At 40.0% G+C, this 57,797-nt stretch overlaps 3 protein-coding genes across 3 annotated transcripts; 1 reads left to right on the forward strand and 2 right to left on the reverse strand.

The window, feature by feature from the left end:
* The first annotated feature begins 13,342 nt into the window (after nucleotides 1-13,342).
* Nucleotides 13,343-14,363, forward strand: LOC131513563 (olfactory receptor 11A1). The gene has a single exon (XM_058732663.1). The coding sequence runs from the start codon at nucleotides 13,416-13,418 to the stop codon at nucleotides 14,361-14,363; it is 948 nt and encodes a 315-aa protein (XP_058588646.1). The 5' UTR covers nucleotides 13,343-13,415.
* A 13,261-nt stretch (nucleotides 14,364-27,624) lies between these two features.
* LOC131513564 (olfactory receptor 12D1-like) lies at nucleotides 27,625-28,795 on the reverse strand. The gene has a single exon (XM_058732664.1). The coding sequence runs from the start codon at nucleotides 28,576-28,578 to the stop codon at nucleotides 27,625-27,627; it is 954 nt and encodes a 317-aa protein (XP_058588647.1). The 5' UTR covers nucleotides 28,579-28,795.
* Nucleotides 28,796-43,806: 15,011 nt separating this feature from the next.
* On the reverse strand, nucleotides 43,807-45,174 carry LOC131515511 (olfactory receptor 12D2-like). The gene has a single exon (XM_058736216.1). The coding sequence runs from the start codon at nucleotides 44,819-44,821 to the stop codon at nucleotides 43,868-43,870; it is 954 nt and encodes a 317-aa protein (XP_058592199.1). The 5' UTR covers nucleotides 44,822-45,174; the 3' UTR covers nucleotides 43,807-43,867.
* Nucleotides 45,175-57,797: the final 12,623 nt, after the last annotated feature.

The raw sequence follows: 57,797 nt of genomic DNA on the forward strand, positions 1-57,797 counted from the left end.
AGTCCATGGACTCAGCATATCTTTCCATTTATTCATGTCTTTTTAAAATTTCTTTCAGTGTTTTATAGTTTTAATTGTACAGATCTTTCACTTCCTGGGTTAAATTTATTCCTGAGTATTTTTGTTTTTGATGTTATTTTAAGTGGGATTATTTTCTTATTTCCTTTCAGATAGTCATTGTGTATAAAAATACTACTGATTTTTGTATGTTGGTTTTGTACCCTGTACCTTCATTCCTTTGTTAGTTCTTACAGGTTACCTTTAGGTTTTTATACACATATAATCACATTATCTGCAGACATAATTGTACTTTCTTATGGATTTGGATGACTTCTACCTTTTTTTCTTGTTTAATTGCTCTGGCCATGACTTCCATTTCTGTGTTTAATGAGGTGGTGAGAATGGGCATCCTTGCCTTGTTCCAGATCTTAGAGGAAAAGTTTTCAGTTTTTCACAATTGATTATAATACCAGCCAGGGGTTTTTCATATAAAGCCTTTATTACTATTATTGTCATCTTAATTGTGTTGAAGTATGTTCCTTCTAATTCTATTTTGTTGAATTTTTTAAAGTTTTTATTTTTTGTGGCACCTGGGTGGCTCAGTTGGTTAAGTATCCAACTTTGGCTTAGGTCGTAATCTCGTGGTTCATGGGTTTGAGCCCCACGTCTGGCTCTGTGCTGACAGCTCAGATTCTGTGTCTCCTTCTCTCTCTGCCACTCCCATGCTTGTGCTCTGTCTCTGTCTCTCAAAAATAAATAAACATTAAAAAAATAAAGTTTTTATTTTTTTTAGAGATGGTGGGAGAGGGGCAGAGAGAGAGAGAGACAGACAGACAGACAGACTCCTCAGCAGGCTCCACACTCAGTGCAGAGCCTGACAAGGGGCTTGATCTTATGACGCTGGGATCATGACCTGAGCTGAAATCAAGAGTTGGATGCTCAACCGACCAACCCACCCAGGCACCCCTATATTGTTCAGTTTTAATCACAACCGGATGCTGAATTTTTTTCAAAAATGTTTTCTGCATCTATTGAGATGATCATGTGGTTTCTTTTTCTTTCATTTTGTTAATGGGGTGAATCACTTTGATTAATTTGTGTGTGTTGAAACTTCCTTGCATCTTAGGTATAAATCTTGCTTGGTTATGGTGTAAGATCCTTTTAGTGTGCTGTTGAGCTTGGTTTGCTAGTGTTTTGTTGAGGATTTTTGCATTTATGTTCATCAGTGATGTTGGCCTATGCTTTTCCTGTAGTGTCTTTCTGGTTTTGGTATCATGGTAAAGCTGGTCTCATAAAATAAGTTTGAAATTATTCTCTCTTCTATTTTTTGAAAGAGTTTAAACAGGATTGGTTTAATTCTTCTTCGAATGGTAGAATTTACCCATGAGTCCAATTAGTCCTGAGCTTTTCTCTTTTGGGATGTTTTGATTACTGATCCAATCTTCTTATTGGTTATTGGTCTTTTCAGGTTTTCTGGTTTCTCTTGATTCAGTTTTGGCAGGCTAGATATTTCTAGGAATATATTCATGTCTTCTAGATTATCCAGCTTGTTGGCATATAATTATTCATAATATTTCCTTATGATTCTTTTTTTCCCTGAGACATTCATTGTAATGTCTCTGCTTTCATTTCTGATTTTGAGTCTTCCCTCTTTTCTTTTTTAGTTTGCCTAGGTAAAGGCTTGTTGATTTTATATTTTGAAAACACCACTTATTAGTTTTATTGAATTTTTCTATTGCTAAAAATTCTTAATTTGATTTATTTGTGTTCTAATCTTTATTATTTCCTGCCTTCTGCTAAATTTGTGCTTTGTTTGTTCTTTTTCTAGTTTAAGGTTTGGTTGTTTGAGCTCTTCCCTTTTTTATTTTATTTTATTTATTTTTTACTAAAATTTTTTTTACATTTATTTATTTTTGAGAGACAGAGAGAGACAGCACAAGTCAGGGAGGGGCAGAGAGAGAAGGAGACAGAGAATCCAAAGCAGGCTCCAGGCTCTACTCTGTTCCCCACACGGGGCTCCAACTCACAAACCATGAGATCATGACCTGAGCTGAAGTTGGACGCCTAACCGACTGAACCACCCAGGCGCCCCTGAGCTCTTTCTTTTTTAATGTAGATGTTTATTGCTATAATTTTCCCTCCTAGTATGGATTTTGCTGCATCAGTTATGTTTTGGCGTGTTGTGTTTCTTTTTTCATTTGTCTTAAGATACTTTTTAAGTTCCCTTTTGATTTCCTGTTTGACCTAATGTTGTTAAAGATTATGTTTTTTAGGCGTGCCCACTGGCTCAGTTGGTGGAGTGTGTGACTCTTGATCTGGGGGTTGTTAGTTCAAATCCTGCACTGGGTGTAGGGCCTACTTTAAAAAAAATTTTTTTTAGCTTCTGTGTAGTTGTAATTTTTTCCTTTTTCTTGCTCTTTTTGATGTCCAGTTTCATTATATTGGGGTGAGAAAAACCCTTGAAATTATTTAAATCTTATTAAATTTAGGGGCACCTGGGTGGCTCAGTCAGTTCAGTGTACAACTTCAGCTCTGGTCATGATCTCATGGTTGGTGAGTTCAAGCCCTGCATTGGGCTCTGTGCTGACAGCTCAGAGCCTGGAGCCTGCTTCTGATTCTGTGTCTCCCTCTCTCTCTGCCCCTTTCCTGCTTGCACTCTGTCTCTCTCTCAAAAACAAATAAACATTAAAAAAATTCTAAATCTTCTTAAATTTTTTAACACTTGTTTTGTGTTATCTATAGTGGAATCTATACTGGAGAATGTTCCATGTGCATTTGGGATGAATGCATATTCTTCTGCTATTGGATGGAATGATCTGTATGTGTTTGTTTGCGTGATCTAAAGTATAGTTCAAGTCTAGTGTTTCCTTACTGATTTCCTATCTGGATGACTTATCCATTGTTTTCTTTTTTAAAAATTTTAAATGTTTATTTATTTTTGAGAGAGAGACAGAGCATGAGTGGGGGAGGGGCAGAGAGAGAGAAACACAGGATCAGAAGCAGTCTCCAGGCTCTGAGCTGTCAGCACAGAGCCCAGTGTGGGGCTCGAACTCCTGAACTGTGAGATCATGACCTAACCCAAAGTTCGACACTTAACTGAGTCACCCAGGTGCCCCAACTTATTCATTGTTGAAAGTAGGGTAATGAAGTCCCCCATAATATTGTATTGTTGTCTATTTCTCCCTTCAGATCTGTCAATATTTGCTTTACATATTTAGGTGCTCTGATGTTGGGTGTAAGTATATTTATAATTGTTATGTTTTCCTGTTGAATTGACCCTTTCATCATTATATAACGGCCTTCTTTGTCTATTGAGACAGTTTTTGACTTAAAGTCTATTTTGTCTGATGTAGGTGTAGCTACATTTATTTTCTTTTGATTACCATTTTCATGAAATATCTTTCTCATTCCTTTACTTTCAGCTTCTATGCATCTTTAAATCTAAAGTGAGTCTCTTCTATGACCCAGCAATAGCACTGCTAGGAATTTACCCAAGGGATACAGGAGTGCTGATGCATAGGGGCACTTGTACCCCAATGTTTATAGCAGCACTTTCAACAATAGCCAAATTGTGGAAAGAGCCTAAATGTGCATCAACTGATGAATGGATAAAGAAGTTGTGGTTTATATATACAATGGAATACTAATTGGCAATGAGAAAGAATGAAATCCTGCCATTTGCAGCAACGTGGATGGAACTGGAGAGTGTTATGCTAAGTGAAATAAGTCATACAGAGAAAGACAGATACCATATGTTTTCACTCTTATGTGGATCCTGAGAAACTTAACAGAAAGCCATGGGGGAGGGGAAGGGAAAAAAAGAGTTAGAGAGGGAGGGAGCCAAACCATAAGAGACTCTTAAAAACTGACAGTAAACTGAGAGTTGATGGGGGGTGGGAGGGAGGGGAAAGTGGGTGATGGGCATTGAGGAGGGCACCTGTTGGGATGAGCACTGGGTGTTCTATGGAAACCAATGTGACAATAAATTTCATATTAAAAAAATAAAGTGAGTCTCTTGTAGACTATGTAAATGTATAGTATACTCTATTATCTGTTATGTCAAGCTCTCCTCTCCCTCTGTTCTCTTTTGTACACTTCTCTTGAATTTCCTGAGAACAGTACTCTAGACATATTTTACTATTATTTTGTCCAATTTTAAAGTATCTGACTTGGGATTTTTTTTTGTACTAAATATATGTTAACTTTGGAGAACTTATATTTCTGTTGTATTAAGTGTTCTCCTCAGGAACATAGTATATCTTTTCATTTGTCCAAATGGGCTTTAATAATTTCACAGTATTTTTTAGATAGGTGTTTCACTTTTCCTTACATTTTCAATGTTTTCATTTGAAATTTGAGTGGTATCCTCCCTCATTTTGCTTCTGACTGGTTCCGAGGGAAAACACAGAGCAATTAGTTTGTATATTTATCTTATATCCAAACATCTGCCAAAGGCACTTAATTCTAGTATTTCCAATAAACCTTTAAGCTTTCTAATTATAAAATCCAGTGAAAAGTAATAGTATCACACTACAATTAAGTTTATATTTTCTCCAAATCATACTGATTATCTTTTTCTTACTGCATTTGTTAAACTTCTATAGCAATATTGGTAATATTGGCAGTAGTTGTAGGCAAGAAGTCCAATTGTAATGGAAATATCTTTTAGCATTTTACCATTGAGATTCACATTTTTAGGTCAATGACATTTTCATCATTAAGTAGGCTACTCTCATTGCTATTGTACTTCAAGGTTTTATTGGATAAGTGACCTGTGAATTTTGTCTAATGACAAACATTTTGTCTAATTTTTTGCATCCATTGATATCATATGGCACTCTTCTTTGTTGATGTAATTCTTATGTTGAAAGATTTTTTTGATATCCTGAATTCATTTGGTCATGATGCATTCTTTTGATACCCTGCTAGTTTTTTCAATTAAAATTTTATTTTATAAACATTTAACTTCTAAACTTACAAACATTTTATATGTTCATAAGTGAGATTTATGTACATTAAAAAAATCTTGGGGGCCTGGGTGGCTCAGTCGGTTGTGTCGCACTTTGGCTCAGGTCATGATCTCATGGTTCATGAGTTTGAGCCCTGCGTTGGGCTCTGTGCTGACAGCTCAGAGCCTGAAATCTGCTTCAGATTCTGTGTCTCCCTTTCTCTCTGCCCCTCTCCTGTTGTGTCTCTGTTTCTCTCTCAAATGTAAATATTAAAAAGTTAAAAAATTCTTTATCAGGTTTGCACATGTAGGTGATATTGACTTTATAGAATCAATTATGGAATTTTCTTTTTCTATGCCTTAAATTAATTTAAATAACTTGAGTCATCTATTTTTAATGCTTAGCTAACTCTGTGAAGCTTTCTGTTATTAGTGCTGTATTATTATTATTATTATTATTGGTGATAGATCTTCATCTTCTCAGTTGAGATTGATTTAACTTTTCCAGGATCCTTGTTCGTATTTTCTAGTTATATTTCACAGAAATTGTACTATTATACAGATATAATAATACAGAAAGTTATCCATTGCATCTATATTTTCAAAATTACTTTTAGAGTTTTACCAAGTGTAATAAATAATAATAATAAAAATAAATATTTTCTACATATGTGGTTTATGACTTCTTTCTCATTTATGAACTCGCATTTTTTTCACTATTCCATGTTAATCAAATTTATGATTAATATAGTGGGGTTTCTTTTTTGATGTTTACTTATTTTTGAGAGACAGAGACATGGCACGAGTGGGGGAGGGGCAGAGAGAGAGTTCATGAGTTTGAGCTCTACATCGGGCTCTGTACTGACAGTGTGGAGCCTACTTGGGCTTCTCTCTGTCCTCTCCCTCATCAAAATAAAGAAATAAACTTAAAAAAGTAAAGAAAATGAATTGTTAATCTCAAGAAGCTGTGGAAGGTATGGGATAAGACAGTATTTCTAGTTAGGACCAAGAGACACTGTTGTTAAAAGCTTCTTGGATAGGAGTTGTGTAAAGTGCCATGCATGGGGCCAGGGGACTACTGCTCAGGCAATGGTACTGAGCTCTGGCTTGTGAGATATCCTAGGGACATGGGGCCCTATGGGAATGTGCACTTCTTTTCCAAGTGGAATTACTGATGCAAAGTGGGGTGTATATGTGACCAAAACAGCAATGATGTAAGTTGTCAGGCTTGAGCCTGATATTAACCCCACCTTGAACTGCCCCATAGTCCATTCTGAGAGTTGGCAAGATGTGTTCAGGATCGGGCTTCTCTGGTCCTTCCTGCCCAGTCCCTCCCCGTGCCTTCACAACCCTGCTCTGTGATGGTGCTGACTGCCTCCCTCTGCTTAGACATTCTCTGCATGGTTGGCCTCTCCTTCCCTACCCTGGCTGTGGGGAAAGTGACTGCTGGCCCCAAACAAGGGAACAGGCCATTTTGGAATCCTCCTTTGTGCAGCTCAGATCAAGTTGTAGCTATAGGAGAATCTGCTATAGCTGTAGTTTAATGGGAGCTAAATATGATGCGGGTAACTATTTGCTATCATACTGTCCCCCATGTACTTGGATGTCCTTGTCCGTGGTAATTCTTCTGGCCAAGAGTATAGATACCACATCTCTGACTGCTCATGACCTTTTCACATCTCCCAGGCTGGGGCCAAGCTGACCCCAGCACACCAAAGAAGGGAGAAATATATTTTTCTTGCTAATATCACACCCAATTTTGGGGGCCTCATTTTCTGGCCCAGGATAAATCTCTTACTAGGATGATACCCACATCTACTGCCACAAATGATCTTTGCTTCCCACCATGGGATTATAGTCTGGACAATAGAAAGTATTTTGACAAAAATGTTTGTGAAAACCTCTCAGAGTAAGATGATTCAGACTCTCCATGGTAAACTTGACTCCTGTCTGAAGTGATGTTTGCCCATCAACTTCATCATTGGAGCAGACTTGTTGGAAGTCAGGGTCATGAAATGACTGTCAGCGGTTGTGAACTTCCTTCAGTTTGGATTATGTACAAATTGTTTTGTTCATGATGATTAGTGTCCCTTAAGTCAACCACGAAAACAGCATGAGAAACATACAGCATATAGGCACTGATGGGAGAGTATAAAATGTCCAAGACATGATGTGTTCCCGAATCCGGACCTTGACAACGAGACCCTTTAAGTCTGTGCTTTGCGGGGGTAAAAGTTGGGAGTCCTGACTGAATTCGGGTTTGTCTGGGTTCACATGCCAGGTTCTCGGGTGTGGAGAACTCTCCTAGGTGTTAAGATTTCAAAATGTGGTGACTTTCATGTCCTGAATTGCACTTCTCCACTCATCCCAAATAAACCTGTTTTAGCTGGTAATGTTTAAGGTCAGTAACCTTTATGTACCTCATGGGTGTGTACTGCTTATAAAACAGTAGATATATAGGGCAGGCTTTCCGCACAGAGGTTATTGAAAGGCCATATAAACTTTGTGTTACTGAGAATTGGTTTCCTGCTCAGATTGGCTGCTCGCTGCTCAAAAATCAATACTTGGAGACAAGAGATGGTGGGAAAGGAAAGATCTCTTTACTCAGAGGGCCAGCAGCCTGGGAAGATGGTGGACTAATGTCTCAAAGGTCATCTTCCCTGTTCTGGGGAAGCTGGAGACATTAAAGGGGAAGACATGGGGGAAAGGGAGGGGGCTGCATTTGGGAGGAGCAGGTGGCTGGGTGGGTAGTCACGGGTGGACATGACCCTGAACAGACTCTGGCACCTGCTGCAGCTGTTTTCCGGTGCGGTCAGGCCATATTCTCTGTGAAGGTGTGGCCCTTCACTCCCCAAGGCCAGTGGTCTGCAAACCTCAAGGGAAGTAGGTTGTTTCTGCTACAGACTGAGGGACGTGGGTCAGCAAGCAAGGGGTGCATAATTTTGAAGCAAGGTCACCCTTTGACAGATTTCAGGACTGTTGTATTTGGATGTTACTTTGTAGCAACATGAGAGATTCCCTCCCTGAAAGCAAGCCCAGCCTTGGCTTTGATCCACACAAAACACTCTTAAGGGTTGTCTCTACTAAAACACAGTTGACTCTTGAACAACATGGGCACTTATATGCAGATTTTTTTTACTAAACAAAGCACAGACCTGTATATGTATTTTTTCTTCCTTATGATTTTAATAGCATTTTCTTACTGTAAGAACACCATATATAATACGTATAACATACAGAATATGTGCTAATAGCGTATGTTGTTGGTGAGGCTTCTGGTCAGCAGTAGGTTATTAGTAATTAAATTTTGGGGGAGTCAAAGTTATATGTGGGTTTTGGGCTCCCTGGGGGGTCAGTGACTCTGACCCCCACATCTGTTCAAGGGTCAGCTGTCTGGGATGATTGGCCTGGAGGTGGCATGGGAGGGAGGACCCCTTTGGGAGCTGTTGGGAACTTGTGGAGGGATGAGTGGAGAACTCAGGGGAACTTCGCGAGTTCTGTGCAACAGCCTGAGCTGCTGTGGGGAGACCATCAGTCCCCGCGGGAATTCCTGGTTTCCGCTCCATGTCTGGTCAAGCCAACAGTTCAGGAGATTCCTCTGGAAAGAAACTAGTGTCTCAGGAGGCTGGTCTTTGGTGTTCATTTAGGGCTGATCTCCAGGAAATCTGTAATTGGCTCTCAGGGGCTCTCCCCTCAGGCAATTGTCAGCTTTCCAGTGGTAAGACCAGGACTAGCATCTGGCAGAGGCGATGGAGGGGGGAGAGGGCACGACCGGGGAGCTGGTCCTAATCAGAGCCCTTCTTGGCTTCAGCGTGAGCTCCAGGAGGGAGAGTGGGAGGGAGAATGCCCGGGGCGGGAGGCGCCAGGGTTCCCAGGCCCTCAGCACATCTTAGCTCTTCCTCCTCTTCACGGCTTTCCTGTGGGATTGCTATTCAGGTGAGCTCCCTGTTTTTGTAGAATTCTTTGCAGCTTGGTTCACAGATGCTTTTAGAAAGCTAAAGAATTGGTGTTTGTAGTTTTCTCCACTAACCAATAAGACCTTTCCATTAACCCAGAGTCAAAAACTCTTTTTCAAAGGCCTTTGAGGAAATCCCATGGTCTTCCTTCAGAATCGTGTTGTTGCAGCTTCTGTCGTTGGGATCTTAGAACGCAGGTTTTCAGTCTTCCCTGTGCACCCAGCTCATCTCCTTGTCTCCTGGAGGTGGACTGGGGTCTTTACCCCAATTTTGCTCATGATGGAAATTTATCCTCTTTCTTGTGGGATAACCGAGATATGCCCAAAGTCACGCTGTCTTCTTAAAAAAAAAAATTAGGGGCGCCTGGGTGGCGCAGTCGGTTAAGCGTCCGACTTCAGCCAGGTCACGATCTCGCGGTCCGTGAGTTCGAGCCCCGCGTCAGGCTCTGGGCTGATGGCTCAGAGCCTGGAGCCTGTTTCCGATTCTGTGTCTCCCTCTCTCTCTGCCCCTCCCCCGCTCATGGTCTGTCTCTCTCTGTCCCCAAAATAAAAAAAAAAAAAAAAAAAAAAGTTGAAAAAAAAAATTAGTATATTTTCTGCTTTATTATGGAGTAAATGCCGAAGAGAATTAAAGAGTTAACAAATTAAAAATTCAAACTAAATTAAAATTTAATTAATTTGTTTTATGTTTATAAAAATAACAAGGTTAGCACACACTGTAAAATATATGAGGATAAATTTTCCTCATTTTCTAAAGATAAATTAAAACTCACAGTTTGCATTTCCATAAATGGTGATAGTTTTAACTGAGGACTCCCGGTTATGACTTGTATCTGTACAGGGTTGAGTCTGTGATTGCGTGTTTTTCAGAGAAACAGTAGATATTTTACACTATATTCATTTCCGTCCCAGTTAGAAAGCAGTCTTGGAGCACAAAATTGAGCTCCTTCCCTACTCAGTGGCCCCTCTCTGCTTCTGAGGGGCTGTGGCCTCTCCTGCAGGTGGCCTTGTGTACAACCCACACTCCTTGGCTTTCCTATTGCACCCCCAGTCCCCTAACCCCTTGAAAAACAGGGCTGGAATGTGGTGGTCTGAAAAGCCAGGGTTCTCTTATGATATAAAACTCATCTTCACGACACAGAATCGGAAGCAGGCTCCAGGCTCTGAGCTCTGAGCCATCAGCCCAGAGCCCGACACGGGGCTCAAACTCATGAACCGTGAGATTGTGACGTGAGCTGAAGTCAGACGCTCAACCGACTGAGCCACCCAGGCACCCCGTGAATGAGCTTTTAAAACAGTACTGAGAACAATCTGGTTTGGGAGATAGTATAAGGCTTAAATTGTAGTGTAGGGCTGACCTATAGCTTGAGAAATAACAGCTTTGTGTTGACACTGAAGGTTAAGAGATAACAGCCTTGCTTTACTCTTGTAAATTACACTTCATACTCTTGTAAATTAGGCTTCACCAATTAAGGGAACAAAAGTTCAAAGAAAAGTGGCGCCAGAGGCAGGGTCAAGGAGATCAACTGGTTGCCACTTAACAGCAGAAAGTCTAAAATAATCACCCCATCCGGGAACTGTTTCCACCTCATCTGGGAACTATTTCTTTGTTCTGTTCCCAGGTGATAAGACGATGTGGTCGGCTATAAAAACTCTGTGCCCCGGATGTTCGAGGCTACACTCTGATCAAAAATGTTGGTCCCGATCGGTTGGCCTTGCCTCTCGTTGCAATAAACTTTGCTGTGACTGTCACTGGTGCCCGTAGCATTCTGTTTCAGGAGTCATGTGGATGCAGCAATAGGATACATCCATGTTTCCAGGAACGCTTCCAGCAGATTCTGTGACCACACACACATTTATTTAAATTAGGTGTTCCTCTGGGGATGGAAAGTGGAAATTTTCTTTGGCTCCAGGCTGACTAGCTCCTGTGTCCTGAGTCACAGCACCTTGGCTTCTTTTGAAAATGGCTTATCCCCTGAGTTTCCCTTAATATTCATATCTCACCCTTTGTTTTCACCCTCTAACCACATCCCTGGGTAAGTCAGCATTGTTTAGCATTTGTTCCCTGGTATAATGAAGGTAAGTGGTGCCCCAGGACACTGTAATATGTTTGCTGTCTTCTCATATTGTGGGTGTGGGGGGCTTGATTTTGCCAAGATTGAGGTCTTGATGGTGCCCTAGAGGTTGCCACCCGGGGACATGTGCTCTGGGTGCTGCAGCTGCTGTACTCTCTTGTACTTGCTCCCACCCTCAGCTGCTGTGCTCTCTGACTTGCTCCCGCCCTCAGTCTGCCTTCCCTGAAGTAGCCTCTCCCACATAGTTGGAGTGAGGAAAATAATACCTTGTTCCTTTGGACAAAGTCATGAAATAGATTGTAATAGGTACATGTTGGTTTCACAGCAAGATCGTTAACCTTATGTTTGTCCTCAACATGCTAGCCTCCACTACACCTCTCTCTGGTTTCAGCTGGCTCAGTGCTGCCCTAGGAAAGAAGGATTGTGTTTCATTTATGATCTGGAGAGTGAATGAGTGGAATCTGTAGGAATGCAAATCTTGTCACTGTAGGGATAAATGGCTGAGTCAGTATGATCAAGTTCTGGTGCTGATTTCTGGGGTGGTGATAGTGGGGAGCTATTTATTACTAGAGGTCCTGGCCTGCCTCTACTTCTGAGAGACCAGTGTGTAGAAAGAACCCCAGCCTCAGAGTGGGTTTGGGATGTATAAGTAATCTAGGGGCTACAGGAGGTCCAGAGGAAGGTCAAATTTGGACCCCAAGGAAGAGCACTGACACGGAGGGTAGGGAATAGACATTAACAGAACCTCTGGGGTTCCTAGGTCCATGGAGCACAAAACCCCCCTAATCACTTCACGTGGGCTTTGGTTATGGGACAGGCGGTTTTAAACATCAGGGTTTACTGAGCCTTCAACTTTGTTGAGAACTTTGTTGAGTGTGGATATAAATACTAATATCTGTGATAGATGAGCTGGCAGTCTTTGCACAGAGGAGAGATTTCCATGGAGGAGAGAGTGCAGATAACAGAGCAATGAATGGTCACCTCAAAGCAGTGCACCTGCTCCCCAGGATGCAGCTGGGATGTGGAATCGCCCTTCCCCCACTCCAGCTGCCTTGCGCCCAGCTTCCTCAGTACCAGCCAGGTGCAGGTGGACCGTGTCACCTCTGTGTTCCCTCCTGCCTACAGGACAAAGCCTCTCCTCACAACAGGACAGGACCCCCATGCTCTGGTCTGGGCCCACATCTGCATCCTTACCTTCCACACTCTTTGCCTCAATCCTAACACTTATTCAGAAGTGAATTTCTTTTAATTGCCCTTGGTTGCTTTCTCCCTGACACCCTCTTCCCCTCCTCACACTGTGTGCTGTTTCTTGCCTCAGTTTCTACTCTTCATTTTCCTTTTACCTGAAATGCCCTCACTCCACACCTCCCTTTCTCCTTAGCAATCCCATCAGTCCAGGGTTATTTCCACCCAGGAGGGTTTCTTGCAGGTTGGATTCATGAGCTCTCTTTTAGCCTATTGCAATTATTTGTTGATGTGTCCATTTTCTCCACAAGATGGTAAGCTGTTGAGTGTATGGAATGGTTTTATTTGACCTAGAATCTTCAGCACCTGTTGCCTGACCAGATCTTCCCTGTACTTCAAGACTGAGCCTACAACCACCTTCCCTGGCTGGACTGTCATGCCCCCTCCACTCCCTCTGCATTTGGTCCCTCTGTTCCCACATTTATCACATTTCCCCTATAAAACCTTGAATGACTTGATGAAACCAGGATCTAAAGAAGATTGTTTTGATACATGAGAGGGGACAAGGAGTCCACACAGTTGTAACTGCTAAGATCACACAGAGGTGACTGCTAAGAGAGTCATGAAGAGGCTGTGAAGTTGGTGTGTGGGGAGGAGGGAATGTATAAGAACTTCCCAAGGAACAACCAGTGGGATTTTACTGACTGGAGGTTGGGAATGGGAGAGGGCATTCAGCTGAAATGGCAATGATATGGTAAGCTTGGGATCAAAGCAGAATTTCACACTACCTGCCCAGTTGGTTGTGGCTGGGAAAGATATGAGGATTTGTGTTTGATCCTGCTGATTTTGAGCTGAGGGTAGGGAGTGTCTCGCAGGCATTTGGAGGGTATTAGTCTGCTGTCCAGGAGGACGACTGTGTGGCTGGCTCTACACATGAGGCTGGTGGATTCATTGTGTCACAGAAACACTGGGTTGAATTAATAGGGTAAATGGTCCTGAAGACTACGCTTGTGTTTGGACGAACTCTCCTGAGCCATGAAGAACATACACAGTTAAGGACGGTCGGGGGAACAGAGTTGCAGGAGGAAGCCACTATAGGGGGACAGATCAGGATGTGCAAGGGACATTTGTGTGGGAGACTCACCCTCATGTTTTCGCTGTAGCCTTCCTTGTCTTGGAGTTGGTGTTGGAGACAGAGATGCACTAAAATCTCTCCCTTAATCTCTGTCAGGCAGGAACTTGGACGATCCCCATGGAAATGGTTGCTCTAGAAAACCAAACTATCACTGAATTTGTCCTCCTTGGTTTCCATGATGTAGCTGAGCTGCGTCTCGTTTTCTTTGTTGTGCTCACCATTGTCTACGTGTCCATTGTCATGGGGAATGTGCTGATCGTCGTGGCGGTGGTTAGCTCACGGAGGCTCCACACACCCATGTATTTCTTCCTGGCTAACCTGTCCTTCCTGGAGATCCTCTACACCTCCACAGTGGTGCCCAAAATGCTAGAGGGCTTCTTGCAGGAAGCGGCCATCTCTGTGGCTGGTTGCTTGCTGCAGTTCTTTATCTTCGGTTCTCTAGCCACGGCTGAGTGCTTCATGCTGGCTGTCATGGCCTATGATCGCTACCTGGCAATCTGCTATCCACTCCGCTACCCACTCCTGATGGGACCCAGGGGGTGCTTGGGGCTGGTGGTCATAGCTTGGCTCTCTGGCTTCATAGTAGATGGACTGGTTGTGGCCTTAATGGGCCAGCTGAGGTTCTGTGGCCCCAACCACATTGACCACTTTTACTGTGACTTCATGCCCTTGATGGGCCTGGCCTGCTCAGATCCCAGTGTGGCCCAGATGACAACATTCATTCTGTCTGTGGTCTGCCTCACTGTCCCCTTTGGGCTGATTCTGACATCCTATGCCCGGATCGTGGTAACTGTGCTCAAAGTCCCTGCTGGGGCCCAGAGGCGAAAGGTTTTCTCCACCTGCTCCTCCCACCTTGTGGTGGTGTCCACCTTCTATGGAACTCTCATGGTCTTGTACATTGCACCCTCTGCTGTCCGCTCCCAACTTGTCTCCAAGGTCTTCGCCCTGCTCTACACTGTGGTCACCCCTCTTCTCAATCCTGTGATCTACACCCTGAGGAACAAGGAGGTTCATCATGCATTGCGGAGACTTCTGTACGTTAAGCTCACCAAAACACTCAGCTGAGGGAGAATGGTGGTGAGGATTTTATTTGGACTTTGCATGTCTCCATTGGGGTGTCCTTCAGGACTGGTTGGGGAGGAAGAACTTTGTTCTATTTTGACCTTTCTCTCTGTAAAACATTCTGTAGTTACTCTAAAAATGAGCACCAATTTCAAGTGTTAGCTTAAAATTTACATTTATCTTTTATTATTCTTTTTAAAATAGGCTATGAATATTTGATATAGAAAGTAGATACACAGAAACAGAAACAGAAAGCAAAAATATTGGCTACTTGTAATAGGTGTGTACGTGTGTGTGTGTGCATGTGTGTATACACACACATATGTATAAAACAACTTGGATTGTGAAACTGCAATCTGGTTTTTCACTAGACACTATGTCTTAAACATCTTTCTTTTCAACGAGTATGTAGTTATTCATTCTTCTGGGCTTTTAGGATGGTTAAACATGGCTTGTTTAATCTTCGCTTATGGGATTTTTTAGTTGTATGCAATTCTTTCACCATGCAAACATAGTTTACATCCAGATTTTCCTATAATAAATCCTTAGGACTTAAACTGCCCAGTCTAAGGGTATACAATATTTTTTAACATTTAAAGGTGAATGCATTTGCTCTTTTTTAAGTTTTTTTATTGTAGAAAATTTTAAACATATATGAAAGTAGTGAGAAAATTCTAATAACCCCATGTAGCCATCATCCAGCTTCATTATCTACATTTGTCAACCCTATTTCAATGACTCCTTTTTGGAGTCAATGGCTCCTTTTTTTCTGCAGGATTTTCAAGCGACTTTCAGTTGTGTGCATTGTATAAGTACATATTCCACATACAAATATTCTGTGTGCTCTTTGATAAAGGCATTTTTAAATTGTTTTAACTTCAATTACATATAGTTACCATACCATGTAATATTAGTTTTAGGAGTACACTAAAGTGATTCAGTACTTCCATATAACACCCGGTGCTCATCACAACATGTGCACTCCTTGATACCCATCACCTGTTTCCCCCATCCCACCACCCACCTCCTTTCTGGTGACCATCAGTTTGTTTTCTGTAGTTGAGCATCTGTTTCGTGGTTTGCCTCTCTCTTTTTCCTGGTGCTCATTTGTTTTGTTTCTTAAATTCCACATATGGGTGAAATCATAGGGTATTTGTCTTTCTCTGACTGACTTATTTTGCTTAGCATTACACTCTCTAGTTTCATCCTTGTCATTACAAATGGAAAAATGTCATACTTTTTATGGTGGAGTAATATTCCATTGTGTATGTATACCACATCTTCTTTATCCATTAATCAGTTAATGGACACTTGGGCTGCTTCCATAATTTGGCTATTATAAACAATGCTGCAATAAAAATAGGGGTGTACGTATTCTTTGAATTAGTGTTTTCACATTCTTTTGGTAAATACGTAGTAGTGCAATTGCTGGGTCATAGGGTAGTTCTATTTTTAACTTTTTGAGGAGCCTCCATACTGTTTCCCACAGTGGCTTTGCCAGTTTGCATTCCTGCCAGTAGTGTAAGAGAGTTCCCCTTTCTCCATGTACTCACCAACATCTGTTGTTTCCTGAGTTGTTATTTTAGCCATTCTGACAGGCGTGAATTGGTATCTCATTGTGGTTTTGATTTGTATTTCTCTGATGATGGGTGATAGCAGTAACTCTTCTTTAAATGTTTGGTAGAATTCCTCTGTGAAGCTATCTGGTACTGGACTTTTGTTTGTTAGGAGTTTTAAAAATACTGATTCAATTTCCTTACTAGTAATTGATCTGTTCAAATTTTCTATTTCTTCTTTTCAGTTTTGGTAGTTTATATGTTTCTAGGAATTTAGCTATTTTTTTTTTCTGGGTTTTCCGATTTGTTGGCATATAATTTTTCATAATACAATCTTACAATTGTTTGTATTTCTGTGGTGATGGTTGTTAATTTCCTCTCATTTGTGATTTTACTTATTTAAGTCCCTTCTCTTTTTTCCTTGATGAGTGTAGCTAGAGTCTTATCAATTTTGCTATTTTTTCAGTGAACCAACTCCTGGTTTTATTGATCTGTTCTATTGTTTTTTTCAGGGCCTATACCATTTATTTCTGCTCTAATCTTTATTATTTCCTTCCTTCTGCAGGTTTTGGGTTTTGTCTTATTTTGTTTTATTTATTTATTTATTTATTTATTTATTTATTTATTTACTTATTTATTTAACATTTATTTATTTTTGAGACAGAGCATGAATGAGGGAGGGTCAGAGAGAGAGGGAGACACAGAATCTGAAGCAGGCTCCAGGCTCCAGGCTGTCAGCACAAAGCCCGATGCGGGGCTCAAACTCATGGACCGTGAGATCATGACCTAAGCGGAAGTTGGACGCTCAACTGACTGAGCCACCCAGGCGCCCCTATCTATCATCTATCTATCTATCTATCTATCTATCTATCTATCTATCTATCTTCTATCTATCTATCTATCTATCTATCTATCTATCTATGTATTTATTTCTGCTTTAAGTATAAGATGAGGTTGTTTATTTGAACTTTTTCTTGCTTCTTGAGGTAGACCTGTGTTGGTCTAAACTTCCCTCTTAGCCACTTTTTGCTGCATCCCAAAAGTTTTGGAGCATTGTGTTTTCATTTCTATTTGTTTCCATGTACTTCTGATTTCTTCTTTGATTTCTTGGTTGACCCATTCACTGTTTAGTAACATGTTATTTGGCCTCAATGTATTCATGGTCTTTCCAGAATTTTTCTTGCGGTTGATTTCTAGTTTCAGAGTGTTGTGATCAGAAAAGATGCATGGTATGACTGATCTTTTTGAATTTGTTGAGACTTCTCTTGTGGCCTAATATGTGATCTGTTCTAGAGAGTGTTCATTTCATGTGCATGTGGTAAGAATGTATATTCTGCTGTGTTACAATGGAATGTTTCGAATAAATTTGTTAAATCCATCTGGTCTAGTATGTCTTTCAAAGCCATTGTTCTCATGTTGATTTTCCATTTGGATAATCTGTCCATTGATGTGTTAAAGTCCCCTACTATTACTGTATTACTATCGACTATTTCCTTTATGCTTGTTATTAATTGTATGTGTTTGAGTGCCCTCATGTTGGGTCCATAAATATTTATAATTATTTTATCTTCTTGTTGGATTGTAATAATCCAATTATTATTATGTATTATCCTTCTTTGTCTCTTGTTACAGTCTTTGGTTTAAAGTCTGTTTTTTTCTGGTATAAGTATTGCTACCCCAGCTTTCTTTTGAGACCCATTTGGATGATAAATGTTTCCCCATCCCCTCACTTTCAATCTTCAGGTGTGTTTAATTCTGAAATGCATCTTGTAGGAAGCATATAGATAAGTTAAAAAAAATCAATTCTGTTAACCTATGTCCTTTGATTGGTGTGTTTAGTTCATTTACATTCAAAGTAATTATTGATAGATGTCTATTTATTGCCATTTTGTTCCTTGTTTTGTGGTTGTTTCTATAGTTTTTCTCTGGCCTTTTCTTCTCTTGCTCTCTTTCATGGTTTACTGGTTTTCTTTAGTGATATTCTTGAATTCTTTTCTGTTTATTCTTTGCTTATCTTTAAGTGCCTTTTGATTTGTCATTACTATTAGGTTTGTATATAACATCTTCTGCATATAATAGTCTGTATTAAACTGATGGTTGCTTAAGTTTGAATGCATTCTTTACTCCACCCACCCCCATTTTAGGTATATGGTGTCATATGTTAACATCCTTTTATTTTGTGAATGTTTTGACTGATTTTTATAGATATATTTATTTTTCATACTCTCATTTATGATGTTTCCACTCAGAGATTCCTCTTTAATATTTCTTGCAGGGCTGGTTTAGTGGTCACAAGCTTCTTTTGTTTTTGTTTGTCTGAGAAAGTTTTTATCTCTCCTTCCATATCTGAATGATAGCCTTGCTTGATAGAGTATATTTGGCTGCAGATTTTTTCCATTCAGCACTTTGAATATGTCATGCTAATCCGTTCTGGTTTGCAGAATTTCTGCTGAAAAATCCTCTGATAACCTTATGGGATTTCCTTTGTATATAACTGATTTCTTTTCTCCTGCTGCTTTTAAAATTCTCTCTTTTAACTACTTTTTGCCATTTTAATTACTGTGTGTCTTGGCATGGACATCGTTGGGTCAGTTTTTTGGATCTGGATTTCTGTTTCTTACCCCCAGAAGGAAGTTTTAAGCTACTATTTCTTAAAAAAATTTTTTCTGCCCCCTTTTCTTTTCTTCTTCTGGGATCCTTATAATATTGACGTTATTATGCTTGATGGAGTCACTGAGTTCCCTAAGTCTATTTGCATAATTTTTTTCTCTCTTTTGCTTGATTACTATCCATTACTCTGTCTTCCAGATCATTAATTCATTCCTCTGCTTCATCTAGGCTGTTATTTATTCCCTCAAGAGTATTTTTATTTCATTTATTGTGTTTTTCACCTCTGTTTTTTTTTTTTTTATCTCCTTGTTAAAGGACTCACTGATGTCCTCAGCTTCTTTCTCAAGTCCAATGAGTATCTTTATGATACTTACTTAAATTTTATATCAGGCATATTACTTAAGTCTGTTTTGCTCTTGTTGAGGTCTCAATAATTCATTTTTATTTTTATTTCCCTTGTCTCCAGAGACATGTCTAGTAAGAAGTTGCTGTGGCTGAGGCTACAGAGGTACTGCCTGTTTTCTCCCATAGGATTTTGATGGTTTCCTGTCTTACATATGTCTTTCATCCATTTATTTTTTGTGTATGGTGTAAGAAAGTGGTGCAGTTTCATTCTTTTGCATGTCGCTGTCCAGTTCTCCCAGCACCATTTCTGAAAGAGATTGTTTTGTTTTTGTTTTTTCCATTGGATATTCTTTTCTTCTTTGTCAAGGTTAGGTGGCCATATATTTGTTGGTCCATTTCTGGGTTCTTTATCCTATTCCATTGATCTGTGTGTCTATTTTTTGCCAATATCATACTGTCTTGATGATTACAGCTTTGTAATAGAGTTTGAAGTCTGGAATTGTGATGTCTCCAGCTTTTGTTTTCTTTTTCAACATTGTCTATTAGGGGTCTTTTGTGTCCCCATAAAAATTTTAGATTGTTTGTTCTAGCTCTGTGAAGAATGCTGGTGTTGTTTTGATAGGGCTTGCATTGAATGTGTAGATTGCTTTGGGTAGCAGCAACATTTTAACAATATTTGTTCTTCCAATCCATGAGCATGGCATGTTTTTCTGTGTCTTCTTCAATTTTGTTCATGAACTTTCTATAGTTTTCAGCATACACATCTTTTACCTCCTTAGGTTTATTCCTAGGCATCTTATAGTTTTTAGTGCAATTATAAATGGGATCAATTCTCTGATATGTCTTTCTGCTGCTTCATTGTATAGAAATGCAACTGATCTCTGTACATTGATTTTATATCCTGTGACTTTGCTGAATTCATGTATCAGTTCTAGCAGTTCTTTTGTAGAGTCTTTGGGTTTTCCAGGTAGAGTATCAGGTTATTTGTGAAGAGTGAAAGTTTGACTTCTTCCTTGCTGATTTGTATGCCTTTTACTTCTTTTTGTTGCCTGATTGCTGAGGGTAGGACTTCCAGTACTATGTTGCACAACACTGGTGAGAGTGGACATCCCTGTCATGTTCCTGATCTTAGGAGGGAAGTTCTCAGTTTTTCCCCATTGAGGATGATATTAGCTGTGGGTCTTTCATATACTACTTCTATGATCTTGAGGCATGTTCCTTCTATCCCTACTTTCTTGAGGGTTTTTATCAAGAAAGACTCTGTATTTTGTCAAATGCTTTTTCTGCATCTATTGAAAGGATCATATGGTTCCTATCCCTTCTTTTATTAATATGGTGTATCATGTTGATTGATTTGCAAATCTTCAACCAGTCCTGCAGCCCAGAAACGAATCCCACTTGATCGTGGTGAATAGTTCTTTTAATGTACTGTTAGATTCGATTTGATAATATCTTGTTGAGAATTTGTGCATCCATGTTCATCAAAAATTGGCCTGTAATTCTCCTTTTAGCGGGGTCTTTGTCTGGTTTAGGAATCAAGGTAATTCTGGTTTCATAGAATAAATTTGGAAGCTTTTCTTCCATTTCTATTCTTTGGAACAGTTTGAGGAGAATAGGTATTAACTCTTCATTAAATGTCTAGAAGCATTCCCCTGGGAAACCATCTGGCCCAGGACTTTTACTTATGGGGATACTTTTAAAAACCGAGTCGATTTTGGGGCACATGGGTGGCTCAGTCAGTTGAGCATCCGACTTCGGCTCAGGTCATGATCTCGCAGTTTGTGGGTTCAAGCCCCGCATCAGGCTCTGTGCTGACAGCTCAGAGACTGGAGCCTGCTTCAGATCTTGTGTCTCCCTCCCTCTCTTCCCCTCCCCTGCTTGCACTCTCTCTTGCCTATTCTCTCTCTCAAAAATAAATGAATGTTAAAAAAATTAAAAAAAAAAAAACTAAGTTAATTTTTTTTTTGCTTGTTATGGGCCTGTTCAAATTTTCTATTTTTTCCTGTTTGATTTTTGGTACTGTGTTAGTGCCTGGATGTTTGTCCATTTCTTCCAGATTGTCCAGTTTGTTGGCGTATAATTTTTCATGGTATTCTCTTATAATTGTATTTCTGTGGTGTTGGTTGTGATCTCTCCTCTTTTATTCATGATTTTATTTATTTGGGTCCTCTCTCTTTTCTTTTTAAGAAGTCTGGCTAGGGGGTTATCAATTTTGTTTATTCTTTCAAAAAAAACAGCTCTTAGGGACGCCTGGGTGGCTCAGTCATTTAAGCATCCAACTTTGGCTCAGCTCATGATCTCACAGTCTGTGAGTTCAAGCCCCGTGTTGGGCTCTGTGCTGATGGCTCATAGCCTGGAGCCTGCTTCAGATTCCGTGTCTTCCTCTTTCTCTCTCTGCCCCTCCCCTGCTTGCACTCTCTCTCTGTCTCTCTCTCAAAAGTAAATAAACATGAAAAAACAAACAAATAAACAAAAAAACAGCTCTTCGATTCATTGATCTGTTCTATTGTTTTTTTTTTTTTTTTTGGATTCTATACCATTTATTTCCACTGTAGTCTTTAGTATTTCCCTTATTCTGCTGGCTTTGGGCTTTATTTGCTGCTCCTTTTCTAGCTCCTTTAGGTGCAAGATTAGGTTGTGTATTTGGGGCCTTTCTTGCTCCTTTGGATAGGACTGAATGTGTTTTTTTAAATTTTTTTAATGTATATTAATTTTTGAGAGAGAGAGAGAGCCAGAGCATGAGAAGTGGAGTGGCAGAAAGAGAGAGAGAGGGAGATGCAGAATCAGAGGCTGGCTCCAGGTCCCGAGCTGTCAGCCCAACATGGGGCTTGAACTCACAAACTGCGAGATCATGACCTGAGCTGAAGTCAGATGCTTGACCAACTGAATCACTCAGGCACCCGAGGCCTGAATGTTTTTTATTTTTTTTTTTTTAAATTTTTTTTCAACGTTTTTTATTTATTTTTGGGACAGAGAGAGACAGAGCATGAACAGGGGAGGGGCAGAGAGAGAGGGAGACACAGAATCCGAAACAGGCTCCAGGCTCCGAGCCGTCAGCCCAGAGCCTGACGCGGGGCTCGAACTCACGGACCGCGAGATCGTGACCTGGCTGAAGTCGGACGCTTAACCGACTGCGCCACCCAGGCGCCCCCTGAATGTTTTTTAAAATGTCTTTATGGATGAGGCTGAGAAGATGGTGGATTGTCAGGATTCTAAACTCACCTCAATGCACAGATACAATGAGATAACACTCACATCAGCTTAAATATCCCAGAAAAAGACCCAATGACTGGCAGAACAAACTCCACAACCAAGGGTAGAGAAGAGGCCACAAGGAAGAAGGTTGGAAAGGCAGAGATGCAATTTGAGACCTAAAAGGACTGTGGCCATCTGTGGACCAGAAGAAACCAAGAGCACGGTGAAGGTCAAAAAACAGATGATCCCACTGGGGACCTGCACAGGGAAGATGAACCCCCAAAACATTTGGCTTTGAAAGCCAGAGGAGTCAAATTTCATGAGGTCTCACAAACAGCCTGGACTTACAGCCTGGAATTCTTAAAATCAGCCTGCCTGTCTCTGGGAGAGCCCTGAAGGCATTAGGAAGCAGAGTCTGAGCCCTTAAAGCTACAGCACAACAAACAGCTCTAGCAGATATAGCATAGAGCCGGTAGTTTGAAAAACACCAGGAGAGACAGGAGGATTTACTCATCACAGAGCATGTTTGGAGAGATATGGATCTCAAAAAGACTCCTCCAGGAACAAAGGAACTGGCCAGTGTTATTTCCCTCCCCCACACCCATGCATAAGTACGTGGCCACTTGTGGGAACCAACACTGCCTCCACACTTGCTTCCTAACTTGCTTGCACCAAGCCCCACCCCCACGTGCTTCCCGTTCCAGCCTTTCCAGTCACACTTGCCTCAGTCCCAGAACTGCAGGCTCCTCCCCCAGAACACCAAAGCGAACCTCACAAGCACTTTATCTCCTGACCTTCACCTTGTGTGGGGCCTCAGTCTTGGTTGCTGTGGCGGGGGACGCACTGTGGCAACAGAAGCCTGAGGTGCACCTTATTAAAAATGAGGGACCCACTCATATGCCCATTGCAGATCCCCTTAAGTTGGTCATCCTGGCAGTGGCGTCCACAGATGTCAATTAGCAAGCACACCACCAATGTGTACCTGTTAATACCTACCCACACCTGGCAGGGACCAAACACTACCCACATAGGAAAAAAGGCCACTGCAGATAACTGAACTGAAGGGGAAAGCAGAAAAGAACACGACAGAGACACTCCCTGAAGTGCCAGGTCCTGGGCAAAGAGGACACAGCACTGCAGGGCATTTCAAGACCTTTTCTTCATAAGGCCATTACCGTCAAGAACAAGAGACATAACTGCCTTCTCTAACACACAGAGACAGACACAGGTAGAGTTAGAAAAAGTGAGGTGCGAGAGAAATATGTCTCAAAAGTAACAGGACCAAACCACAGCAAGAGAACAAACCGAGGGTTATGGAGGGTGGTGGGTGGGGGCGGGCCAAAAGGGTGACAGGTATTAGGAGGGCACTTGTTAGGATGAGCACTGGGTGTCATATGTAAGTGATGAATCACCGGCTTCTACTTCTGAAGCCAAGACTACACTGTTGTTAACTAGAATATAAATTAACAAAAACAAACACACTGACAGTGCCATTATGACACTTACACTATGATCAGAATCTCCTCAATGTCATTTAATACACAAGCCATGTTCAATTTTTCCAGTTGTCTTTCAGTAAATTCTTAGACTTAGGATTTGAGAAAGGTTCTTACAATGTATCTTGTTTTATGTTTCTTATTCCCTTATTTCATAGCACCCCCCCCCCCCTTTTATCATGTCATTGACCTACTGGAGAAATCTGATTATCTGTCCTATACGTGTTCCATATTCTAAATTAGACTTACTGCTTATTTATAGTCTTAACTTCTATTCCTATATCTTATATAGACTCGTTTTGATTGGTCTCCACCTGTTGAGTGATACATTCAGCTAGGAATGGCTGGGGCACTCTCCTGGGCCCTCATTGACATTTCCCTGTTGGGAGTCAATGTTGTGGCTAGACCACCTGTTATGATTGTTATTATAATTGCAAGACACACTCCAGCAACAACCATCAGGGAGCTTTGAAAAGGCAAGATTTATCACTCAGTCCTGTGGGTACACAGTACTGCTGAGGCCACACAGGGCTTGGGGAAAGGGAGAGAGCACAGGGGCCTGGGGCTCTGCCTGTGTTGGGATCAGGGGAGGAGTGTCTAGGGTATTGGGCATTTACTCTTCTTTGCTGAATTTAAAACATAAGAGCAGTAATTAAAGCACGGGAAGGGAAAAGCAGGGTCACTCAAGTGACCAGCTGTCTATGTCACCAGGGTTCTCTCAAAGGGGAACTGCATGGGTCACTCGAGTGACCAGCTGTCTATGTCACCAGGGTTCTCTCAAAGGGGAACTGCATGGGTCACTCGAGTGATCAGCTATTTGTGTCACCAGGGCTCTCTCAAAGGGGAACTGCATGGGTCACTCGAGTGACCAGCTGTCTATGTCACCAGGGCTCTCTCAAAGGGGAACTGCATGGGTGGGGCGCTCTGCTCCTTATGTAGTTATGTATTTGGCGATATGTTTATTCCAGGTGGCTAACTTTGAAATGGATGTCTCAGCAACAAAAAGCTTAATGTCAGGCACCTACATTACAATAAAAAAAACCTGTTAGCACTTAAACTACAAAACTGATACTGAGATAGAAGCTTGATTAGATCTTTGATAACTTTGAGGCAGAATATCTCAAAGTTGCTGTTTTAGTTCTGTTATAGCATCTCATGAGACAGTGCTTGTGCTACTTTTAGTGATGCTATTTATATTATTGACCAGTGGGGTCAGGTGGTGTCAGTCTGTTCCATGTATTATTCAATTTCCAATCATCTTTAACCATATTATATTAGTTTATTTGTTATATTATATTATAATTTTATTTTTTAATGTTTTTATTTATTTTTGAGAGAGACAGAGAGAGAGTGAGCAAACAGGGGAGGGGCAGAGAGAGAGGGAGACACAGAATCTGAAGCAGGCTCCAGGCTCCAAGCTGTCAGCACAGAGCCCGATGCAGGGTTTGAACTGCAAACTGCAAGATCATGACCTGAGTCGAAGTTGGATGCTCAACCGAATGTTACCCAGGCTCCCCTCACCTAATAATTTTACAATCCATTCATGATGTATGCCTAAAATTATTTAATTCTTTAAGCATAATTCCCTTTGGAAAATTATGATTAATTAACACATAGTGTTATATTAGTTTCAGGTGTACAATAATGATTGAACAATTCTATAAATGACTCAGTGCTCATCAGGATAAGTATACTCTTTTTTTTTTTAATTTTATTTTGGGAGGATAAGTGTACTCTTAATCATTTTCACCAATTTCCACCATCTCCTACCCACATCCCCTCTGTCAACTACCAGCTCATTTTCTGTACCTAAGAGTCTGTTTTTTGTCTTTTCTTCTCTTTGTTTGTTCATTTGTTTGGTTTCTTAAATTATACAAATAAAAAAATAATATGGTGTTTGTCTTTATCTGACTTATTTCATTTAGCATTATATCCTCCAGGTCTATTCACATAGTCACAAATGGCAGGATTTCCTTTTTTTCTCACGACTGAAAAATATTCCATATATAAACCCAAATGTATGTCTGTGTCTACCTAGGGCAGATAATTGGACACATCGGTTTGAAGTTCTTGAGATAAAAAGGAACCAAGCTTGAGAAACTGGACCCAACAAGCCTCATCTGTACCTTGACCCAATGTAGGTGAAAAGACATAGACTCTGACTAATACTGCAACGGGATGAGATTTTAGTATTATTTGGAGGGAGAGTAAGTGTGATTTGTATGTGGGGACAATGTTAATTATTAGAGTTGGACTAGAGTGGATTAAAGATGTCCACAAAATTTTTTTGATGTTCTTTCCCATGAAAGGTAGGGATTTCTTCTCTATAAAGTTTGTTAGGCCTGTGACCATTTTGTCCAAGAGAGAATAGTACAGGTGATGTCAATACTGGTTCTTGGGTTTGTTGGAGAGATGACTGGCAGCTTTTGCCGTGGTCTGTTGGCCCCCACATAGAGTGTCAAGCCTGAGGCCTCCATGCTGCAAAAGCACAGAACAGCCATTTGGAGAGAGCGGACCAAGGGAGACCCAGACAGAGACTTTGCCAGCTCTCAGCTCTTCCACGCGAGGATGCTCACGTCAGCTCAGCCACGGCACAAGCATGATCGAGGAGAACCAGCCCTGCCCTGCTCTGTTCTTCCCAGTTCCTGAGCCTCAGAAGAATGCAATTGACTGGTATAGGTGTCTTCAGCTTCTGTGTTTGGGGATGCTAGTGTGTTATGCAGCAGTAGCCAACCAGATAATGACGTGTTCTTCTCTGGTTCATGGCCTGCGTGGAGCTTGGATTTTGTAAACAATTCTGATCAACAGAAATGAGGGGCTGAGACAGTTCAGGGTAGAAGATGCCTTCTCCACAGACACATTTTATTTTTTTTAATAAACAAAAGTAGAATTGGGGGACCAAAAACAGTGGATGAGATCAAACCACATTGTTTGTGTTCACAAAAGTGGATGCAGAGAATTTGAACAGTGAGTCCCTGAGCTCATAAAGTCCTGTCACAGTCTTCACCTGCATCTATAAATAGTCATAAATGCTTCTCCCACCATCCCTCATGCACAGAAACCACCCCCGGGATTTAGAAAATAGGGAACACAGTGCCTCCCGACATTAGCTCCAGAAATGTCTCAGCAATTATGATTTAGTTGCTTTCGTTACATTTGGGTTTGGTGACAAGTAAGGAAAACAAGACAACATTTTGATAAATTTTGCACATTTCATCAGTATTATGTCACATTGCATCATAACAGTCACTGGAAATTATCATAGAAATAGTAAAACCAAACAAAAAATAGGAAGTGTTTTGAAACTCAACATTTTCCATGACCAAACACTGAGGGAAAAATTACCTATTAAGTAGCTAGAGAGGGACTCTGAGATTTTAATTTCATTCTGTCCCCACTTTCAACAAGATTTAACAGGACTCTTTTACCATTCATCCAGTTGACTTTAAAAAAATCTCTGGAGATAAAGGATCCACAGCACTTAGATAAACCATTGGCTATTTTATCCCTGTCAATTAGTGCTTAAATCATTTGTTTTAATCATTTATTTGCCTCCAGCTTAGGGAAAAAAGAAATCATAATGTAATGGTTAAAAATTCCTCTTAACTCATTCTCATATATGAATTACCATTTCTTATCCTATTAAATGTTCAAATTCAATTCCTCAAAATATAACAGTATAAGAATTTTATTGCTCACCTTAGAATACATTAACTTAGAAGAAGCACACAGATAAACAGCCCTAAGTAGTATTCATGTACCCAATATGTGAGTGATATAGGCATATTTCTATCCCTGATGTCATTAGAGAATCCATAAGAATACATAAAAAATCAGTTTTATGAAGTGATATCCTGAACAAAAACCGAACATTAGGATTCTATGGCTGATGTCCCATGGGTTCAGGTTTCCATTTTGCTACCTAAGAATGCATTATTTAACACAATCTGGACTTTCTCATTTATCTTTTCTTCAGACTACACCTGTTACACATATCGTACATGATCTCAGAAGCAGTCTAACCTCACACACCAACTTCATCATCGCCTATTGCTTCCTGTCTTAGAAGTGTGCTCTAGATGTGTTCAGGTCGCCCCTCCTACTGAAGACACTACTCAAGGCAGCCTTCACGTCCTTGTTCCTCAGTGTATAGATCAGTGGGTTCAACATAGGAGTGACCACAGTGTACATGATGGCAGCGACCTGGTCCTGGTCCATGGAGCTGCCTGAGGTAGGAGATATGTAAGTGAAGATAACAGGAGCATAGAGAAGAATGACCACCATGAAGTGAGAGGCACACGTGGACAGTGCTTTGTGGAGCGCACTACAGGAGTGGGTCTTGGAGAAAAGAGAGATGATTATGGAGAAGTAGGAGAGAAGTGTTAGGAAGAAGGGGCCCATGGCAATGGTCCCGGTAACCGTGTTGAGAAGCCACTGGTTGAGCTCCGTGTTCCCGCAGGCCAACTCCAGCAAAGGCTTGACATCACAGAAGAAGTGATGGATCTGATGAGAACCACAGAAGTTCAAGCGAGAGGTCATCATGGAGTGCAACAGGGCATGGAAAAAACCAATGGTCCAGACTGTGACAGCCATCTGGGTACAGAGCTGGTAATTCATGATGACAGAGTAATGCAGTGGCCTGCAGATGGCCACAAAGCGGTCAAAGGCCATCACGGCCAACAGCATGGCCTCCGTGCTGCCCAGGAAGTGGAAGAAGTGAAGCTGGGTTATGCATCCCAAGAAGGAAATTGCCTTGTGTGTAGAGAAGAAGTTCTCCAGCATCTTTGGCAGTGTCACTGTGGAGTAGCAGATATCTAGACACGACAGATTTCCCAGGAAGAAATACATGGGTAAATGGAGTCTTGGATCAGAGACGACAACCAGGAGGACTGCTCCATTGCCAACCACACTGACCACGTAAATTGCAAGGAAAACCACGAAGAGATAAGGCTGCAGTGCTTGGATGTCTGTGACTCCCAGGAGGAGAAATGCAGTGACTGAGGTTTGATTCAGCATGGCTTAAGAGAAAGGATGAATTACTCTATGGAACGTACCCCTGTTGAGAATCAGAGACTTTGCAGCTGAGGATTTTCCCGTCTACACAGTTTTCCCTCTTTGAGGATTTTCCCTCTTTGAGGGAGAGCATTGTTGTTTTACACAGTTCCCACATCAGACCTTTTATAGGATTTGCCTCATTAGACTATTAGATATTATGGTGAACTGTTGGTTATGGGCCATTGGTCCACCATTTTTCCCCCTTATTTGATTTGTCATTAATATGTTTCTTTCTCCCAGAGACTCAGAGCATGTAGCCAACCTACCATCTTCTCTGGCTGTGCACATCTACCTTCTGATACAAGTGTCCTCTCATCTCCTTAATGAACTCTAATGGGGGTTCTAATGAACTCTAATTAACTACTTGCCCAGACTGCTATATCCAGACATTGTAAGAAAGCACCTGAAGGATTTTTAATTAAGAAAAATAGACAAGGAAAGAATGACACCAATGCAAGGAGGTCTGAATTAATATCCAGATATGGGATTGCCTCTTATAAAAAGGCAAATCTTGGAGAACCTGAGTGGCTCAGTTGGTTGGGGTCCGACTTTGGCTCAGGTCATGATCTCATGGCTTGTTATTTCAAGTCCCATGTGGGGCTCTGTTCTACCACTCAGAGCCTGGAGCTTGCTTCAGATTCTGTGTCTTCCTCTCTCTCTACCCCTCCCCCACTCTCACTGTGTCTCTCTGTGTCTCAAAAATAAATACACATTAAAAAATTTTTAAAAAGGCACATCTTTCTAAGTTTGGGGGAAATCCCTAGAGGAGCATAGAAAGATTTGATGTGAGAGGAATTGGAGTGGGTTAATGAGGGACCACTTCTCCATAGCCTGTGGGATTCTAGCCCATAGAGATGGAGGAATTTAGAGAATATACCCAATCTGTGCTGGGCCTCTGTGAAAGGCTGGCTCCATGCAGGTCAGAGTAGTTTGCTTTGATGACCATGTGTGTTCTGCACAGTGTTAATCCTACCTCTCCTGTGTAAGATACACATGATATGGCAAATATCATTTTGAGTTCTCTGACTCATCAAACTAAATTGTATCAAAAATCCATTTAGGGAAGAGACCTCTGTCTAATATTTAAGGAAAATTTCCAATCAGACTTGTTCTTATTCAGTGATTTATTTCACTGCAATTTTAATAGTGAGAGATTGCATATTTATCTGGAGAAAAATTAGGAAACCAGGCATGCTGAATTCAGAATGTATATGGCAATAAAAGTATATAAAGAGCCTTCACAATCCACAAATGAAATGAGGAATCCATCATAAAATAGGAAACCAGCTCTAGATCTGGGCGCTTACTTGCATATAAACAAGCATGCAGAAAATATGGGGTCCTCTCAGCCCGAGTCCTAAGGCATTCTCTTACCTGATTGTCGGATTCACAACATGCCCAGCTTTTCAGGTTTACACTCCCAACAGCTGAGAATGGCAGGAAGATATTTGAAGTGACTGTTCATATTGGGATTGCAGCATGAGCTCTTCATGTTCAGAAATGTCTTTGTCTCCTTCTGACATTCTTCCTGCCTTTCAGGAGCCACAGACCTTAGGCATATAAACACGGAGAGAGTGTCCCCTGGGTGTGAGCATGATCGCTGTGAGAATAAACAGGGTATTTTCCCATACTTGCAATTCAAGACAATTCCTCTTGGGTGTTGCTATCTTGAGTTCCATTTTTTTTTTTTTTTTTTTTTTTTTGCCCCCACTGCTCCAAGTTTTTCGTTTCTATGTTTCTTCCTTATTTGCAGAGTCGTGGACAGCAGGATTGTCAGGGGCCTTCTATGTTTTCTTAGTTCAATTACCTTTTCTTCCCTTGTCATCATGGGAACTTCCCTGAAAAACTTTGTGAGAGGGGTGCTTGGGTGGCTCTATCAGTTAAGCATCCGACTTCGGCTCAGGTCGTGATCTCACGGTAGGTGAGTTCGAGTCCCACGTCAGGCTCTGTGCTGACAGCTTGGAGCCTGGAGCCTGTTTTGGACTTTGTGTTTCTCTCTCTCTCTGACCCTTCCCTGTTCATGCTCTGTCTCTCTCTGTCTGAAAAATAAATAAACATTAAAAAAAATAAAAAAAAAACTGTGAAAAACTGAAAAAAAAACCTGGCAATGTTTGGTAAGGAATGGAGGCCAGTTGTGTTCTATTGACCTGTACAGATGATGATGATCTTTAACATTCTACATAATTTTTACTATGGTCCTGTGGTAAACAAGACAGAGGAACAAGGAGAAGTAGGATTGCTTTTATTTATTCCAAATTAGATTCTTCATTGTTGGTAATAGTGTTAAATTTGTTTGTTTAAAATAGACATCCCAAGGCTCACATCTTTCTCTAAGGGATGAGGCTGGTCTCTCCTTGTGTATCCTCTCTTGTTGCTGCAACCTTTATGTGAGAATATTCTGTGAGCCTCTTCCAAGGAATATATGCAATCTGACATCCATGCAAACTTTCTCATAACAGTTATAAACACCATGTACCCTGTCCATCTTTGTGTTGAGATCCATTATTGTTGCTTTGCACGAATGCATTGTATATTAATCACGATAAAAATTCCTCTTTCAGGGCATGCCTGGGTGGGCCCTTCAGATAAGCAGCCAGCTCTTGATTTTGGCTCAGGTAGCTTACTTATGGTTTGTGGATGGAGCCAGGCAATGGGCTCCGGACCCACACAGGAAGCCTGCTTTGGATTCTCGCTCTCTCCTCTCTCTCTCCCCTTCCTGTACTCACTTTCTTTCCTCTCTTTCAAAATAAACAAATAAACTTCAGAAAAATATTCCTTGTTCAAGCATATGCTAAACATATTATAGAAATAAAAATAATCTCATTGTAGAAACTATTGTTCTGAGTTCCTTATGTGCAAATACTCATTTATTTCCTCCAAATATCCAGGGAGGGATGAACTAACATCATATTTACTTTACAAGATAATGGCAGCTAAAAGGATTTAAGTAATTTGGCTGTTTCCTCCAGTGTTATTGAGGAATAATTGACAAGTATATTTGTATATGTTTCATATTTTAAATTTTTAATTATTTTATTTTTAAATTTACATCCAAGTTCACTAGCATATAGTACAACAATGATTTCAGGAGTAGATAACAGTGATTCATCCCCTATGTATAACACCCAGTACTCATTCCAACAAGTGTCATCCTTGATGCCTCTTATTCATTTAGCCCATCCCCCCCACTCACAACCCCTCCAGCCACCCTCAGTTTGTCCTCTGTATTTAAGAGTCTCTTATGTTTTGTCCCCCTTTCTGTTTTTATATTATTTTTGCTTCCCTTCCCATATGTTCATCGGTTTTGTATCTCAAATTCCTCATATGAGTGAAGTCATATGATATTTGTCTTCCTCTGACTAATTTTGCTTAGCATAATGCCCTCTAGTTCCATCCACATTGTTGCAAATGGCAAGATTTCATTCTTTTTTATTGCTGAGTAATACTCCATTGTATATATATACCACATCTTCTTTATCCATTCATCTATCAGAGGACATTTTGGCTCTTTCCATACTTTGGCCATTGTTGATGGTGGTGCTATATACATTGGGGTGCATGTGCTCCTTTGAAACATCACACCTGTATCCCTTGGATAAATACCTAATAGTGCAATTGCTGCATCATAGGGTAGTTCTATTTTTAATTTTTTGAGGAACCTCCATACTGTTTTCCAGAGTGGATGCAACTAGTCTGCATTCCCACCAGCAGTGCAAAATAGATCTTCTCTCTCCACATCCTTGCCAATATCTGTTGTTGCCTGAGTTGTTATGTTAGCCATTCTGACAGGTGTGAGGTGGTATCTCAGTGTGGTTTGATTTGTATTTCCCTGATGATGAGTGATGTTGAGCATTTTCTTATGTGTCTGTTAGCCATCTGGATGTCTTTGGAGAAGTGTCTATTCATGTCTTTTGCCCATTTCTTCACTGGATTATTTGTTCTTTTGAGGGGTGTTGAGTTTGATAAGTTCTTTATATATTTTGGATACTAACCGTTTATCTGATATGTCATTTGCAAATATGTTCTCCCATTCTGTCGGTTGCCTTTTACTTTTGCTGATTGTTTCCTTCGCTGTGAAGAAGTTTTTTATTTTTATGAGGTCCCAATAGTTCATTTTTGCTTTTGCTTTCCTTTCCCTCAGAGACGTGTTGAGTGAGAAGTTGGTGCAGCTGAGGTCAGAGGTTTTTGTCTGCTTTCTCCTCTAGGATTTTGAAGGCTTTCTTTAGGTGTTTCATCCATTTTGAGTTTATTTTTGTGTATGGTGTAAGAAAGTGGTCCAGGTTCATTCTTCTGTGTGTCACTGTCCAGTTTTCCCAGCACCACTTGCTGAAAAGACTGTCTTTATTCTATTGGATATTCTTCCTGCTTTGTCAAAGATTAGTTGGCCATACATTTGTGGGTCCATCTCTGGGTTCTCTGTTCTATTCCATTGATCTGAATGTCTGTTTTTGTATCAATACCATACTGTCTTGATGATTACAGCTTTGTAATATGTCTTGGTGTCTGGGATTGTGATGCCTTCAGCTTTTGTTTTCTTTTTCATGAATACTTTGGCTATTTGGGGTCTTTTGTGGTTCCATACAACTTTTAGGATTGTTTGTTCTAGCTCTGTGAAGAATGCTGGTGTTATTTTGACAGTGATTGCTTTGAATATATAGATTTCTTTGGGTAGTAGTGATATTAAACAAAATTTGTTCTACAATCCAGGAGCATGGAATATTTTTCCATTTTTTGGTGTCTTCAATTTATTTCAAAGCTTTCTATAGGTTTAAGTTTATAGATTTTTCATCTCTTTGGTTAGATTTATTCCTAGGTATTTTATGGTTTTTGGTTCAATTGTCAATGGGGTCAATTCCTTGATTTCTCTTTCTGTTGCTTCATTATGGTGTGTAGGAATGCAACTGATTTCTTTTTTTTTTTTTTAATTTTTTTTTCAACATTTTTTATTTATTTTTGGGACAGAGAGAGACAGAGCATGAACGGGGGAGGGGCAGAGAGAGAGGGAGACACAGAATCGGAAACAGGCTCCAGGCTCTGAGCCATCAGCCCAGAGCCTGACGCAGGGCTCGAACTCACGGACCGCGAGATCGTGACCTGGCTTAAGTCGGACGCTTAACCGACTGCGCCACCCAGGCGCCCCGCAACTGATTTCTGTGGATTGATTTTATATCCTATGACTTTGCTAAATTCATGGATCCACTCTAGCAGGTTTTTTTTTTTTTTTTTTTTTTTTGTGGGATATTTTGGGTTTTCCATAGAGTATCATGTCGTCTGTGAAGAGTGCAAGTCTGAATTCCTCCTTGCCTATTTGGATGCCTTTTATTCCTTTGTGTTGTCTGACTGCTGAGGCTAGGATTTCCAATACTATGTTGAATAACAGTGGTGACAGTGGGCATCCCTGTCGTGTTCCTGACCTTACAGGGAAAGCTCTCAGTTTTTGATGAAGATATTAGTGGTGGGTCTTTCATATATGGCTTTATGATCTTGAGGTACGATCCTTCTAACTGTACTTTCTTGAGGGTTTTTATCAAGAAAAGATGCTGTATTTTGTCCAATGCTTTCTCTGCATCTATTGAGAGGATCATGTGGTTCTTGTCCTTTCTTTTATTAATGTGATGTATCACATTGATTATTTTGTGGATATTGAACCAGCCCTGCATCCCAGGCATAAATCCCACTTGGTCATTGTGAATAATTCTTTTAATGTATTGTTGGATCCAGTTGGCTAGTAACTTAAGGATTCTTGCATCCATCAGGGAAATTGCTCTGTAGTTCTCCTTTTTAGTGGGGTCTCTGTCCGGCTTTGGAATCAAGGTAATGCTGGCCTTGTAAAATGAGTTTCCTTCCATGTCTATTTTTTGAAACAGCTCCAAAATAATAGGTGTTAACTCTTCTTTAAATGTTTGGTAGAATTCCCCTGGAAAGCTATCTGGCCCTGGACTCTTGCTTGTTGGGAGATTTTTGATTACTGATTCGATTCCTTTACTGGTATGGGTCTGTTCCACTTTTCTATTTCTTTTTGTTTCAGTTTTGGTGGTTTATATGTTTCCAGGAATTTGTCCATTTTTTCCAGATTGCTAATTTTTTTGGTGTATAATTTCTTATAATATTCTCCTATTATTGTTTGTGTTTCTGCAGTGTTGGTTGTAATCTCTCTTCTTTCCTTCTTGATTTTATTTATTTGGGTCCTTCCCTTTTTCTTTTTGATCAAACTGGCTAGAGGTTTATCAATTTTTGTTAATTCTTTCAAAGAACCAACTTCTGGTTTCATTGATCCATTCTACCGTTTGTTGTTTTTTAAAATAGCATTGATTTCTGCTCTAATCTTTATTATTTCCTGTCTTCTACTGGTTTGGCGTTTTATTTGCTGTTCTTTTTCCAGCTTTTAAGATGTAAGGTTAGGTTGTGTATTTGAAATCTTTATTCCTTCTATAGGAAGGCCCAGATTGCTATATATTTACCTCTTATGACCAACTTTTTGTGTCTCCTAGGTTTTGGGCTGTCATTTCCATTGACTTCCATGTACTTTTCAATTTCCTCTTTAACTTCTTGGTTAGTCATTCATTCTTTAGTAGGATGTTCTTTAGTCTCCAAGTATTTTATCTTTCTAAATTTTTTCTTGTGGTTTGATTTCGAGTTTAATGGCGTTTTGGTCTGAAAATATGCATGGTATGATCTCGATCTTTTAGTACTTGTTGAGGGCTTATTTGTGTCCCAGTATGTGATCTATTGTGGAGAATGTTTCATGTGCACTCGAGAAAATGTGTATTCTGCTTTAGGATGAAATATTCTGAATATATCTGTGAAGTCCATCTGGCCCAGTGTGTCATTCAAACCCATTATTTCCTTGTTGTTTAGATGATCTGACTAGTGCTATAAGTGGGGTGTTGAGACCCCTACTGTTATGGCATTATTGTCAGTGAGTTTATGGTTTTGATTAAGTGATTTATATGTTTTGGTGTCTCATGTTTGGAATATAAGTGTTTACAATTGTTAGATCTTCTTGGTGGATAGACCCCTTAATTATGATATAATGCCCTTCCTCATCTCTTATTATAGTCTTTCTTTTAAAATCTAGATTCTTTGACAAAAGTATGGCTACTCTGGCTTTGTTTTGGAAGTCATTATCATGAAAGATGGTTCTCCATCCCCTTACTTTCAATCTGTAAGTGTCTTTAGGTCTAAAACGGGTATCTTGTAAACAGCATAAAGATGGGTCTTATTTTCTTATCAATTCTGTTATCCTATGTCTTTTGCTTGGAGTGTTCAGTCCACTGATGTTTAGAGTGAGTCCTGAACGATATGAATTTATTGCCATTATGTTACCTGTAGGTTTTGAGTTTTTGGTGGTCTTCTCTGGTCCTTTATATTCTTTGTTGCTTTTGGTCTTTTTATTTATTTTTTATTAAAAAAATTTTAAATGTTTTTATTTATTTTTGAGACAGAGAGACACAGAGCATGAGCAGGGGAGGGGCAGAGAGAGAGGGAGACACAGAATCTGAAGCAGGCTCCACACTCTGAACTGTCAGCACAGAGCCTGACGTGGGGCTCGAACTCACGGACTGTGAGATCATGACCTGAGCTGAAGTTGGATGTCCAACCAACTGAGCCACCCAGGCGCCCCTCTTTTTATTTTTATTTTTCATCTTTTCTCCCCTCATAGAGTCACCCTTAAAATTTCTTGCAGGGCTGGATTAGTGGTCATTAACTCCTTTAATTTTTATTTGTTTGAGAAACTGTTTTTTTTTTTTTAATCTCTTCTTGTATTTTGAATGACAGCCTGCCTGGATAAAGAATTCTTGGTTTTACATTTTTTCTGATTCAGTACATTGAATATATCCTGCCACTGCTTTCTGGCATGTGTAGAGTCTGTGGATAGGTCTGCTGCAAACCTAATCTGTCTTCACTTGTAGTTTAAGGACTCCTTTTCCCTTTATGCTTCATGATTTTTTGCTAGCCTTAGTATTTTGTGAATTTGACTATGATATGCCTTGTTGATGGTTGGTTTTTGTTGAATCTAATGGGAGTCCTCTGTGTTTCCTGGATTTTGAGGTCTGTTCTTTCCCCAGGTTAGGAAAGTTTTCTACTATGATTTGTTCACATAAACCTTCTACACCCTTTTCTCTCTCTTCATCTCCTGGGACCCCTATGATTCAGATATTATTCCTTTTTTAATGAGTCACTGAGTTCTCTAATTTTATATTGTGCTCTTTTGCCTTAGTGTGCCTCTTTTTTTCCTGCTTCATTATTCTCCATAAGTTTGTCTTCTCTATCATTGATTCGCTCCTCTGTTTCATCCATCCCTGCCGCTGTGGCACCCACTTGAAAATGCAGCTAGTTATAGCATTTTTTATTTCATTCTGAGTAGCTTTTACTTTTATCTCTGCAGAAAGGGATTCTAATACATTTTCAACCCTAGCTAGTATTCTTACTATTGTGATTCTAAATTCTGGTTCAGACATCTTGCTTGTATCTTTTTTGATAAAGTCATTGGTTGTCATTTTCTCTTGTTCTTTCTTTTGGGGTGAATTCCTTTGTTTTATCATTTTGAAGAAAGAAAGGGAAAGAAAACAGTAAAAAAAAAATTAAAAACACACAAAAAAATCAAAGGATGGATCCTAGGTGTGTTTGGTCTGGTTGTCGAAGGAAACTTGATAGATTAGAGAAAAAAGGGACAGATAGAAAAGAAAAAAGAGAAAAAGAAAACTTTCGAAAATTTGAAAAATGAATGCAATAAAATAGAATAAAATGAAATGATAGATAGAATTTTAAAAAATTACAATAATGTAAAAACTATAGTAGAAAAATTATAGAAAAATCTTTTTTATTAAAATGGAAAATAAAAATAATTTTTTCTCATTCTGTATTCAAGAATGAGAAAAGAAAAAGAAAAAAATATATAGATGGACCTGTGAAGAGAATGAAATATTATTGAAATTACCTCTGGTTTCCCCTAGAAGTCAAACTATGAAGAGGTTCATAGTCTGAATAAAACTGCAGGTGGGTTGACTTGTTTTGTTCCTCAAGAGCGCAGTTGGCCCAGTTGGGTGGGGCTTAGTGTAAAGGCTCCATTCTCCACTAGATGGCATTGCTTAGCTTACTGGGGTGGAATTTTGTGGTGCTTGTAGGCAGGTATGCACATGCACAGGAGGGGTGAAATGGCGTCACCCAGCTATCCAGTCTCTAGTATCAGAACTCTGTGCTCTCCCTGACCAGCAGTCAAGCACCCCTCCTTTGTCTCTGGCTTCTGTCTCTCCCTGCTTCTGCACTATTCGTGATCAAACCATAAGGCTGACACATGGCATCTCCCTCCTGAGTTTTATCTCAGATGCAGCTGTGATTCCCAACCCCTCACTTCTGAGTGACTGAGGCTTTTACCCACTTAAATCCTGTAGAACAGGGTTTCACCGAGCAATGGCCATGTGTGGCCTGCCCCCAGGAATGTTCACAGGACCATGCTATTGCTAATGCCTGGAGATTGTGACTGGGTGTCCACCCGCCCCAGAAAAAGTTCACATCATTGTGTAGCAGTAGTGTTTCAGTGTTTATAATAAATCACAATACAAATCTGGCACCAGGATTCACCCTTAACAACCTTGTTCCAGCACAAGCGAATGTGGATGTTCTCTGGGGTCTGCTGGGACCTTTTCCTGTGGGGTGACTGTGCAGCCTCTACCCAGTGTCCTCCCAGCAGGGGAACTGCCTCTCCCCATGTGACCTGAAAACCCCTGGACTCCACCCTCCTCCTGGGGATTTGCCCTTCCCACCAGAGTACTGCCAGGTATCAAGCTGTGGAGTTTCAGTCTCTGAGCTCCCCCTGTTTATAGATTCTTACTGGAATTTAAACCCTCTACTTTCTCCTTTCTCCATTTTTAGGTCATTCCCTGCAGCTGTTTCCTCTTTTCCACTTTCTCTCCAGCTGCTTTGGGTGGGGGGTACTTTTCCTGTATTCTCCCCCTAGTCTGTGTCCTCTCTCCACAAGCAAAAACGGCTCCTTGCCCTCTATGGCTTCTCTCTCCCCCAGTTCACCTTTCTGTGCTGCGTACCTGCCAAGATCTGTGGTTCAGGTTGTGCAGATTGTGTGTGAATCCTCATATCAGTTTTCTAGGTGTGGAAGATGGTTTAGTGTTGATCTGGCTGCATGTTAGGGATGAGAGATGCCAAAAAACAAAAACAAAAACAAAAACCTTCCATGCTGTTCCACCATGGGTGTGAACTCTTTCTTAAGTGTCTTGTAGAAATACCCTGGGAAGCCATCTGGCCCAGGACTCTTGTTTGTTGGGTGATTTTTGATAACCAGTTCAATTTATTTACTGATTATGGGTCCCTTCAAATTTTCTATTTTTTCCTGTTTGAGTTTTGGTGTTGTATGAGTTTCTAGAAATTTGTCCATTTCTTCCAGACTGCATAGTTTATTGGCATCTAAATTTTCATAGTGTTCTCTTATGATTGCTTGTTCTGCTGTGCTGGTTGTGATCTCTCCTCTTTTATTTGTGATTTTATCTATTTGTGTTCTTTTTTTTCTTTTTGAAAAGTTGACTAGAGGTTTATCAATTTTATTCTTTTTTTTTTAATTTTTTTTCAACGTTTTTTATTTATTTTTGGGACACAGAGAGACAGAGCATGAACGGGGGAGGGGCAGAGAGAGAGGGAGACACAGAATCGGAAACAGGCTCCAGGCTCCGAGCCATCAGCCCAGAGCCTGATGTGGGGCTCGAACTCACGGACCACGAGATCGTGACCTGGCTGAAGTCGGACGCTTAACCGACTGCGCCACCCAGGCGCCCCTCAATTTTATTCTTTTAATGAAGCAGCATTTAGTTTCATTTATCTGTTATATTTCTTTTTGTTTGATGTATATCACTTATTTCTGCTCTAATCTTTATTGTTTCCCTTTTTCTGCTGACTCTAGACTTCATTTGGTGCTCCTTTTCTAGCTCCTTTAGATGTAATGTTAGGTTGTGTATTTGGGACCTTTCTTGCTTCTTGATATGGGCCTGAATTGCAGTATACTTTCCTCTTAGGACTGCCTTTGAGGTATCCCAAGGGTTTGGACGGTTGTGTTTTCATTTTCATTTGCTACCATGTATTTTTTAAATTTCTTCTTTAATTTCCTAAGTAACCTATTCATTCTTTAGTGGGATGTTGTTTAACCTCCATGTATTTGAGGGCTTGTTTCCAATTTTTTACTTGTGGTTGATCTCAAGATTCATAGTACTGTATTCTTAAAAAATGCATAGTATGATCTTGATCTTTTTGTACCTATTGAGGGCTGATTTGTGGCCCAGTATGTGATCTATCCATGTGCCCTTGAGAAGAATTGTATTCTGCTGCTTTAGGATGAAATGTTCTGAATATATATGTTAAGTCCATCTGGCTCAATAGGTCATTCAAAGGCATTGTTTCTTTGTTGGTTATCTGCTTAGATATTCTGTCCATTGATGTAAGTGTGGTATTAAGGTCCCTACTTTTTTGTATTATTATCAATGAGTTTCTTTATGTTTGTGATTAATTGATTTATATATTTAGGTGTACCAAGTTGGAGACATAAATATTTATAATTGTCAGATCTTCTTGCTGGATAGTCCCCTTAATTATGATCTAATGCCCTTCTTCATCTCTTGTTACAGTTGTTTTAAAATCTTGTTTGTTTTAGGCTCCTGGGTGGCCCAGTTGATTGGGCATCTGACTTCAGCTGGGGTCATGATCTTACAGTCCGTGGGTTTGAACCTCACATTGGGCTTTGTGCTGACAGCTCAAAGCCTGGAGCCTGCTTCAATTTCTGTGTGTCTCTCTTTCTGTCCCACCCCTCTGCTTCTGCTCCTTCTTTCTCAAAAATTAATATAGAAACATTAAAAAAAATAAGGTCTGTTTTTTCTGATACAGATATGGCTACTCCAAATTTCTTTTGTTGTCCTTAGCATGATGGATGGTTCTCCATCCCCTCACTTTCAATGTGCAGATGTCCTTAGGGCTAAAGTGAGTCTCTTGTAGGCAGCATATAGATGCATGTTGTTTTTGTTTTTTCATCCATTCAACCCTATGTCTTTAATTGGAGTATTTAGTCCATTTACATGCAGAGTGATTATAGAAAGATATGAATTTAGTGCCATTGTGTTGCCTGTACAGCTGGGATTCAATATTTGAAGTTTTAAAGGACCTTGCACTGCACGGACACACTTTTCTACCTTGGAGTAGAGACTGTCCACACTATATGAATTCCTTTGTCCCTGAAAAACTGTCCCACACCTGTGCATTGCATGGAATATTTGGGGGTAGCACTGCTAAATGCAGCAAAGGTTATTTTCCTCCAAGGTGAGCCTCTGTCCCCTTCTGATGAAAGACCTTTTACTGGCACTTGCAGAGCCTTTTGTCCTTGGTGAGGCAATATACCCTCTTTCCAAGCACTCCAGGAAGAGGACTACTCTTTTCCGGTTCACCCCAGAGATTGCTACACCACACTATGCACTATGAGCCAGTTTCCTTCTCCCCAGGAGCAGACGCCACAGCTCTGCTCCTGAGAAAGTCACCCACTTCCAAAACCTCAGAATTTGAAATCCACATACTGCAAAAAAAGAACTGGGACACCCAGTACTTCTCACTCCCCAGTGTGTATCCAGAGAGGTTTTCTTCTAGTATGAACTAAATGCAACACTTTCTCAACCCCTCTCACTTTCTCTCCCCTTTGTCTCTCCCCGGAATGGGTTCCCTCCCCTCCAAAGCACTGCTGTTTTTTCTCCCTCCGTTTATTTCCATGCACCTCATACCTTTCACGCTGTGGAATTACACTGTGATTCAACATATATATATGCGTTATGGAATTTCCTACCACGATTATTGCAGTTACTATATGTCACCATATGAAGTTATTATAATATTGTTGACTGTATTCCTTCTACTGTACTTTAAATCTCTGTGATTTATTTTCTCTATAATTGGGAGTTTGTATCCCTTAATCCCCTTCTCCTATTGCACCCTTCCACCCACCTCCCTGCCCTCTGGCAAACACCAGTTTGTTCTCTTTGTTTATGTGTATGTCTGTTTGTTTGTTTGTTTTTCTTTATCTTGTGTTTTCAGATTCCACACATAAGTGAAAGATATGGTATTTATCTTTCTCTGACTGACTTATTTCATTTGGCATTATACCCTGAAGGTGTATCCACATTGTCACAAATGCCAGCATTTCCTCTTTTTCTCACAAGTGAAAAATATTCTATAATATACCTAAATCTATGTCTGTCTCTACTTAGGGCAGATAATTTGACCCTTTAGTTTGAAGTTCTTTAGATCAAAAGCAAACATACTTGAGGAACTGTACCCGAAAAGCCCCATCTATACCATGACCCAATGTAGGTGAAAAGACATAGATTCTGACTGATGTTGTAATGGGAAGAGATTTTAGGATTATTTGGAGGGAGGGTAAGTATGTGGGGACAATGTTAATCATTAGAAGTCAGAATTAGGACTATGGTGGATTAAGAATATCTGCAAAATCTTTCTTGTTTTTTCCAGTTAAAGGTGGGGATTTCCTCTTCCTGATTTGTTAGGCCTGTGACTATTTTGTCCAAGAGAGAATAGTAGAGGTGATGTCAATACTGGTTCTTGGGTTTGTTCGAGAGATGACTGGCAGCTTTTGCCGTGGTCTGTTGGCCCCCACGTAGAGTGTCAAGCCTGAGGCCTCCATGCTGCAAAAGCACAGAATAGCCACATGGAGAGAGCGGACCAAGGGAGACCCAGACAGAGACTTTGCCAGCTCTCAACTCTTCCACGCGAGGATGCTCACGTCAGCTCAGCCACGGCACAAGCATGATCGAGGAGAACCAGCCCTGCCCTGCTCTGTTCTTCCCAGTTCCTGAGCCTCAGAAGAATGCAATTGACTGGTATAGGTGTCTTCAGCTTCTGTGTTTGGGGATGCTAGTGTGTTATGCAGCAGTAGCCAACCAGATAATGATGTGTTCTTCTCTGGTTCACGGCCTGCGTGGAGCTTGGATTTTGTAAACAATTCTGATCAACAGAAATGAGGGGCTGAGACAGTTCAGGGTAGAAGATGCCTTCTCCACAGACACATTTTATTTTTTTTAATAAACAAAAGTAGAATTGGGGGACCAAAAACAGTGGATGAGATCAAACCACATTGTTTGTGTTCACAAAAGTGGATGCAGAGAATTTGAACAGTCAGTCCCTGAGCTCATACAAGCCAGTCACAGTCTTTATCTGCATCTCTAAAGGGTCATAAATGCTTCTCCCACCATCCCCCAGGCCCAGTAGCCGCTCCCAGGACTTAGAAAGTAGGGAACATAGTGCCTCCCAACATTGGCTCCAGAAATGCCTCAGCAATTATGACTTAGTGTCTTTTGCTATGTATTGGCTTGGTGACAAGTAAAGAAAACACAACATTTTGATGAATTCTGAACGTTTCCCCAGTATTACATCATACGGCATTATTTATAATCTGTGAAAAAATCATAGAAATAAGAAAAGAAAATAGAAAAATAGGTAGGGTTTTGAAACTCATCCTTTGTTGTGACTAAGATTGTGGTATAAAATACTAATTAGCTAGAGAGGGATTCTGAGTTTTTTTTTCTAGTCTGTTCCCACACTCAGAAATATTTAAGAGCATTCCTTTATCATTTGTCCAGTTGACTTAAAAACATCACTGGAGATAGAGGTTCCAAAACTCATTAGAAAAACCATTGGCTAATTTATCCATGTTTATCAGTGCTTAAATCATTTGTTTTAACCACTTACTTGCCTCCTGCTTAGAGAGATACATACTGATTAAAAATTCCTTTAATTCTTTTGTAAATTACCATTGCTCATCCTATTAACTGTGGTTCAAATTCAATACCTCAAAATACAACAGGATAAGAATTTTATTCCTCACGTTAAAATACATTAACTTAGAAGAACTACACAGATAAACAGCTCTAAGTAGTAGTCATGTACCCAATATATGGGTAATATAGATGTATTTCTATCCTTGATTTTATTAGGGAATTCATAAGAATACATAAATCAGTTTTAGAACTGACATCCTGAAAACAAATTGAACATGAGGATTCTATGGCTGGTGTCCCATGGGTTCATGTTTCCATTACGCTACCTAGGCATGCTTTATTTAACATAATCAGGCTAGATTTTCCCATTTATCTTTTCTTTGGACAGCTCGACCTGTTATACATATTGTACATGATCTGAGAAGCAGTCTAACCTCACATACCAACTTTATCATCGCCTATTGCTTCCTGTCTTAGAAGTGTGCTCTAGATGTGTTCAGGTCGCCCCTCCTACTGAAGACACTACTCAAGGCAGCCTTCACGTCCTTGTTCCTCAGTGTATAGATCAGTGGGTTCAACATAGGAGTGACCACAGTGTACATGATGGCAGCGACCTGGTCCTGGTCCATGGAGCTGCCTGAGGTAGGAGATATGTAAATGAAGATAACAGGAGCATAGAAAAGAATGACCACCATGAAGTGAGAGGCACACGTGGACAGTGCTTTGTGGAGCGCACTACAGGAGTGGGTCTTGGAGAAAAGAGAGATGATTATGGAGAAGTAGGAGAGAAGTGTTAGGAAGAAGGGGCCCATGGCAATGGTCCCGGTAACCGTGTTGAGAAGCCACTGGTTGAGCTCCGTGTTCCCGCAGGCCAACTCCAGCAAAGGCTTGACATCACAGAAGAAGTGATGGATCTGATGAGAACCACAGAAGTTCAAGCGAGAGGTCATCATGGAGTGCAACAGGGCATGGAAAAAACCAATGGTCCAGACTGTGACAGCCATCTGGGTACAGAGCTGGTAATTCATGATGACAGAGTAATGCAGTGGCCTGCAGATGGCCACAAAGCGGTCAAAGGCCATCACGGCCAACAGCATGGCCTCCGTGCTGCCCAGGAAGTGGAAGAAGTGAAGCTGGGTTATGCATCCCAAGAAGGAAATTGCCTTGTGTGTAGAGAAGAAGTTCTCCAGCATCTTTGGCAGTGTCACTGTGGAGTAGCAGATATCTAGACACGACAGATTTCCCAGGAAGAAATACATGGGTAAATGGAGTCTTGGATCAGAGACGACAACCAGGAGGACTGCTCCATTGCCAGCCACACTGACCACGTAAATTGCAAGGAAAACCACGAAGAGATAAGGCTGCAGTGCTTGGATGTCTGTGACTCCCAGTAGGAGAAATGCAGTGACTGAGGTTTGATTCAGCATGGCTTAAGAGAAAGGATGAATTACTCTCTGGAGCGTACCTCTGTTGAGAATCAGAGACTTTGTAGTGGAGGATTCTCCCGTCTACACAATGGTACTTTGAGGGAGAGCATTGTTGTTTTACACAGTCCCCACATCAGACCTTTTATAGGATTTGCCTCATTAGACTATTAGATATTATGGTGAACTGTTGGTTATGGGCCATTGGTCCACCATTTTTTCCCCTTATTTGATTGTCATTAATATGTTTCTTTCTCCCAGAGACTCAGAGCACGTAGCCAACCTACCATCTTCTCTGGCTGTGCACATCTACCTTCTGATAAAACTTTAATGGGCATCCAGACTGCTACCTCCAGACCTTGTAAGAAAGCCCCTGAAGGGTTTTAACTAAGGAATATAGACAAGGAGAGAATGAAAACAATGGAAGGAAATCTGAATGGAGATGCAGACATGGGGTGCCTCCTACAAAAAGGGGAATTTTTTTTTCTAAGCTTGGGAAATCCCTGAGAGGAGAATAGAAAGATTTGATGTGAGAGGAATAAAGGAGTGGGTTGATGAGGCAGTCCTTCTCCATAGCCTGGGGGATTCTAGGCCGTAGAGTTGAAGGAATTTAGAGAACATACCTGATCTGTGCTGTGCCTCCATGAAAGGCTGGCTCCATACAGGTCAGAGTAGCTTTCTTTGACAGTATGTTTTGCACACTGTTAATCCTACCTTTCCTATGTAAGATACAAATGTTATGGCAAATATCATTTTGGGTTCTCTGACTCACCAAACAAAATTGGATCAAAAATTCACTTGGGGAAGAAACCTTTTTCTAATATTTAAAGACAATTTCTAATCAGACCTGTCCTTACTCAGTCATTTATTTCACTGCAATTTTAATGCTGAGAGATTACATATTTACTCTGGAGAATATTTAGAGAACCAGGCCTGCTGAGTTGAGAATGAGATATGGCAATAAAAGTGTATGAAGAGCCTTCACAATCCACAAACGCAATCAGGAATCCATCATAAAATAGTAAACCAGCTCTAGATCTGGACGCTTAGTTGCATATAAACAAGCATGCAGAAAATATGGGGTCCTCTCAGCCCGAGTCCTAAGGTATTATCTTACCTGATTGTCAGATTCACAGCCTGCCCAGCTTTTCAGGTTTACACTCCCAACAACTGTAAATGGCAGGAAGATATTTGAAGTGACTGTTTGTATTGGGATTGCAGCATGAGCTCTTCGTATTCAGAAACGTCTTTGTCTCCTTCTGACATTCTTCCTGCCTCTCAGGAGCCACAGACCTTAGACATATAAACACGGAGAGAGTGTCCCCTGGGTGTGAGCATGATCGCTGTGAGAATAAACAGGGTATTTTCCCATACTTGCAATTCAAGACAATTCCTCTTGGGTGTTGCTATCTTGAGTTCCATCTTTTTTTTTTTTTTTCCCCCCCCACTGCTCCAAGTTTTTCTTTTCTATGTTTCTTCGTTATTTGCAGAATTGTGGACAGCACAATTGTCAGGGGCCTCCTATGTTTTCTTAGTTCAACTACCTTTTCTTCCTTTGTCATCATGAGTACTTCCCTGAAAAACTTTGTGAGAGGGGCGCCTGGGTGGCTCCGTCCTTTAAGCATCCGACTTCGGCTCAGGTCATGATCTCGCGGTCCGTGAGTTCGAGCCCCGCCTCAGGCTCTGCGCTGACAGCTTGGAGCCTGGAGTCTGCTTGGGATTCTGTGTCTCCCTTTCTCTCTGACCCTCTTCCGTTCGTGCTCTGTCTCTCTCTGTCTCAAAAATAAATAAACGTTAAAAAAATTAAAAAAAACAACTGTGAAAAATTGAAAAAAAAATTGGCAATGTTTGGTAAGGAATGGAGGCCAGTTGTGTTCCATTGACCTGTACTGATGATGATAATCTTTAACATTCCACATAATTTTTACTATGGTCCTGTGGAAAACAAGACAGAGGAACAAGGAGAAGTAGGATTGCTTTTATTTATTCCAAATTAGATTCTTCATTGTTGGTAATAGTGTTAAATTTGTTTGTTTAAAATAGACATCCCAAGGCTCACATCTTTCTCTAAGGAATGAGGCTGGTCTCTCCTTGTGTGTCCTCACTTCTTGCTGCAACCTTTATGTGAGAATATTCTGTGAGCCTCCTCCCAGGAATATATGCAATCTGACATCCATGCAAACTTTCTTATAACAGTTATAAACACCATGTACCCTGCCCGGCTTTGTGTTGAGATCCATTATTGTTGCTTTGAAGGAATTCATTGTATGTCTCACACGTTAAAAATTCCTTGTTCAAAGAATGCCTGTGTGTATTTGTGAAAGCAATTGTCTCTTGAATTTGACTGAGGTCCCTAACTCATAGTTTGTGAGATGGAGCCGTGCTTTGAGTTCTACACTAACAGATCAAAGCCCACTTTCGATTCTCTCTCTCTCCTCTCTCTCTGCCCTCCCCATGCTCATGTTCTTTCTCTCTCTTTCAAAATAAACAAATAAACTTAAAAATAATATTCCTTGTTCAAGTATATGCTATAAATAGAATGGAAAAAACACTTACTCTGTGCTCGTTTTTCTGAGTTCCTTACAGGCATTAGCTCATTGTTTTCTTCCAAACACCCAGCATGAGAAGTACTAAAATCATTCCTAGTTATAAGAAAAGGGGAGCTCAAATGATTTAAGTAATTTTGCTGTTCCCCCCAGTGTTACTGAGGAATCATTGACAAGTATAGTTGTATATGTTTCAAGTGTACAGTGTGATTTGACTTTCATATATGTGGTGGGATGACCACCACCATGAATATCATGGATGCTTCCATTGTCTCACATTGTTGACACTTGAGTGTGGAGAGAATGCTCAGAGTGTACTGTCAGCTTATTTCACTGCCATTGAATGTTCCTGCTTTGTAATAAATTGTGTGACTGGTGTTCAAACTAAGAGTCCAGTTCTGCAGCTAAGTACAGTGCGGTCCATTCTTTCAAAATACCGCCCACCTCAATTTTATCTACAGTTCCACAGATGTCTAGAAATATGATATTTTGATGAAGTCATGCCTAGCACATTTACTCTTTATGTTTTGTCTCTCTGAGGTCTTGTTTATAAGTCATTTTCCTCCTCAAGTCAAAACAAAATTGTCCTCAATATTCTTTTATTATATGGTCAGCTTCATGGGCATGTGACTGCAGTCCCCACACATTTAAAGCTTTTTTCTTATCATCTTGAAATTCTCAGTAACTTTGTTTTTTTTTAAATATATTTTAATGTATTCATTTAAATTCAAGTTTGTTAACATACAGTGTAGTGTTGGTTTCATGAGTAGAACCCAGTGATACATCACTTACATATAATACACGGTGCTCATCCCAACAAGTAACCTCCTAAATTCCCATCCCCCATTTAGCCCATCCCCTACCCACCTCCTCAGTTTGTTACTGTAGTTAAGAGTCTTTTATGGTTTGCCTCCCTCTCTGATTTTTATTTTATATTTATTTAAATAGAAGTTAGTTAACATACAGTGTAATAATGATTTCAGGAGTAGAATTTAGTGATTCATCACCTGTATACAACACCCAGTGCTCAGCCTAACAAGTGCCGTCCTTAATGCCCCTTGCCCAATTAGCCCATACCTCCACAAACCTCCCCTCCAGCAACCCTCAGTTTGTCCTCTATCATTAAGAGTCTCTTGTCGTGTGTTTCCCTTTCTATTTTTTTTCCTTCCCATATGGTCACCATTTTACCCTGAAAACCTACTTATGAGTGAAATCATATGATGTTCGTCTTTCTCTGACTTAGTTTGCTTAGTATAATACCCTCTAATTCCATCCACCTTGTTGCAAATGGCAAGATTTCATTCTTTTGGATCGCCAAGTAATATTCCCTTGCATATATATACCACATCTTCTTTATTCACTCGACATTCGATGGACTTTTGGGTTCTTGCCATAATTTGGCTACTGTTGGTAGTGCTGCTATAAACATTGGGGTGCAATTACCCCATTGAAGTAGCATTTTTGTATCCTTAGGATAAATACCTAGTGTTGCATTTGCTGGGTGATAGCGTCGTTCTAGTTGTAGTTTTTTGTTTGTTTTTTAAGAATCAACGTAATTTATGAGTAAACAATTCACAAAAAATAAAAATACAAATGTGTCTTAAACATGAAAATTTTTAAAACTTCCTACTAAGGGAAATGTAAATTAAAAATAAAATTAAATACTATTTTTCAGCTATCAGCTTGACAAATGTCAAAGGTTGACATATTGGCAAGACAATGACAACGGCATTCATATATTTCTGGTAGGAATTGCCCTCCAATATTTATGGAAGGCAATTTGACAGTACCATTCTTACAATTGCACCTATATATATTTTAATTAATTAATTAATTAATTAATTAAATTTACATCCAACGTAGTTAGCATATAGTGTGACAATGATTTCAGGAGTAGATTCCAGTGATTCATCCTCTGTTTATAACACCCAGTGTTCCTCCCAAAAAATGTCTTCCTTAATGCCCCTTACCCATGTAGCCTGCCCCCGCCCCCACAACTCCTCCAACAACCCTCTGTTCGTTCTCTATATGTAAGAGTCTCTTACGTTTTGCCCCCCACCCTCTTTTTATATTATTTTTGCTTCCCATCCCTTATGTTCCTCTGTTTTGTATCTTAAATTCCTCATAGGACTGAATTCATATGATATTTGTGTTTCTCTGAGTGACTAATTTCATTTAGCATAATACCTTCTAGTCCCATCCACATAGCTGCAAATAGCAAGATTTCATTCTTTTTCATTTTCTAGTAATACTCCATTGTGTATATATACCACATCTTCTTTATCCATTCATCTGTTGATGGGCTTTGTGCTCTTTCCACACATTGGCTATTGTCTATACAGCTGCCAAAAACCTTGGGGTGAATGTGCTCCTTTGAAACAGCACACCTATATCCCTTTGATAAATACCTAGTAATACAATTGCTGGGTCATTGGATAGTTCTGTTTTTAATTTTTTGAGGAACCTCCATACTGTTTTCCAGAGCGGATGCACCAGTCTGCATTCTCACCAGCAGTGCAAAAGGGATCCTCTTTCTCCACATCCTTGCCAACATCTGTTGTTGCCTGAGTTGTTAATTTCAGTCATTCTGACTGGTGTGAGGTGGTATCTCATTGTGGGTTAAGTTTGTATTTCCCTTTATGATGAGTGATGTTGAATATTTTTTCATGGGTCTGTTAGTCATCTGGATTACTTCTTTGAATAAGTATCTATTTATGTCTTCTGGTGTTTTCTTAACTGGGTTATTTGTTTTTTGGGAGTTGAGTTTGATAAGTTCTTTATATATTTTGGATACTAACCCTTTATCTGATATGTCATTTGCAAATATCTTCTCCCGTTCTGTTGGTTGCCTTTAGGTTTTGCTGATTGTTTCCCTTGCTGTGCAGAACCTTTTTATTTGATGAGGTCCCAATAGTTCATTTTTGCTTTTGTTTCCCTTGCCCCTGGAGATGTGTTGAGTAAGAAGTTGCTGCAGCCAAGGTCAAAGAGGTTTTTGCCTGCTTTCTTTTCTTGGATTTTGATGTCTTCCTGTCTTACGTTTAGGCGTTTCATCTATTTTGAATTTATTTTTGTGTCTGGTGTACCAAAGTGGTCCAGGTTCATTTTTCTGCTTGTCACTGTCAAGTTTTCCCAGCACCACTTGCTGAAGAGACTGTCTTTATTCCATTGGATATTCTTTCTTTCTTTGACAAAAGTAGTTGGCCATATGTTTGTGGGTCCATTTCTGGGTTCTCTATTCTGCTCCATTGATCTGAGTGTCTGTTTTTTTGCCAATACCATACTGTCTTGATTGCAGCTTTCTAATACATCTTGACGTCCAGGATTGTGATGCCTCCTGCTTTCATTTTCTTTTTCAAGATTGCTTTGGCTATTCAGGGTCTTTTCTAGTTTGATACAAACTTTAGGATTGTTTTTTCTAGCTCTGTGAAGAATGCTGGTGTTATTTTGATAGGTATTGCATTCAGTACATAGATTATTTTTGGTAGCATTGACATTTTAACAAAATTTGTTCTACAATCCAGGAGCATGGAATATTTTTCCATTTTTTGTTGTCTTCAATTTATTTCAAAGCTTTCTATAGGTTTAAGTTTATAGATTTTTCATCTCTTTGGTTAGATTTATTCCTAGGTATTTTATGGTTTTTGGTTCAATTGTCAATGGGGTCAATTGCTTGATTTCTCTTTCTGTTGCTTCATTAGGGTGTGTAGGAATGCAACTTATTTCTGTGGATTGATTTTATATCCTATGACTTTGCTAAATTCATGGATCCACTCTAGAAGTTTTTTTTTTTTTTTTTTTTTTTTTTTTAGTGGGATATTTTGGGTTTTCCATAGAGTATCATGTCGTCTGTGAAGAGTGCAAGTCTGAATTCCTCCTTGCCTATTTGGATGCCTTTTATTCCTTTGTGTTGTCTGACTGCTGAGGCTAGGATTTCCAATACTATGTTGAATAACAGTGGTGACAGTGGGCATCCCTGTCGTGTTCCTGACCTTACAGGGAAAGCTCTCAGTTTTTGATGAAGATATTAGTGGTGGGTCTTTCATATATGGCTTTATGATCTTGAGGTACGATCCTTCTAACTGTACTTTCTTGAGGGTTTTTATCAAGAAAAGATGCTGTATTTTGTCTAATGCTTTCTCTGCATCTATTGAGAGGATCATGTGGTTCTTGTCCTTTCTTTTATTAATGTGATGTATCACATTGATTATTTTGCGGATATTGAACCAGCCCTGCATCCCAGGCATAAATCCCACTTGGTCATTGTGAATAATTCTTTTAATGTATTGTTGGATCCGGTTGGCTAGTAACTTGTTAAGGATTCTTGCCTCCATGTTAATCAGGGAAATTGGTCTGTAGTTCTCCGTTTTAGTGGGGTCTCTGTCCGGCTTTGGAATCAAGGTAATGCTGGCCTCATAGAATGAGTTTCCTTCCATGTCTATTTTTTGAAACAGCCCCAAAAGAATAGGTGTGTTAACTCTTTAAATGTTTGGTAGAATTCCCCTGGAAAGCTATCTGGCCCTGGACTCTTGCTTGTTGGGAGATTTTTGATTACTGATTCGATTCCTTTACTGGTATGGGTCTGTTCCACTTTTCTATTTCTTTTTGTTTCAGTTTTGGTAGTTTATATGTTTCCAGGAATTTGTCCATTTTTTCCAGATTGCTAATTTTTTTGGTGTATAATTTCTTATAATATTCTCCTATTATTGTTTGTGTTTCTGCAGTGTTGGTTGTAATCTCTCTTCTTTCCTTCTTGATTTTATTTATTTGGGTCCCCTTTTTCTTTTTGATCAAACTGGCTAGGGGTTTATCAATTTTTGTTAATTCTTTGAAAGAACCAGCTCCTGGTTTGATTGATCCCTTCTACTGTTTTTTTTTTTAAATAGTATTGATTTCTGCTTTAATCTTTATTATTTCATGTCTTCTGCTGGTTTGGGGTTTTATTTGCTGTTTTTTTGGCAGGTGTTTGAGGTGTATGGCTAGGTTGTATATCTGCGACCTTTCTTTCTTCTTTAGGATGGCCTCGATTGGTATATACTTCCCTCTTATGACCATCTTTGCTGCATCCCAGAGGTTTTAGGCTGTGGTGTTATCATTGCCTTTGGCTTCCATGTACTTTTTAATTTCCTCTTTAACTTCCTGGTTAGTCATTCATTCCTTAGTAGGATGTTGTTTAGTCTCCAAGTATTTGTTTTCTTTCCAAATTTTTTCTTATGTTTGATTTCGAGTTTCATAGCGTTGTGGTCTGAAAATATGCACAGTATGATCTCGATCTTTGGTACTTCTTGAGGACTGTTTTGTGTCCCAGTATGTGACCTATTTTGGAGAATGTTCCATGTGCACTGGAGAAGAATATGTATTCTGCTTTAGGATGAAATGTTCTGAATATATCTGTGAAGTCCATGTGGTCCAGTGTGTCATTCAAAGCTATTATTTCCTTGTTGATTTTCTGTTTAGATGATCTGTCCATTGTTGTAAGTGGGGTGTTGAAATACCCTCCTATTACGATATTACTATTGATGAGTTTCTTTATGTTTGTGATTAATCGATTTATATATTTGGCCCCTGCCAGTTTTGGAGCATAAATTTTTACAATTGTTAGATCTTCTTATTGGATAGACCCCTTAATTATGATATAATGCCCTTCCTCATCTCTTGTTACAGTGTTTATTTTAAAATCTAGATTTTCTGACAAAAGTATGGCTCCTCTGGCTTTCTTTTGGAGTGATTAGCATGATGGATGGTTATCCATCCCTTACTTTCAATCTGTAGGTGCATTTAGATCTAAAATGGGTCTCTTGTAAACAGCATATAGATGGGTCTTGTTTTCTTATCCATTCTGTTATCCTATGTCTTTTGATTGGAACGTTTAATCCATTGATATTTAGTGGTGAGTCCTGAAAGGTGTGAATTTATTGCCATTATGTTGCCTGTAGATTGGAACTTATGGTGGTGTTCTCTGGTCCCTTACAGTCTTTGTTGCTTTTGGTCTTTTTTATTTTTATTTTTTCATCTTTTGTTGCCTCATAAAGCCCCCCTTAAAATTTCTTGCAGGGCTGGTTTAGTGGTCACAAACTCATGTAATTTTTATTTGTCTGGGAAACTTTTTACCCCTCCTTCTATTTTGAATGATAACCTTGCTGGATAAAGAATTCTTGGCTGCATAGTTTTCTGATTTAGCACAGTGGATATATCCTTCCACTCCTTTCTAGCTTGCCAAGTTCATGGGAATAGGTCTGCTGCAAACCTGATCTGTCTTCTCTTATAGTTTAAGGACTTTTTTTTTTCCCTTGCTGCTTTCATAATTCTTTCCTAGGCTGAGAATTTTTTGAATTTCAGTATAATATGCTTTGTTGATGGTCGTTTTTTTGAATCTAATGGGAGTTCTCTGTGCTTCCTGGATTTTGATGTCTGTGTCTTTCCCCAGGTTAGGAGAGTTTTCTACTCTATTTTGTTGACATAAACCTTCTATGCCCTTTTCTCTCTCTTCATCTCCTGGGACCCCTATGATTTGGATGTTATTCCTTTTTTAATGAGTCACTGAGTTCTCTAATTTTATATTGTGCTCTTTTGCCTTAGTGTCCCTCTTTTTTTCTGGTTCATTTTTCTCCATAAGTTTGTCTTCTCTGTCGCTTGATTCGCTCCTCTGCCTCAGTCATCCTTTCTGCTGTGGCATACATTTGAGATTGCAGCTCAGTTACAACATTTTTTATTTCATTCTGACTACATTTTATTTCTTTTATTTCTGCAGAAAGGGATTGTTTTGTATTCTCAACCCCAGCTAGTATTCTTACAGTTGGATTCTAAGTTCTGGTTCAGACATCTGGCTTATATCTTTGTTGACTAAGTCCCTTTCTGTCATTGCTTCCTTTTCTTTCTTTTGGGGTGAATTCCTTCATTTTATCATTTTCATGGAAGAAAAGGAATTTAAAAGTAAAAAAAATGAAAATAAAAATTAATAACAACACAAAAAAACAAATAAAGGATACTAGATCTTAGATATGTTTTGTTCACGTTGTTGAAAGAAGCTTGACGAATAGAGAAAAAAAGGTAGAAAAAAATAAGGAAATTGTTTGAAAATTAAAAAAAAGTGTATACAAGAAAGAATAAAATGAAATGATGAAAGTAAAGTAGAATTTTAAAAGTTTACAAAAAAGTGAAAAATATAGGAGAAAACAACAAAAATCTTTTTTGTTAAAACGGAAAATAATTTTTTTCTTTTTCTGTATTCATGAAGAAAAAGGAAAAAAATGAATAGATGGACTTGCAAATAGAATGAAATACAATTGAAATTAAATCCAGTTTCCTCTAGAAGTGAAACTATGAAGCATTTTAAAAATTCATCCTGATTATTCCTAGTCTTTGATCTGCAGCAAAGGATTCTCTGGTGTTTTCTATGCTTTTTTAAAGCTGAGTTAGTGGTCTTATGACTGTTCTTCTAAATTTCTGTTCAGATATATTATTTATATCTGTTTTGAGCAAGTCCCTTGCTGTGATTTATTTTTGACCTGTGTTTTGGGGTGAAGACTTCTGTCTTGTCATTTTGGCCATGTTTTTGTCTTGCATGTTTTAAAAGCTTGTTATGTTTTCTCCCCTAGTGTACTATTATATTAAAAAGGATCATACACTGTCCAGGACCTGTCCTTTAGGAAGTGTTCTTGGTGTATGTTGTGTGCTCTCTGCTGTTGTGTTTTGGCTGCTCCTTCCCATTGGTCAGCCTTGTGCAGAGATCTTCCTTGCTTGCAGTGGGGAGTGTTTGGAACTTTAACTAGATGTGCTTTGCTTTGGTTTTCATCATAAGTCTGGAAAAGGGAAAAATAAAGAAACCTTCATCCCCTAAAAAAAGAAAACAAGAAAGGGAACACACACACACACACATACACACACACACAAAACGAAAAACCTAAAGAAAACATCCAACCAGATAATCAGAAAATTATAAGGCTGATTCCAAAGAAAACAAAAGTAAAAAACAAAAGAAGTCAAGAAAAAAGAAAGAAATAGAAAAGAATAAGGCTCATTGTACAAAATATAGAAAAGCAAATAAAAAACAAACAAGAAATTATAAGCATGATTACAAAAGTAAAAATAAGAAAGAAAAAAAAAAGAAAAAAGGTAAGGATGGTCATATCTCCACCATAACTGCAGGTGTCATTTTGACTCACTATTTGTAGTGCACTTGGTGCATGTGGGGTCCTGCCCGTGCCGTTCTGGATAGAGGCTGGTAGCGTTGGCTCAGACTCAGTCCTGCCACACTAAATAAGCAGTTAGCAGGCACCTGGAAAGGAGAGGGGTGGTATTGGGTAGGTGGGTCCTACCTCCATGGGGTTACTGTGCTGCACTCTGAAGTTCCACCCTTTTGGTTTTGTGGGGAAAATGGTGCCACACCAATCTCCGGTACTAGACCGGAAAGCCTTCAGAAAGCCTTCACAGAATAGCGAGAGCCTTCAGTTCACCCTGTACCACAATTCCCCTATGTTGTTTCTTTGGTGTGGAGCTGGGATTCATTATTTCAAGTTTTAAAGGACCTTGCACCACACAGACCCGTTTCTCTCCACTGGAATAGAGATTCTCCTCACTGCACGAAGTCCTCTGTCCCTGGAAAACTGTTCCACGCCTGCACAGTGCAGGGGATCTATGGTGTAGTACCACTAAACACAGAAAAGTTTATGTTCCCTCTGCATGTGCCTCTGTCCCCTGCTGATGAAAGACATTTTAGTAGCACTTTCAGGTCTTTTGTCCATGGGGAGGCAACATACCCTTTTCTTAGGCGCTCCAGGAGGGGGACTGTTCTCTCCCAGTTCTCTTTGGTGATCCCTACACCACACTGTGCACTCCGGGGCCAGCTCCCCTCTCCCCAGGAGCATGTACCACAGCTCAGCTCCTGAGAAAGTCACCCACTTTAAAAACCTCAGAATTTGAGCTCCACAACTGTTTGCAAAAAAGAACTGGGACACTCAGTATTTGTCACTCCCCAGTGTGTGGTCTGGAGAGGTTTTGCTCTGGTGTGAACTCAGTGCTGCACTTTCTCAACCCCTCTCTCTTTCTCTCCCTTTTGTCTCTCCATGGAATGGGTTCCCTCCCTTCCAAGGCACTGCCATTTTTCTCCCTCACAATTCATTTCCACATACCTCATTCATTTCATGCTGTTGTGAAGTCACGCTGTGATTCAACATTTATATACATTTTGGAATGTTTACCACAGTTAGTATAGTCACTATACAACATTATTAAATATGATTGATTATATTCCCTCTGCTGTACTTTTAACCTCTGTGATTTATTTGTTTTATACTGGAAGTTTGTATCCTTAATCCCCTTCTTCTATTGCACCCATCCACCCACCTTCCTGCCCTCTGGCAACCACCAGTTTGTTCTCTGTGGCTATGAGTCTCTTTCAGTTTGTGTTTCAGTTCTTTGTTTTCTGTTTTTAGATTCCACGTATAAGTGAAATATATGGTATTTGTCTTTCTCTGCCTGACTTATTTCATTTAGCAAGGAGCCTCAAGGTCCATCTGTATTCTCACAAATGGTGAGATTTCCTTTTTTTCTCACAACGGAAAAACATTCCATAACGTACCCAAATGTATGTCTGTGTCTACCTAGGGCAGATAATTGGACACATCGGTTTGAAGTTCTTGAGATAAAAAGGAACGAAGCTTGAGAAACTGAACCCAACAAGCCTCATCTGTACCTTGACCCAATGTAGGTGAAAAGACATAGACTCTGACTAATACTGCAACGGGATGAGATTTTAGTATTATTTGGAGGGAGAATAAGTGTGATTTGTATGTGGGGACAATATTAATTATTAGAGTTGGACTAGAGTGGATTAAAGATGTCCACAAAATTTTTTTGATGTTCTTTCCCATGAAAGGTAGGGATTTCTTCTCTATAAAGTTTGTTAGGCCTGTGACCATTTTGTCCAAGAGAGAATAGTACAGGTGATGTGAATACTGGTTCTTGGGTTTGTTGGAGAGATGACTGGCAGCTTTTGGTCTGTTGGCCCCCACGTAGAGTGTCAAGCCTGAAGCCTCCATGCTTCAAAAGCACAGAACAGCCACTTGGAGAGAGCAGACCAAGGGAGACCCAGACAGAGACTTTGCCAGCTCTCAGCTCTTCCACGCGAGGATGCTCACATCAGCTCAGCCACGGCACAAGCATGATCGAGGAGAACCAGCCCTGCCCTGCTCTGTTCTTCCCAGTTCCTGAGCCTCAGAAGAATGCAATTGACTGGTATAGGTGTCTTCAGCTTCTGTGTTTGGGGATGCTAGTGTGTTATGCAGCAGTAGCCAACCAGATAATGACGTGTTCTTCTCTGGTTCATGGCCTGTGTGGAGCTTGGATTTTGTAAACAATTCTGATCAACAGAAATGATGGGCTGAGACAGTTCAGGGTAGAAATGTCTTCTCCACAAACACATTTTATTTTTTTTT

Source organism: Neofelis nebulosa, chromosome 6 (assembly GCF_028018385.1).
Source record: "Neofelis nebulosa isolate mNeoNeb1 chromosome 6, mNeoNeb1.pri, whole genome shotgun sequence".
NCBI classification, from domain to species: Eukaryota; Metazoa; Chordata; class Mammalia; order Carnivora; family Felidae; genus Neofelis; species Neofelis nebulosa.

Coding starts and splice junctions, on each gene's coding strand:
- LOC131513564 (XM_058732664.1), bottom strand. CDS start 28,578: ATGCTGAATCAAACCTCAGTCACTGCATTTCTCCTCCTGGGAGTCACA.
- LOC131515511 (XM_058736216.1), bottom strand. CDS start 44,821: ATGCTGAATCAAACCTCAGTCACTGCATTTCTCCTACTGGGAGTCACA.
- LOC131513563 (XM_058732663.1), top strand. CDS start 13,416: ATGGAAATGGTTGCTCTAGAAAACCAAACTATCACTGAATTTGTCCTC.